The following is a 67644-nucleotide window of genomic DNA, read 5'->3' on the forward strand; positions in this document are numbered from 1 at the left end:
TGTTAAAGCAGGAATGTGATACACTTTGGGCCATGCTGGCTGAGGCTCGTGGCAGCTTGAGTCCAACAACGTCTGGAGGGCAGCAGGTTTCCCACCCTAGGGTTAAAGGCTAATTTAGGAAGTTGTGAGTTATGGTGTTCAGAAACAAGGAACTTTTTCAAAATAAGGTGTACAAAAATAGTAGTATAGCTGAAGCTGGCATTTTTGCCTCCTGACTTTCAGTGGCTCCCTCTTTCCTCAGAAACAATCCATTTGTTTGTATCGGGGTACAGATGGCGATTTAACTGTTAATTCTGGAACAGGAGCACTAGCACCAGGAAAAGATTTAGGCGCGGGTCCCTTTAAGACGAAATGCCCAGCACCAAGATGGCAGCTTCCTTTCACCTCTCTCCTGCCTGTGCCCTTCACTAAGATGGGGAGGGAGGGGAAAGAATGATGTCATCGCATGACTGTGTTTTTATGAATGAAAAGAATCCTGTGAGTGAGTAATTCCAGGAAACTCATATTACAACTCAGCAGATCGCAGCGCAGAGCCCAGCTCAGCCCTTCTCCTCGGAAAACAACAACTTCGTTTACAGAAATAAACAAGGAGATTTGGAGAGCCGAATCGGCGAGAAAAACGCGGGGGCTCCCCAAGGAAGGCGAGAAGGGAAGGAGAAGGGCAGCGAACAAAAGGCGGACTCGGGGCGTTCGGGCGAAGTAAGTGGACGGCGCGTTTGCAACTCTGTAGTAGCGAAACTTAGAGACGTCAGAGGACGGGGGGGGGGCTCTTTCTGCTTCTGGGCGCCCGGGCGCCTTCCTCGCCGGGGCTCCGGGGCGCCTTGCGCACACCGCGGGCGCACCGAGGCTGACGGCTGGGCGGAAAACCGCGTTCCGTGGCTTTATTTTCGGTGGCGAGGAGTGGCTGCTGGTGTCGATTTCCTCCAGGACACGAGAGCGAGAGCCATTATCCACTCGCGAGGCTCTTTTAGGCAGCGTTTTCTGCCCACGAGCTTAGTTTTCGTCTGTGGGGGTATGGATAGGAGCCCGATCCAAGAAGGATGTGGGCTCCCCCCTTTTCTGGGTCTCCGTCTTCGATCCACGCAGTTGCGAGGGAGCCGAGACAGCTGCAAAAAGGCAGGAAATCGCTTAATAACATTGGAGTTACTCATAGTTCATATTAACCATGTGTATGCACGTGCTGCGGCCTTGGTCACATGTAAAGATGTCTGTCTGGCACGGACGTGATCTGGGATCTGATGGTGGGTTTCGGGGTGGCAGGGCGGTCTCCGCCAGAAAATCCTCTGGTTATGTGTAGGTCCGACTTCTGTTTTAGGGTTGTTTACTCTCCCCCCCCCCCCACGCCATACCGCGTAGTTAAAAAAAAGCCAGTTATTATTTTCAGAGAACGGCGTATTGGCTTTGGCGGGCCGGGGGAGACGTGTAGAGGAGGAGGGATTCCCCAAGCAGGTTCCCTGACCCTCCGGAAGGGGGCTGGGAGTCTGGTGACAAGAGGTCAAGGAATGGGAACACGGAGGGGGGCTTTGGGAAACTTCACAGGAGAGTTTCCAGGTCAGCATTTTTTAAGGACAAAAATAAAACGGGAGTACTGTACTCTGGTCTGGAGCAGTGCTGTGTGAATGTTCTCTCTAAAATAAGGCTGGGTGGCTGTGAGTATCCTTTATGCCTGGGGAGTCCTGACTACCTATTTGGGATCAGGAAGGAATCCCCCCCCCCTCGAAAACTGCCGAGATATATATATAGAGAGAGAGATCACAAAGGAGAAACCTGTGGCCTTCCAGATTTTTAAAGGACTCTTAACTCCAGTTCCTATCCACACCAACGGTTAGGGATGATCAAGGTTTTTCCAACAACGGCTGGAGGGCTGCAGGTATGTAAAATATGATATAAAACATTGCCAGTTGTTTGAAAGCAACAAAATGAGCATCTGTTACAAAGCTCAAACAATGTGGGGGGGAGGGGAGAGAGAGAGAGCAGAAGCAAAACAGCCCCGTCAATTTTAAGAATAATTTTGGAACCCAAGAGGCTGCAAGAGAATAATGTGGTTTTCGCCCAGTGCCTCAACAATGCCAGAGTAGGTGGCAGGTGGGCACCAGGAAACCTGTCTTGCAAGCTACACCTACTGATATTCCATCTTCTATGCAACTGTGAAAGAAGCAGGAGTCACTGCCCCCTGTTGCATCTGGCCACCCTACTAGCATCTAGCATGAGCTTGAGAGTAACCAGTTCTCTATTATTTGACACTACCCACTTTATATTATTTGACTAGTAATTTGATTCTCTTTGGGCATTTTCTTAAAAATATTATTTTTAATCTGTATCCCATTGTGTAGTCTTGCCACACACTGCAGAAAAGACCTACCTGAGCCTGTCCAGCCGAAACAGCTACAATTTTTCCAGTGAGTTGGGTGGTGGCTGTACATGTAGGTGACAGATAAAACGCTTCAGAGAAAGAAAAGAGAATAGAAGGTAAAGGGGGCAGTTGAAAGAAGAGGGGAAAACTGTAGGTTGAAAGGCAAAGGTTACCCAATAGATATCATAGTTAGGAAAATTACTAAATCCAGGGGGTGAGAAAACAGGCAAAGATCTCAAAAGATAACGATCACTTGTGAGAAAACTGTAAAAACAAGTGAGTCCTGCATTGAAGAGGGTTGGGCTAGATTACTCGTGGGGTCTCTTCCAACTCTACAATTCTTTGATTCTTTGTAATGTATTGTTTCAGTTTTCTTAAGCGATGATACAGTAAACAACAAAACAGACCACCTCCCTCCAGGCAGGCAACAAAAATAATGATAATTCCCTGGCTGCTAATTTTTATTTTGATTCATTTAGTATAAAAACAGGAAAACAACATCATTCAAGGCACGTAGTCAATGGTCAGTTGTTTGGCACATTCAAGTTCAGGGACTCACAGGTCAGAATTTCTAAGTCTGTAAGGTGCTTTTAAATAATAATAATGATAATAATAATAATGTTATTTATACCTCGCCCATCAGGGTATACAAAGTTACCCACTATAAACATAGTGCACATATTTAACATTTAAGTGGAAAACTGTATTTTCTGCTTTTTATAAAGAGGGTGTGATGTTTCTATATGAATGCCTGCATAGTATAATTTTTTTTTTAATGAATATCCAAGAGTAAGTAAGAATAACAATATTTTGGGAGCCCAATTAGCTGTTGCGGTTTTCACAGAAACTTTTGCCACGGACAAGTACTCTGTGGTTCCATCTCTGGCCTGCTATAAACTCTTTGATGCATGTTTATGGCTTCTGAGGAATGTAATTCTCCAACTAATGGCTTGGTCCACAGGCTAGTTATTGCTCTGCTTAGGAAATTCTTTCATTAGGCCTACATTTAGTAATGCTTTCTGTGCACAGAAAATCTGGTGCTTGTTGTTTCTGAAGATAACGTGTGCTGCACCAGAACTTTGCTAACCTTTTCCTCAGCTACTTTCAAGGTTGGCCAACCCTCTGAAAGCCCCCCAAACCAACGCTGGTCACACCAAAAGTAACTGTGACCTCTGAACGTGTCCTCCTGCATGCATACACAGATCACATGCAGCTACACTGCAGCAGGTTTCTCTCAAATGCAGGTGGGAAGAGTCCAGGTGAGCTAGAAAGAGGAAAGCATTGGTCAGAGTTGGCTGATATTATCTTTAGCACCATCAAGATATTCAGCACTTCAAAGAGAAACAGAAAGATGAGTATCTTTCCCTAGAGAAGCATTTGACAGGGAGGAAGAGGGGAAATGGAACATTCAAGAGGGTGGTATGTGACTTGTTTTTGGACTCTGTGGGGCAGGTGTGGGGAACCTTTGCCTCCCCCCCCCCCATGTTGCTATAAGACACCTCCCATCATCTCTGGCCTTTGGCTGTGCTTGCTCAGGCTGATGGGGGTTGTCACTGAGGAAAATCTGGAAGGCCAAAAGTTTGCCACCTCCACTGTTGGGACAGAATAAACCGAGAATACAAAACTTCATTATTCCAATCCAAACCATTGGTTGGTCTAAACCAGTGTTGTCTACACACACAGACACAGACTGAATGGCAGCAGCTGTCATTGTTACCTGCAGGTTTTTATTTGGAGATGTTGGGAAATGTACCTCTTGGCCTATGAAACATGTTCTATGGCCCCACCCCTCTCTCTGCTGAGGGAACCTTCGTGTGCTATATATCTGAATGTCTGGACTTGTTCAGCTGTCACACATTGTTTATTTGCATAACTGCAAATCCTGATGATGATACTTTAACTGTACATGGGCTCCCGTGCATTCATGTGATGCCATACCTGTGGTTCCCCCTCCCCAAGCCAAAGTATTGTTTTGGTTCCCGTAGCATGAATGAGGAAGGGAAGATGTTGCTGGAATAGGGGACAATTCAAAGGACTTGTGCTTATCTTCTAAACCCTACACTGCTTAGGAGTGTATAATGTTGCTTCGTTTTTTTAAAAGGTGCTGCTCTTTATCACATGAGATTTGTATTTTATTGTGTTATTGTAAATTGCCTTGGAGGCTTTGCTGAAAGGTGGTCTCTATTAAATAAATAGAAAACTGGCACATTGATCCTAAGTGCATTTCCTAGATAGGGTGGCCAGATGAAGAAGAAAAAAGCTGATGTGCTGAATCCTGCACCTTTAATAGTTGTGTAGAAGAAGGGATTTTAGCAGGTGTGATTTGCCATGCTATTCTTAGGGTTGCCATCCCATTCAGATCTACTGGGAAGTAAATGCCATTGAACTTGATGGAGCAGGTTCTGAGTAAACGTGAGTAAATGGGCTGCAGTTTCACCTGCAATCAATGAGGCTCTGTTCCAAGGAAAACTAGGCTGTTAGCATTAGTAGGTTTTTGTTTGGGATGACTGTGACTCATGACATGTGAAAGGTATCAGGTCAAAGGACCAGTTTAGAAGCAGCCTCTCTATCTTGAGTTCAAACTTGAGCTGTCAGATATAAAGAAGGACAGGACTAGACAGGAATACACAACTATTAAAGGGGCAGGAACCCACTACTATCTCCTCCTCCTCCTCCCTATTATTATTATTATTATTATTTAGATTCATATACCACCCTTCATCACAAGATCTCAGAGCAGTCAGTGACCTAATTCAGATGTCCAGAGTCAGGCTTTCTGGGTGGGTTTGCAAGCCGGCTACTGCTGTCTTGTCTGAAGTTATAGGAGGCAGCTACTTGACTGAAGCCAAGTCGGTCCGGATCTGATCAGTGCCTGGTTGAGTGACTTCCTGTGAACCACTTGTGTGCTGCCGTAGACTCCATGATATAAGAAAAGTGGAGTGTAAATATTTTCTTATATAAAAAATAAATGAGTGGCTAGTCCCCCATGATGGCTGCAAAAATCTGCATAGACAAAGGTAAAAAAGTATAAATTCATGTGTCCAAATAACAAAAAGCTGAACAGGTCACCTAAAGCAAGACGGAAAGCTGAGCCAGCATTTAAATTGCTGGTCTGCAAATTTGAGTTGTGAAGCCTGGGTGTAGCCGGGCTCCCTCTGAGCCTGAGGGACTTGCTGCCATCTTCATTCACCCTAGTGAGTCTTTGTCATTTTCACGTGGCTGTTACTCTGTCCTGTCTCACATTAATTTTAAATTGACATGGAATTAAGCAGACTAAACTGTATTTTATATGAAAAGGGGAGAAGCGTAGAAGGGTGGGAAAACTAATCTTTAAATACCACTCGGGTTCAGAGTTTCCTTTCTCTTCTCTTCTGCCTGCCACAGATAATACGCTAGTATGTGTCAGCCCTCCTCTAATATGTAGCACAAAGACGGGAAACCTGCGTGGTCTTTCAGATGTTTTTGGACTCCAGTGCCCATCATCCCCAGCAAGCATGGCCAGTGGCCAGGGATTATGGATGAAGAAGTCTAAAAAATATGAAGGACTACAGGTTAGCCACCCCTATAGGCATGAGACTGTTGCAACACTGGATTCCATCCTAATGGAAAGTGAAAGTTCAGACCAACATAGAGACAGAGATCTTAGCTGCTATCGTTAAAGCTGAGCTGGCTTCTTTCAGATAACTTTGCTTAATTTCTATTCTCTGAATAAATAATTAACTCTTTCTTATAGATGTCTCCATACCACATCACAATATCCTCAAATCACTATGTCCATTTTTTTGATTTAGATGTAAATTTGGTTCATGGATCATAAAATGTATGGTCTTTTGATCCATAGGTCATGAATTTATATAGCAGCACCTGTTGACCTGGGGCAATCTTGCAATAGTACCCAGAGAGACCTAGTAACCCTCATCTCCTAAATTCAGAATGATCAGAATCCTATCAGATACCTGGTTCTCTCTGACCTAAAATCAGCTTTAGGTCATATTGAACTAAGGTTATGTTGGCAACAAGTCAACAGTAGAATCATAGAATCGTAGAGTTGGGAGGCACCACAAGTGTAATCTAGTGCAGGAATCTTTTTGCCCAATGTGAGACTTGAAACCATAACCCTGAAATGAAGAGTCTCATGCTGTAATGACTGAGCCAGCCCTCAGACTATTTTTATTTATTTTGATTTCTCACCTACGCTTTATCAGAAGGTCCCAAGGCAGGTTGCAGAAATAAAACATACAATTACAAAATGAAACAGTTGCAAGCAGAAAAGTTTAAAAACAGTTCCATACGTCAAACCATTTCACGTAAAAAAACAGTTAAATATAGTTCCAATACAGATGCAGACTAGGATAAAGAAAGCCACTTGAAAGGCTTGTTTAAAGATGAAGGTGTTTCGTAGGCACCAGAAAGACAGAGATGGTGCCTGGCTAATGCCCTTTGGAATTATGTTCCATTACATACCATATTCTATAATATAGGCTGATACCAAACAGATCCACATTAGCACTTGATCACATTAATCCATTTGTATCCTCCCTTTTCTCCCTCCTCTTTTGTCAACATTTAGATTGGAAGCAGGATCCTGTCTCATTGCACACACTACTTACGAAAGAGCGATGTACACTGAGTCTGCTCACAAATAACAGATAATTGACACAGGTCCCTTTTCTACCACACTGATTTCATGCAGTGTTGATCTGAGCGAATCCAAGCTTTGGAAAACAGTTTGCAATGTTTTGGCCTCCATTTGACATAGTTCCTGACACGGGTATTTCTTGAAACTTGATGGACGTTGATTTGGAGAACACAGTGGGGAAGCCATTCTGGGTATATAAGGCAGCGTTGGCAAATCCACCTCCCTGCTGATGTTGTTGTGCCCCCAATTCCCATCAGCCCCCGCCATCACAGCCAATGGTCAGGGTTTATGGGAGCTGTAGTCTAGCAACATCGGTTATGAAGGGGTTTCAATAAGTTGCTGCTTGGTGGGGAAAGTGGGAATGTAAACCTTCTGTTTCTTGTTGGCTTAAAAAGCACAACTTGGTGTCCTACGAGGAACTATCTTGAGCATTTGTTACTATTATGCTGGAGTTCAGCTGTCTGCAGATGTTTATGCATATGCAATTATAAGCCGCCTCTGCTTTCAAAATAGCACACACAGCATTGAGAAGTATCGGCTAGTTTTGAAGTAGCAACTCTCTAGTGAGGTGAGTAAGCTTCATTAGAAGTTGGATGCCAGGTCTACGACAGCGCACATCTTGGAATGCTTCACTTAAATTATTGCCATAATAATGATTTGTGCCAGCAGGCAAAATATAAGGACTATCTCCTGCCTTAACTCCTCTAGGAGATGAGTTGGCAACTCCCAAGTTTGAAAGGCTTTGAAGCTTACGCTGCAGAGTTTATGTAGAGATGGTGGTAGGCTCAGTGAACCTGATGCAAAATGGGGTGAGAGTTCTTATTTTGATCTCTGCCGCCACCCACTGAGTTGTCTGGAGCCCCTATGCCAGTTATTGAAGGTGTTGGATTCTTCTGGAGTTGTGGTCGGACAAGGATTGGTTGCTTATGAGTATTGTGGCTGGTTGGTATTGCACACACTAGGGGGCCAAGTGGAAAAAGAGGACACGGGACAGCCAAAGCTCTGTGGTAGATCAACTGCTTTGCATACAAAAGGTCCCAGGTCATCCACGGCGACGCCAGGTATGGCTGGGGAATACTCCATTTCTGAAAACGTGGCAAGCTGCTGTCAATCATTGTGTGGGCGCTAGAAGGGCCAGTCATCTGATTCAGCATAAGGGCTCTGTCCTCTCTTGCCTCTGGCCACCAGGCTGCATCCATTTCTACTGTCTTGACTTCTAACCCATGTTCCTGCTGAATCTTATTATGCATTTGTGCTGCTATTCCTTAGTCACCCGGTGATGATGTCATTTCTGTGAGTCCCCTTGCAGTTCGATCCTGTGCGCGATTCCTCAGTTGCACAGTGCTCAGTGGGGCTTATTCCCCAATAAATGGGTTTAGGATTGTAGCCTTGGGATTCTAGGCTGTGTACACACCATACATTTAGAGCACATTAAGGAATGTGCTTTAAATGTATGCCGTGTACACAGCCCATCTCAAAGTAGACCCATTATGATCGGTGACGCTAAGTTAATAATATCCATTATTTTTAATGGGTCTACTCAAATGTCGAATGCAGCACTTAAAGGTCTTTGGGTTGTGCTGTTCTTCTCCACCTTGTCTGCATCTCGCTTCTGCTTTCAAGTTCAATTAACATGCTCTTCGGGGACAGAGAAAAGTACACAGAAATATGCAAATGCCCTGTTGCAAACCATCTCTCAAGCTGCGTTGAGGCCAGCAGTCCCATTGAATTCTATGGAGCTAACTTGGGTTTCAGTTACAGTGCTTCATTGCACAGAGGGTTGCTGATGTGTGTACTAAATTGGCAAGTTAAGGTAAACAGATGTTTATATTTCAGAGTAATCCCTTTTCTCTCCTAGCTGTTTGCAGCCTCCTTCCTCAAACATAAGAAGAGTGGAAAGAAGCTGCCCTCCAAAAGAGAGCAGGAGATTGATCACAGGCCCATAGACCTATTTAAATATCCTAACATAGGGTTGCCATATTTCAAGAGGCAAAAATCTGGACACAAAAGGTTGTTGAGTTTTTTTAGGGCAACTGCCAGAGCCTGAACCACAGCCACCCGCATACACACAAATTTTAAAGTCCAAGATCCAGTACATTTGCTTTCAAATGTAAAATTGCCCCTGGATTATAGGACTGCCAAAAGAGGACATGTCCAGGAATTCCCAGGCGTATGGCAACCCTATCCTAACATACACCTCTTATTTGTCTTTAGTTTCCTAATCCTGAGAAGTATAACACCAAGGGCACTCGCTTGCTACAAACCTTTCAGGCTGCTGTGCGCTTCTAAGCCTTTCCAATGAATGGCTTTATTAATTGTTATTCTGTTTACTAGTTCGTTGTATGCCATCTACCCATCTGTTCTTTATGTTCCAGCGAGGTGAGGAGAGCAGTACTTCCCCCTAGTCCTCCTCCCCCTTCCACCTACTCTGCTTGCTTCATGGAATGTGGTTGCACAAGTGTCATGGAGACTTGTTGGACATTCCCTATGATGCAATTAGTGATGTCTGGCACAAATCACTGCCCCCCTCTCCGTCACACACACAGTGGCCTGCAGCACTCCGTGAACTTCCTTAAAGATAAATTCTCTCAAGTTCATGAAAGGGTGAGACAATATATATGGGGTGGGGATAGCTGCACTTCTGTTAAATGAGAGGAAAAATGCAGGTTTAAACAGCAGCAGAGGTTTGAGTAAAGTAGGCGGTGTTAGAAATGCAGGTTTATAAGCTACCGGTAGGTGCCAAATAGCTCCTTAAACCAAGGTATCAGTCACCAAAACGTAATATCTGTTTGCCATTTTGGGGCAAGACGGCTGTAAAGTCTTATTTTTCAAATGATGGACTGACTGTGATTGATTCTTAGTTAAGCATCTGGCTAGTTCAGATGACAACCTTGAGCTAGGTTAAGAGCTTTGAGAAGTTAAGGAAAAGTTGTTCGATCCAAGGACAGTCCCATATATATTGGCCTATTATGACCACTTCTTAATGGTGATTGTTCCTGCTCTGCTCAGGCTGCAGAGAAAAAGCAATTCGGTTCCAGAAATTCATTCCAATTGTGTGGATAAAATATAATGGATAGCATTCTACAGGATGGGGTATTAGTGTGTGAAAACAGTCCAGAGCCAATGATTCCCAGGCATGCACCTCCAGATGTTTGCAAAACAGAGTGATGATCAGTTGGGAATGTAAGGGGTAGACCGTCTTTTAGGTATCCTAGTTCCCAGCTTCAAGCTGAATAGGGCTTTGTATATCAGTGCCAGCACCTTGCACCTACTTTGGTGGCTAATTGAGAGCTAGTGCAATTCTTTCAGCAGTGATGTAACATGACGTTGATATTCCACCCCTGTGAGCTGTTAAGCCACCATACTTTGTACTAGCTGCAACTTTAAGCAACATTATAATCTGCACATTGAACTACATTATAAAGATATCTGAGCCTGGCATTTCCTTTTCCACCCTTCCCTCTCTTTTGTGCTGGAGCACACATTTATTTACACTTTAAAATTGGGGGGGGGGGGGGCAGAAGGTTACAGTGAGGATAGCCCAGCCCCTGCAAGAAGCTTCCTCTGCTGCAAGGCTTCTTCTCATCCTTACCCACTGGGATACAATGTGGTGCTACTATAATACAGGAGTATTTCACAGAGGTTGAAATGTGGTTGTGGTCGGCATTCCTTAGTTGTACAGAAAAGCCCTGACTCTTTCTAGTATTATAGAACTATTTTTAAAAAAAATTAAAAACCTTAGCATCTGTGTAGCGTATGGAACATGCACTAATTTTCACGAAAACTCTAGGGTAGATCAGTGTCGTCATCCCCATACTGCAGATTGAGGTGGGGAACATGCCTGACAGCACAAATTTTACAAATGTACATGGAAGCCAATTCCACTGTGTCCAGTGGAGCTTACTCTCTGGTACGTGAATTGAGAATTTCAGCTTGAAAGATATTGTCTTACCTATGGCCATCTAGAGAGTTCAGGGGAGAGGATCAAGCAAAGGCTAGTGTCAGGGTCCGCACTGACGGGGGGCTTTCAAGATCCACTCCTCACCCCATTGTGTGTTGTCTTTCCCTCCCCCTCAGCGACCACTCTTTTTCTGACAAGTGAGCAGATTGTGACAGTGGCAGGGGAGAACAGGTGGTCCCATTGGTGGATAAAGGCCCATGGAGGATGTTTTGCCCAAGCTGTCCAAAATCTGGACACAGCACTGATTGTGAACAGAGGACTTCCTCATTCAGAGTTTGATTTCAACGCCTCACTAGCCAACCACCCCTTGCTTCAGCTCTCGTTTCCAGTCTCCTTTCTTCCTTCTTTTCTTCCCAGTGTGTGGGGTGGGCAGTGGCGTAGCGTGGGGGGTGCCAGGGGGGCCGGCCGCACCGGGCGCAACATCTGGGGGGGCGCGCTCGCTGCCTCCGGAGTCGCCGAAGAGCCTCGGGCGCAGGCTGTAGCAGAGCCCCATGTCTCGTGGAACCGACGAGCTGTGCGCGCGCCCGGGCTGAAGGCGTCCGGCAGGCAGCGGCTCTCAGCCCCGCGCGTCAGGGCCGCGGAGGACGTGCCAGGCAGCCCCTCCTCACAGCCCCGCCTCCGCTGCTGCTGCTGCAGCTGCTGGGCCATGTTGCATTTTCCTCGCCTCTCTGCCCCCCTCCTCCTCCGGGCAAGCGGCGTGGTTTGGGCAGCAGCGCCAGCAGCAACTCGACTCAGATCGGCAGGTTAGGGGTTGGGGGGGGCGCAAATTACTTGCCTTGCCCCGGGTTAGGGGGCGCAAATTACTTGCCTTGCCCCGGGTGCTGACAACTCACGCTACGCCGCTGGGGGTGGGGAGGCTGAACACATGATTCATTTTGTGTCCTCTGTTCCCTGTTGATTCTGGAAGTATACCTTGGCTGCACCTGACGTGCACTGGAGCACCTGGCTTTCCTGTACCAAAGGCGTCTCCAATGTGATACCTTCCAAATATTCCTGGATTCCCAACTCCCATGTTTCCTGGCCATTGGCTGTGCTGATGGGCATCGACGTCCAAAACACCATGGGTGGAGGCTGCACACGCCAGTTTGGGAAAGGTTGGCTTACCGTGCCATTTCCTCTGGCACGTACAGTGCTCCCATACCTCTGAGTATAAGCCCAGAATCAAAGCCAGGGACTCTCTCTCTGTATTGCAGTGCTTTGAGTGTTTTGTGCTTCTTCTTCTTCCAGAACATCTTGACTCCTCTGCTGTCATTGGCTGGGGAATCTCATCCGTCTCCCATCTGCGCAAACCCTGACACGCCACATCTTCTCGTGTTTTCCTTTACCTGTCCTGGTTTACCTTGTGGCTTGTCCGTCAGGCCTGCTTTGTGCACGGGGGGGGGGGGGGCTTGCATGCCTGGCTACTTTGCAGCAGTCTGCTTCAACCTTCGGTACTGGTGGACTGCACCGTGGAGAGGGCAACATGGATGGCCTTAGCAACCTGTTTCTGCTGATTCACAGTGAGCCGGCTTTTCTCCCGCCCACGTTCCTGCTGTCTCTGACCTATCAGTCCTCCTCAAAGGACTCTCCCTCCCTCTCTCCCTCTCTCTCTTATTTATTTAGATGGATAGCCAAGCCCGTCTGAAGGGCTTGGGGCAGATAATGATTAAAAAAAAGAATCAGGTTGGCTAAAGAAGAAGAAAATACCATTCCTCTTCTGTCTTAATTAACTGTGCAAGTTGAGCCCAAAGAGGACTTTTGACACTTCTGCAAGATTCTCCATCTAGAGGGGTTGTAGGAGTCAAGTTCCTGTGGGACAGCCACCAAAAAAACTCCTCTCTGTGTGCAAAGATGGTATTGTTGTTAAAAGTGTGTCCTGAGTTTCAGATGGGATGTTTGGGGAGGAGACTGACTGTATGCTTCTTTGGGGCTTGTTCATAATTCTAAGACTACATTCACAGACAAATGTTGGTTTGTTTCCTTCTAAAACCACTGTGTTAGCAGCACCCAAGTGGGGTGCAAGCCTGGACAGTGTGTATGGAGGTCCTAAATGGTAGATTTATTTATTTATTCACTTATACCCCAATTTTGCACCAGCCAAGATGAGGTTTCAAAGCGACTTAAAATTGAATTCGCCCACAAATGGGCAATAGAAATATTAGAAGTAACTTTACATGCAGATGGGCGTTCTCAAACTTTGTCTTAGTGACATTCCCTGCTCCAGGGTAAGAAAGGTCCTGGATGAGGCAAATAGAAGGCTGAGCTTTCATTATTAACTCCTGCTGAGCTTTCAGTGTTAACCTTTTCCTTTACCAAAGCAGCAAGATGTTCAGAGGGGATACATTACATGCATTTAGATAGCGGAGGGGGAAAGCTTTGCAAAAATGGGATGGTTCATCCCCAGCGCTGACAATCAACACAACGATTGATACACTCTGATTTGGGGTAACCACTGAACACATCACCAAAAATAGTGAGCACATGTCCGTGTAAAAAATTTCCATGTGCTCTTTGAAATGGGTAGGTGCAAATTTAGAAATAAGTGGTGTAATTTAAATAGAAATTTTAAAAAACGTACTTCGCTGTAGTGGGGAAGACTGTTACTGAGGCAACCTGTGTGCCTGCTCAGTCTACAGTCCAGGTGCTGCCAACTGTTGAGGGGGAACTTTCAAGGTCCCTGCTCTGTTGCTCTCCTTTTCATAGCTTCATAGAGTTGGAAGGGACCGCGGGGTCATCTAGTCCAACCCCCTGCAATGCAGGAATCTTTTGCCCAGTGGGGCTTCAGCCTATGGCCCTGAGATTAAGAGTCTTGCGCTCTACTGACGGAGCTATCTAGTGTTCTTTATCGTTTAAACTGGACTTGGGCCAGGCAGTCCTTGAAAGAAAGCACTGTCCTCTCTAAAGTAGGGCACATGGCCACCCTGATCACGTTTTTTTTGTGGGAGGGAAACCCTGGGGTGCCTTGCTAACTATTTCTGTGGCCTGCTTGCCAGTTAAAATTGCTCAATCAGGAGCAGTGAATCCAGAGGATTAAAGAAAATGCACCTAAGCTATAGATTGCCTCCCAAGAGAGGTCCACTTGGCTCTGTGGCGCTTGGCCTTCTGTGGAGTGGCAAAAAGTTGATTTATTTTGGCAGGGTTGTGCTTAAAATGGGAGTGGGGTTTTCCTGTATGTCCTTCCTTGTTCATTTTATAGAGCGAGGCCCCGATGGGTCCTGGAAAGGAAGACTCCAAAGCAAACTGCCAAATCTAAAGGCCTGCTACATTGGTGTAGCCAAGGGGGGGGGGGCAACCGCCCCCTAAATAAAAATAGGTACCAAACTGACGTTCTGCCCCCCCCCCCACAACAAAATTCTTGGCTACGCTCATGGCCTGCTGGCTGTTGTTAGTGGGGTGGGTTTCATTCAGTTTTTTTCAGGTCCCCCTCCTCCACTTCATTTTTCTTCCTGGTGGAATGAGAGGGCTTTGGATGCAGCAGAACTCCTTCTCCATTGGTGGAAAGGAAAACCTGGTTTTCCTTTTAGCCTGTGGGACATTCTTCTCAGAACAACAGGATTGCATCCTGATTTTCCGTTGTTGGTACAGTGGTACCTCGGGTTACAGACGCTTCAGGTTTCAGACTTCGCTAACCCAGAAATAGTACCTCGGGTTAAGAACTTTGCTTCAGGATGAGAACAGAAATTGTGCGGCGGTAGCAGGAGGCCCCACTAGCTAAAGTGTTACCTCAGGTTAAGAACAGTTTCAGGTTAAGAACGGACCTCCAGAACAAATTAAGTTCTTAACTCGAGGTACCACTGTACTCTCTTATTTTTGCTGTGAACAGCTTTGAGAGACCCTGGGCTGGAAGGCATGGTAAAGATGCCTTTTGATTTCTCTTACAGCTGTACTCCCAGTGGAACTACTTCAACACAAAGATATGATCATAGATAAATGGAATTGTAGAGTTGAAAGTGACTCTAGTCCAGGGTTTCCCAAACTTGGGTCTCCTGTTGTTGTTGGACTACAACTCTCATCATCCCTAGCCAGCAGGACCAGTAGTCAGGGATGATGGGAATTGTAGTCCAAAAACACCTGGGGACCCAAGTTTGGGAAACCCTGATCTAGTCCAGCCTCCTACAATGCAGGAATCTCTACTATAGCATCCGTGACAGAAAGCCATCCAACCTCTGCTTAAAGACCTCCGATGAAGGAGAGTCCACCACCTTCTGAGGGAGTCTGTTCCACGGTTGAACAGCTCTTACCTTCAGAAAGTTCTTTCTGATGTTTAGTTGGACTCTCCTTTCTTGTAACTTGAATTCATTGGTTTGGGTCCTACACTCTGGAGCAGGAGAAAACAAGCTTGCTGCATCTTAGTGTGATGTTTTGCCTCTACAAGTTGCTACTGAGTGGTGCAGATCCATAGTTTTGTTTTTGTTTTCTTTTAAGGTGTGTTGTGGCCTGGTTTGCATGTAGTGTTAAGCCACAAGTTTCCCCACAAACAAACAAACAAACCAGCCTCCTTTGTAGTTTGGCAAGTGTCTGGGGTGAGATGGTGAAACGAACCCTAGTTAGGGAAGGGTGCTGGTTTCACACCTAACCCCATCCTATAGTTAAAACAAACCCAAGGTTCATAATGTATGTGGGATGTATGTATACGTACTGGAAAGGATAGCTGTATTTAACAAAGGAAATTAAGTAAGAGGCTTGCAGAATGCCTGGGACTCATAGGAAGGAAGGATATTCTTCAGTGTGCATGCAGCTGGCTGGCACAAGAAGGGGAATGTTCAGCCCCTAAAGCGTTAAAGATGAAAAATATTTAAAGTATGACATTAGCAAGGGAGTTGTGTCACGGGGCACAAGCACCGTCCAGAAAAGGGGAAAGGTGCCTGGGACTCCAGCAACAAATGAGTTACAATGTGCAATGGTTAGATGAAATGATTGCCCAAGAAGGTCTTTATAGAGTCACTTCTTTTTCGATATGCTTTTTTGAACCAGCAGCATAATCGGGCCTATTTAGTTATACCTGGATAGCTTCGTGCCTGCTGCGTGCTGGGGATACAGGCAGGAAATGTGTTAGCTCATGGTTCCCCTCTGCCTCCCATCTTGAATGTCATTTGACTGTACAGACAGGTACTGTTTGTCCTCCCATGGAAACACGGCTGCCCTGAGGGTTGAAAATGGTGACTGACTAAGCTGCGGCAACAGAAGCCAAACAAAATGAGTGTATTTTCTGCTCACTGAGCTGAAGCTGCTGAGTGCATGTGTGGCTAGGTTTCTATTCCTAGAAGAAACTCTGGCCTGGTTCTGGAGGGGCAGGTTAGCAGTGCCCCAATCCAAGCTGCCATTGTGGGCCACTTCTGCCTTCCTCAAACAGGCAGTCCTGTTTGTTCTCCAAGACTTGGGAACCTGTTGTTTCTCTAGCTGCTGGGCCTGTGCCCATCGCCGTTGCATCTGTCCCCAGTCTCCTGTCTAGGCATGTCTCAGTATGAGCAAAACAAACAGACTTGAGTAACTTTTTCCCTCCTCTACCTCCTCCTCTCATTCTAAGGGGAATATACATCTGGCCGTTTCTCTGGCCAGGGATCTTCCACAAATACATTTGGGCCCTAACCGTGTGTGTTTGTGTCTGTTTTGTGTGGTGAACATGACTCTTAGGAAAATTACTGCGGATTTGAAAGAATGCCACGCCTGAACTTCTGCCTCAGGTTTCATTCCTGGGGCTTTGATGCTCCTGTGAGGGAATGTGTATAAAAATCCTGCAAAAATAAATTGCTGACCTCAGGTGCTGAAGCTGACATGACTAAATTTGACCTGACTGAATTTGCCCTTTCTCTGGGATCAAGGAAGTATAGCTCCCATCAAGTTTTAGAAACAGAGGCAAGGCGGATCTTACTTTTTTCTTTTCTCTTTCCACACAAACACTCAAATTATGCGCTTAGAATAAATTCAGGCTTCATTGGTCTGTTTCTGGAGTCCCCTTCCCTTTTAGAAGGGAATCAACAGTACTCAGCCAGCATGTTGGAAATTGCTTGATTTTCATAGGCTTCTGGGGCAGTAGGATAAATGGGAATTTTTGTGTGGTGCCTGTTTGGATCTAATTGTCCCTATCCCCAAAGGCTCAAAATGCATGACAGTTAAAAAAGAAAATAGCCTGCTCTTAAATGAAGCCCTTGCTGATCTCTAGCACCTTTTAAGAAAATGCTTTTATTCTCTCCTCTTCAAAAAAAAGTTCAGGGCCATGGGCATGGTTTCCTTCCATTTACCTTCCCAGCAACCCTGTGAGGTAGGTTAGGCTAAAATAGTAACTGGCCCTAGGTGAGCAAGGGCTAAGCAAAGATTATGAACTCTGGCTTCCCCAGTCCATCATTTGTACATAGCAAGGTTTGGGCTCACAAGCCTGATGGGGATAGCTTTCCAGTCTTCTGCATTGAGAATGGGAAACCTGTAGCCCCACAGATGCTTTGAACAGACACCTTGTACCTGCAGATAGCTGCTGGTGGTGTGGTACCTCGGGGCTGTGCTGAAACGTATGATCTGGCCGTGCCCTATAATGGCGCTGATTTGGATGGAAGTTGTTGTCAGTATAAACTTGGACCTGGAAAATCCCTAAAATTCTCAGGTGCCCATGCTACACTCAGTTATATTCCAACATTATGCGCCTTGACAGAAGGGCAGTGTAGTTGGACTTTGCACGTCCTATCGGTGGCCAAAAGGCTAGTTAGTGTTGCAATGCTGGGAGGGAATTGCATTTCCTCCCCTGATTGCCCAGTGGTTGGAAGACTTACCGTATCTGTTCTTGCAGCATATGCGAAAGCTACCCTCAGCAAGTGGCGCAAAGAGGAATAAACCCTCTGGCATTTGGGGTCTGTATTGCTGCAGCCTGTTCCTCGCCCACCAAACTCCCTTTTAGTTTTGCTCTGGTGGCATTAACTTGTACTTGTATAATACTGCAGTACAAATTGCTATTATCCTTTTATTGTTTCTCTTGGTTGATTGTCTTGTTAAGGGGAAACAAGAACCAATAAAATATTAACAGGTGTTTTTGTTTTGCTCTTAAGGGTGGATAGATCCAGCCAATGGGCACTGCTGAGGGAGCTGGGTCAGAAAATAATAATAATAATAATAATAATAATAGGTCCGGAACAGACAGCAGCAGCGGGGCCTTGCCAGGGTTGTCATGATAGCTGGTGAAGGGTGCTAATTGCCCTTTCTGCTGCAGAACCTTTTAACAAGAAATTCTTCAGGCTACCGGTGTCAACGCAAAGGCGTCTGCCAATGGATATAACGGAGATAGTCCTTTTCCCTAGTGAAACAGCTGGTCGCAAAATTGCACAGACACCTGATTGCAGGCAGAGCTGCTTAATGCCTGATCCCCTAAGGAGAGCAGATCTGTATGCATCTGCACTTGGGGGATGTGGGGATTCTTGCTTATTAGGCACCGGCCGCCAAGCGGCCTGAATACCTCTGCTGTGCACGTAAAAAGAGATTGTGTCGATTCTCTCTCCCTGGTGGCTTTCTAGGCACTGTGGCATGTCAGAGACACACCCGCCAGCTGGCTCCCCACCGTTCTGTTTCCTCCCTCTCAGGAAATGTTTGCCCTTGTGCAGTTTCCGGTAGTTGCAGGACATGCCCAGTGTAGAGACGCTATTGCGGTGTGTGTGTGTGTGTCTAGCTTTTCGGGTAGGTAGGTGGGCTAGTGTGTGAGAGCATCAGAAAACCAGAACAGATTTTTTAAACGTATACACACACACACACCCAGCACCAACAAGCATGACTCATTCTGGCACTGGGTCGGCGATCTGGTATCTCTCCTTTGCTCTACTGGACCAAAGAATTGTGGAACATTAGAAGAATCCTTCCACCCACCCACAAGGAAGGTTTTCTTAGGGAAGAATCCAAGTGTCTGTTCTGTGCCTGTCCATTTGGCACAACGGCTAGTGGAGGATGGGGTTGGGAGACCCAAGCAGGGCAAAAAGGAAGGGGTACGTTTGTGTGGCAGATGTTGCCTCTCTCCACCCACCCCACCCCCCAGAGAGCACAAAATGCAGAGGTGGATAGAGATCACAGGCTTATTTTTATTTTATTTTTCTGTTCTGCTCAATTACAGACTCTTTTCCCGGGGATCGGTGGGAGCGCGACGTAAAATGTCATCTGACAGCTTGTCGAGCAAAGCCCTAAAGGTAAGAGTCACTCTGCACCAAAACGCAATCTTCTCCCAGCCCTTGTTTTCATAGATCTCTAGATCAGGACAAAGTCAGACCTGGATGGGAGGGTCTGATGGGAGAGAGTCTGATCCATCCCATAACTGTGGGCCAGTGTGGGAGACTGGTCATTATGCAGGTGAGCAACTGTCCATATGTTTAAATGGAAAACCTGGCCCCATTTGGAACAATTCAGAAATAAGCAAAAGCACCTTTGCCCATCATTTCTGCTGTGTATTTTCTGTAGCTTTCCCCCACCGCCTCCTTTACTCTCGCCTGCCTTCCACTTTCCCTCTTTTCTCTGGGCCCTCCATTTCTTATTTCACAACTCTGCTTCCTCCCTCTATTATTGCCCACTTTTTCCTGTCCTACTCCCCGAATGTTCGGAGCCAGTAAATATACGTGCAGAAGTTAGTGTGTGGAATTAGACTTTCTCCCCTCCCACCAGCAAACAGGCACAGGAGGATCCTGAGAATCTGGACTTCCTTAAGCTTTTTGAGAAACGTGAGTTTCTAATCCTCATGGTGGGCAAAAATATGTTTTGGAAAGTGGCAGCAGACAGTGTCTGCAAAAGATTCCAGTCTGGGTGGAGCCGAAAGGGGAAGGATATTCTGTGCTCTTCCTCTGGTACTTTTCCTCTGAGGGTGGATCGCACTACATTTTGTTTTGTTCAACGTGATCTGCCTTTTACTACCAGGATTAGTTTGTGCCGCATGTGCTCACTTTGCCTGTTGTATCGGAGTCTCTCCAGGCCTAATCCGTATTTTCTTTCTTGGTAACATCTGTCTGATGTGACACCTTGGCCCCATGTTCCTTAAACCATGCCAGGGCCTTCCCCACCCCAGCCCCATATATAGAGTTAAAGGGCTTCCCCTTGCACACAACTTGACCCAAGTTGTACAAGAAGTTACCTTAGGAACAGGAAGGAAAAGGAATGTCTTAACTGGAAATTATAACACTTGTTTTCCCACTTGCTGGGACTATAATGGAAGGGGAAGCTGAGCAAGCCGGTTTCCTGAGAGATTTCTCGCAAAACAGCCTGTAGGGGTGTGTGGTAGGTGAGCACACCCGTGATGTTTGAGGAAACGAAACAATAATAATAAAGCAGTGTTGAGCAATTGGTGTTATTTGTCAAGAGGCCTTGAGGCTGAGCAGGTATTGAAAATAGAGACACCTGATTCCTTATCTTGTCCAGGAGTCCCTTCCTAGTGCTAGCCATCAGCGGCCTGAATTTTACTGCTTCTTGTTTTGGTACACCACTTCTCTATTCAAAACAACACTACTATAAATCTTTTTTTGGTTCACTGTAATTGCCTTGAGGTTTCGTGTGGTTTCAAGGGGTGCGGAACTGAAGCTTGTAGGTTAAGGCAGCCAGGAAGTGGGGGGCACTCTACAAGGTGACGTTCCTGTTTTAATTGTCTCACACCTCAAAGTGTGCTGGATATCAGATTATTGAAAGCCTATGCTACACCTGTTGCACCAGTTACTGATTTGTTATGCTAATCATTTCAAAGTCACTGAGTTGAATCCAGACTAAGTTAGTCATACTTTCAATCTCATTGACTAGTCCCGCTGAAAGCAATGGGATAAATTAGTCACGAGTCACTTGTAAGTCCTATGGACTTTGATGGAACTAAAGCATAGATGTGCAGGGTCAGATCCGAACCAAGTTCAGTACTTCTAGTTAATTATAAAAACACACCCACATTTTAGACATAATTTGTGAGCACTCTTGAATATCTGTTGGAAGTACAGTGGTACAGACGCATCAGGTTACAGACGCTCCAGGTTACAGATACCACTAACCCAGAAATAGTAATAATAATAATAATAATAATAACAATAAATTTTATTTATATCCCGCCCTCCCCAGCCGAAGCCGGGCTCAGGGCGGCTAACAACAATCAAATAATTAAACAATCAAATAATCCAACATTCTAAAAACATTTCATTATAAAAGTTAATTAAAATCAAATTAATTGCAACCGTTAAGCAAAATTCTGTGCAGGTTGCCAGAGGAGGGAGTCAGGCTGCGCCCTGACCAAAGGCCTGGTGGAACAACTCTGTCTTGCAGGCCCTGCGGAAAGATGTCAGGTCCTGCAGGGCCCTAGTCTCTTGTGACAGAGCGTTCCACCAGATTGGAGCCACAGCTGAGAAAGCCCTGGCTCTAGTTGAGGCCAGCCTAACCTCTCTGAGGCCTGGGACCTTCAGGATGTTTTTATTTGCAGACCGTAGGTTCCTCTGTGGGGCATACCAGGAGAGGCGGTCCCGCAGGTACAAGGGTCCTAGGCCGTATAGGGCTTTAAAGGTTAAAACCAGCACCTTAAACCTGATCCTGTACTCCACCGGGAGCCAGTGCAGCTGGTATAGTACCAGATGAATGTGATCTCGCAGCGAAGACCCCATAAGGAGTCTCGCCGCGGCATTCTGCACCCGCTGGAGTTTCTGGGTCAGTCTCAAGGGCAACCCCACGTAGAGCGAGTTACAATAATCCAGTCTGGAGGTGACTGTCGCGTGGATCACAGTGGCTAGGTCAGGGCGAGAGAGATAAGGGGCCAACTGCTTAGCTTGGCAGAGATGAAAAAATGCCGCCTTTGTTATAGCTGTAATCTGCGCCTCCATAGAGAGGGAGGTATCGAAGATTACACCCAAACTCTTAACGGACTGTGCTGGCACTAATTGCACCCCCGCAAGAGATGGGAGTTGCCCCCCAAATCCCATATCGTCCCGTCCCAGCCAGAGGACCTCTGTCTTCGAAGGATTTAACTTCAACCGGCTTCCACGTTAACCATCCAGCCACAGCTTCCAAACATCTGGTCGGTGTGTCTGGGGCTGTCAGGATTGCCATCCATAAACAGATAAAGTTGGGTGTCATTGGCATACTGATGGCAACCCAGCCCAAAACTCCGGACAAGCTGGGCGAGGGGGCGCATAAAGATGTTAAAAAGCATCGGGGAGAGTATCGCACCCTGAGGCACTCCACACACCAAGGAGTGGCGCGATGACAATTCCCCCCCCCCAAGTGCCACCCTCTGTCCCCAACCAGAGAGAAACGAGCGCAGCCATTGAAGGATTGTGCCCTGGATCCCCACGTCGGCAAGGCGGTGGTCCAGGAGTTCGTGATCGACCATGTCGAAGGCTGCTGACAGGTCTAGAAGAATCAGCAGCCCCGACCCGCCTCAATCCAGCTGCCTTGGGTTAAGTACCTTGGGTTAAGAACTTTGCTTCAGGATGAGAACAGAAATCACACGGCGGCAGCAGAAGGCCCCATTAGCTAAAGTGGTAGCTCAGGTTAAGAACAGTTTCAGGTTAAGAATGGACCTCCAGAACGAATTAAGTTTTCAACCTGAGGTACCACTGTATGTGTAAATTACCACAGAGCTGTGGAACCTGTGGTCCTGTCGAGGTCTGGTAGTTAAAAATGACACCTCCCATCATCCCTGATCATTGGCCATTCTGCTCGGTGCTGATGGGAGCTGTAGTCCAACAACATCTGGAGGGCCACAGGTTCGACGTCCCCAAATAAACATAATGTATGCATTTTATAATGTGCATCACGACTGTCAGAGCACTTGGGTTTCCTCAGTGCAGAACGTTACCAGACCTGCTCAGCTTCCTCCTAGGCTTTTTGCCTTTTTGAGCTGCTCTCCCTCACCTCACGTCCCCTTTTCCTGAGCTTTTCTGGTGCTCGATACTCACCTGCTCCTTCTGCTCACCGACAGATCAAACGGGAAATGGGCGAGAACACGCCACACCTTTCCGACGAAGAACTAATGGGTTTGTCGGTGCGAGAACTGAACCACCACCTGCGGGGCCTGTCCAAGGAGGAGGTAGCGCGGCTGAAGCAGCGCCGGCGCACGCTGAAGAACCGTGGCTACGCGGCCAGCTGCCGGGTCAAGCGGGTGTGTCAGAAGGAGGAGCTGCAGAAGCAGAAGACGGAGCTGGAGAGGGAGGTGGATAAGCTAGCGAGGGAGAACGCCGCCATGCGCCTTGAGCTCGACGCCTTGCGCGGCAAATACGAGGCGCTGCAGGGCTTCGCCCGCACGGTCACCGCACACGGCACGACTGGCAAGGTGGCCACTGCCAGCGTCATCACCATCGTCAAATCTGGCTCCAACCAGGCCACATACTCCTAGTGTCTGTAAGCCCGTGTCGCGAACTGAGTCCTGTTGCCATGCCTCTGCCCAGCTCTCACCTAGAATGGCTGTAGCTGCACTGGCCCCTCCCCCTTCTTCCACTTTTCTTCTGCCATCCAAAGGAGACAGAATCAACTTGAAGACGAAACGGCTGAATGTTGAACTTCCTCCTCTGTCCCTTAACCTTCACGAGGAGAGGGTGGGAAGGTGGTGCCCGACTTGCGTAATTAACTGTTGATGTTTATCCGTGGATTGAAATGCAGTGGCCAGTTACCCCCTTTTTCCTCTCTCCCCCCTCCCCGGTTTTATGTTTGCCAGGTTTCTCTCCTCTTGCCTTTCTGCGTACCCTTGCCCCCAGCTGATGCAATGGGGTGGGCCTAGAGAGGGCTTCCCTGCTATAAGCTGGGAACACAGACTCGGAGAAGCTTTCGGTCACAAGGGTTACAAAAGGGAAATAACCTTCCTGTGAGAGGGCAAACTAGGTAGAAGCCGCCATGTTGTTGGTGAGAGCTGCCGCTGCAGGAACCATCCAGGATGAAGCAAGGTTCTGGAACCCTTGTCAACTCACCTTTCTCATCCTGGCCCTGTGTTTGTCTGTGTTGTCACTCTGCCTTTCCTCTTCATTGTATCTCACAGCCATGCACCCTTTGGCTCAGATCTCTTCAATTTGTGGGTGTGGTTTGAACCGGCTGTAGCAAGAGCAGCCCTAATTAGACCTGGGCCTTTGGTAAGTGGGCAGGCTCAATGACAATAAAGAGGGAACTAATTGCAGCAAGGGACAAGGAAGGAAATTATTGCTGTACGGTCGTACGAACGATCTGAGGAAGGGGTCACTGAGGTACATGCCGAGAAGACTAGGTCAGTTGCTGGTATCCCACTCTAGCATAGCATGCTAGAATACAGCACACCGCAGTGATTTGAAAAGGCATCCACTGTCTCCAGCTGTGCAGGTGTGCGTGACGCTAGTTCATGGGACACTACGTTGTAACGGTGCTCTTGGGCTGAGATTGCAAGATCTCTGACGTAGAGTGGAAGCAACGTCCTAAGGAGAGGGAGAGCAAGCTAGGAGAAAGTGAGGAGGGGAGTGATGGGGCGAGGCAGGAGAATGAAGGGTAAAGCACGTGAAATAGTTGAGATGGGGAAGGGGAAACAGGATTATAACTGAAATCCTGGGAAAGCCATTTGGTTCTAGTGTGAATAGTTTGCAGAGGCATCACTGTGGTGGCCTGTTACCCAATTTTGCAGTATTCCTGCTGAGTGACGGGTATGATAATTTGGGGACAAAGAGGAGGCAGTCAGAAAGAAACCCCAGCATGATCTGCAAAGTGTGTCTAAATCAACCTGTTTGAAAATAAATGGCAGATGAGGTATTGCGAGGAGAGAAACTTCCATATTTACTCTCCATCTTCCCTGTGTAGTGGAAAAAACTAGGCCCAGAGCATCAGGAAATAATCAAACATCATCATTACAAAAATTGAAAAGCATCTACTTTCAGGAGAATTTAAGTATGCAGAGGACTGGCCCAGCCCCAAAGTCAGGAGGATTCTGCAGCAGGGATGGGGAACCTGTGGGCCTTCATCTCTTGTTGGGTTGCAACTCCCATTATCCTTGCCCTTTGCTCATGTTGGCTGAAGTTGGTGGGAGAAGCAGCCGGACAACAGCCAGAGAGGCGTCAGTTCCACTTCCCTAACCTAGGCTAAAAGAAAACCCTATGAACCCCTTTGTGCTCTCTGTAAACAAGTGGGGGGGGGGTGTCCATTCACTCTGGTGGAGGAAGGAGAATAAACTGCACGTAGGAACACTCATCAAACAGGGATGAGTGTTCTCTGACCTGCATCCCCCTTCTCTTTGCTCCATTCAGTTGTATGGAAGAGAGGAGGGGGCACTGCAACTGGTGCGGGGAGGGGAGGGTGCAGAAGAAACACAATTTCCTCAGCCCTGTGCAAGCCAGCAAATGTATATTGAAAGATTAATTTGCACACAGGGCAGTTTAAAATAGCTTAAAGCTATCCTGGCTACACAAACGAAAACTGAGAGCTCCTCGCCAAAAGCAATTTCTGCCCTAATGAACTACCCAGATAAAAGTTGGTTGGAGAAACTGAGGTGAAGGGGAAGCTGAGCTTTGCTCGGAGGAATTAAGAGCTCACAATATTTATCCCAGCATCCTTTTAAGGGTGCAATCCTGGGGGTTGATGGGAGTTTGATTCCAAGGTTTATTTGGAGGGCATGACATTGGTTAGCCTGATACTAGATGCCCAATTCACCTGGGAATAAGCCCCACCAAACTCGGTAGGACTTCCTTCTGAATGGACACACATAAGGTGGCACTGTAAATAACACTGATTAGCGAAAGTTACGCATTGCTGACCAGTCAGCATCTGAGTAAGTTTTTCCTCCTCTGAAGTTTAAATTCCCTCTAGATTACTGCTCTTCCACTGGGAATGAGCAGTGGTGCCATAAGAAGCCCAGCAGAGGCTCAGTTTAAATGTGATGCTAAGTGGGTTTAAAAATATATATGCCAGGCTTCAATAAAGCTGCTGTTCCCTTTAAACCAGGTTTGGGATGGAATTCATGGGCCAGATGTGGCACAGAGATGTGCTAATGGTGCATGCAGGAACCAGCACCCGATTAAAGCATAATACTCACCTCTAATCCACCGGGGGAAATCGGTTTTGGTCCATCACCATAAACTTTATAATCGGGCTAGAATTTTGGCCCAAGCTGGGAGCGTAAGAGGAAAAAAAGGAAACGTACACCACCTACAATCTCATCAGCCCTGGAATGCTAGGTTCACCACCTCGTTGATAATGTTAAGATGTTGGCAAGGAAACAAGTCAGGGTTGGCTTGAGTTCAGGTAGCCATGAAAGGGCATGGAGGGTTAGATTAGATGAGTCTTGAAGGTACCTTCCACCCTTAAATATATGTGCTAATATAGGAACCAGTGAGTATTTGTGGGCAGTCACTTCCAGGCATGTACCACAGTGACTTATTTATATGGCAAACAATTGACTCTTTGATTTCTTTAGACATATGGTTGGGTTCACCCATCCTGCAGCTTACAGTGACATCACATCCCCCTCCATGATGGAATCAGCTTCCAAACCAGTGTTGTCTGTCTATCCGTCCATCCATCCTCCCCCTCCACCCTGTGATGATGCTTATGGGGGTTCCCTATTTAGCATTTCCCCTACCCCTGTTTCCCTTTGTTCCTACCTGTGATTTATTTATTGCACGAATATAAGTTATTTTTCACGTCCTTTATGCCATTCCGCCTTGTGGCACGGCCAGGATGTTGGTACAGAGCCGTACTTTATATTTTATATATGCAAATCACATTTTATCTTCTATAGAGCAAGAAAAGTACTTATTTATTTTCTGACTTACAGTAAGTGTCCTGCCAGACTCCTCTGTATTTTGTAGACTTTACAAATAAAGCCAGATTTTTTTTTTTCAAAACGGAGAAGCTAAAAACAAGAGGTTTGTGTTTTTCTCAAAAAACTCTTCACAGCAGGCAGAGGTGCCAGGCTGTAGCTATAGGAGGCAGTTTTCGGGATCTTCTGCACCACTGAAAAATATGAACTCCAAAGTAATTTCAATCTTTGAGTGACAGTAACACACACCCTTGAAAGACAATAATGTGGGTGCATTTCACACCAGTTTAAAGGGAAATTGTACACATGAGAACACACAGATGACCTCATACAGCTAAAAAGAATTAAAAGTGAGGTCAGTGATAGGGAACCTATAATTGCTAGACGCCATCACTCATCAACCCCAGCCAGCATAGAAGGAATGATTCAACTCCAACAGCTGGAAGACCTCAGGTTCCCCATCTTCCAGCTCACTGATGTTCTGAACATTCCTGCACTAGAGAGGTAGAGTAGAAGGAAAGTGCTCCCCCTCTATACCACGATGGGGATTGGGTAAGAGGAGCACGAAATGAAGTGGGGATGGGAGCTGGGACTGGTGGCACTCATTGCTACTCACATCACAGGCAAATAACCCATTTGGTGTCGGTGGCACCCTTACAACCACTTTCTTCATGTCAATGGTAACAGCAGATATGTTGCCTGGAGTTCCCATGTGCAAGATGCAGGTCAGCTGCTACTGGGGAAGCACGAGTCACTGCAACAGATTTACAACTGCAAATGGGGGGGGGAGGGAGATCAAGCTAGCAATGCTTCAACAAAACCAAGACACATTAGCCTGCTGAAAAGTATGGATTGAAGGCTGCTTTAGCCAGAATTTGGCAATGTCAAGGATGCAAAGGAACTGCAAATGTAAGCGTAAGTTGTTAGACGACTTTGGGTCTGGCTGAACTGTGCTGAAGACCCTTCAATTGCACTGGGAATTATTTACGCTCATGCTTAACTCTTCTACAGCGGAGTACTAAACAACTGGCTTAGCACTCCCTTGGTACTCCAACTTTTATAGATTATAGGTTGCTGCAAGAAGCATACACATCACGATGAATTTAAAACACACTCAGGTTTCAATTGGTCTGCTCAGAGTATGAGTTAGTGTGATATCACCCTAAGCTTGATTCACAGTTTCTTATGTGTCTTATTACTGCATATTCTTTATTAGCCTTCCATTGTTCATTGTTGCAAAAATTGGGGGAGTGGGGTGGCTCAGAGGAAGGGTATATGCTTTGCATGTTCCATCTCAGGCAGGGCTGGAAAAACTTGCATCCAAAGCCATGGAGAGCCACCAGCAATCGCAGCGTTGTAGATAAGAGTTAGCTAGATGGAGAAATGGTCTTACTTGGTATAAAGCACTTCTTAAATCAATTTGTGCAGTGAAGCAATTATACAACTGCTTCATCAGGCAGCACAACATGCACCAAGCCAACTTTGGGAAGCCTTGCAGTCACTTGATAAAAACAAGAGCTCTGAGCTGAATTGGTGGGGAAGCAGGCACACGACCCCTTTAGCACATACTTTAAATTATTGCATATTGCACATCTGTATGGATCAAGCTATACCACTTAAAAAATCTCACAAGCCATTTCAGCTAGAACATTTCCACTTATCAGCTCCTCTCTGCTGTGTGTATGTTTTCTGAATGTGAAGACTTTGGAATCCTTTCCTGATCTACAAATCTAGTTTCACTGACACAGAGCGCAGGTTGTTTTAACAGAGAGTAGACTGCTTGTATACACCAACCTAAGTTCTTTAACCCTGGAGGGGGGGGGGGGGATACAATAGCAGCTTCTCCCATCATCCCCAACACACCCTTTAGGGTCATACAAGCAATGCTAATGGCAACTGCCATTTCCACACACATGAGGAATCCTACAATCACAACAGGGACTTTTGCCTGTAAAAGGCCAGAGAAAAACTCTCTTAAAATGAGAGTAAAATGCCAAGCCGGGCAGCTGAAGCAAGCATGTGAAAGAATCCCTGGAATGCTACCTGGAGGTCAGAGAGTTTGGCAAGTAGCCTCACCCATTCCACATTCCAGAGCATTGCCATCACTGTAACGCCAGGATTCTCTTCACACTAGAAAACAAGCAGCCATGTCAGTTACTAGGAGACTAGAGGAAAGGGGAAATTAGGTAGCAGTTGAGGATCACTAGGTCTGAAGGCAGTGCTCCATGAAAACTGATACCATAATACATTTGTTGGCCCCAAGTCACTTTGTTGTTTATCCACTAAGACTAACACAGTCTACCTGACCCCCACCCCACTGAAAAAAGGTTTCCAAGTTAACTGAGCTTGTTCCATTTAGTTGCAACATGCCTACACTGGGGACAGGCTGCTGCCTTGAATTGGGAGCATCTTATATCAGGGATGGGGAAACTTGTGGCTCTCCAGATGTTGTTGGGCTCCAATTCCCATCACTCCTACCAGCATGCCCAATAGCCAGGGATGATGGGAGCTGAAGTACAGCAACACCTGGAGAGCCACAGGTTCACCAGTCCTTGCCTAGAAAAATCTACTGTTTTGTTTTCTCTATAAAAGCATTAGGTTTTAGCTGCACTGTTGCCACTTCAACACTGGTCTGACAACATGGTTATCTTTTGCTCATGTGGTTAGGGCAAATTGCCTGGGAATATACCAAAGAAACAAAAACACAAACATACAAATCAAATTATGAGATCAAAGCCTAACTCTGCCCAAGTTTCTGCAGAGTAAGCTAGATCTTGATATTTCAAACACGTGAGCTAAACCACACAACAAAGGGAAAAGAAACATATTCAAAAATGCAGTGCCAAAATCTAAGCAATGTCTAAATGTCATGCTGTTTGCTGGCAATTTTGGGAAAATCCAGAATGCACAATCTACACACAAGGTTTAAATGTAATCCTCCTCTGACATCCAGCAGTCGAGCACAAGTTAACTGCTGACACCAGGCTTTCAGGGAAGTGAAAGTGTAGTCTCACCACGAGCTGGCAGTCTCCAGAAATAGCTGTCAACCTTCTAGGACATGGGGAAGTTTATACAAAATCACTCCATTAATGTTATTGCACAGCAGGGAGGGGTACTGACTCTACCACTCTGAGGTTATGAGACATAGGAACCGGGTCTGTGCCAAGGGAGGGCAGTAAAGGAGGCAAGGGTCCAAGTTGAGGGGTGAGCCATGGAGGCAGCAGCTGGCCCTATCTTCCTGGCAGCCAAGCTTGAAACGGAGGAGCCCAAGGCTACAGACACTGCATCCTAAAAGGCTACCTGAGCCAGGAGCAGAGACCGGTAACAAGGGCAGCTATGTTGTGGCCCTCCAAGATGTTGTTGGACTCCAGTTTTCATCCATCTTAAGCCAACATCACCGATGATTGGGGGGCGGGGCGGGCGACAGGAGTTGAGAGTCCTCTGACATACGGAAGGGCCACCAGTTTACCACTCTGGACTATAGCAGGTCAGTATAAAGACTTTGTATAAGCAAAAGGCTTGCTGAGCATGCGCAAGTAAAGATTGAACAGGAAACAGCTGCAGCTTGGAGTGCTGCCTTTAAGAGTCAGGGGAGGGTAAGGAAGGCTGGCTCTCCTGAGGTTCCCTGCAATTCAAAGGAAGCACTCGTGGCAGACTAGATGAGAAGTCATAATATGCAACTAGCAATCACATGAAGGGCTCTTTGAAATAAATTTCAGCCACATCCAGACAGAGACCCTGACATGATTAGCAGGGCGCCCCACCTGAAGAACCAACAGCCTCCTTCTTTCCTTCCTCTTGCCCCTAACCAATTGGTACAATCAGGAAGGCGTCCAAGAGTCCCATGGGGCAAGGTGTGCTGAAGCTCAACAACTCTCCCTTACACATGCACTTATCCACTCTTTTAATGCAGGCCATGGCTGGTATACACAAGTATTTACAGCAGGCTTCCCCAACATGGTGGCCTCCAGATGTTTTGTACTACAATTCCCATTAGTCCCAGTCTACATGGCCAATGATCAGGGATGATGCAAGTTGTAGTCCAACAACATGCAGAGGACACGAGATTGGAAAAGGCTGATCTACATCCTTTTCTGAGGGGGGGGGAGGGAATCCCACTACTTCCAACAAGAAAACTACTTCAGACATTAGACATATCAAAGTACACAATGGGCAGTAGTTCAAGCCTACAAAATGGATACATGCCAAGTTACAATTCTACTCTCCAAGACAATTGTGCTAAACCAGTATCTCTCTCGCTAATGTTCATTTTAGCCAGTGTTATTTGCCACTGATATTACATAGCCACAGCAACCTCCTAAGCAATTATTTCCACCGCTAGAAAGAATGATAAGATCAGCCTCTGTCTCAGGCCCAAGAGAAATGTGGGAGTGTGTGGAATGGAGAAATACAATTTCCTAGAATAGGAAAGGAGATAAAGATTGTTACCTATGCTCCTTGTGACTTGGATGTTGAAAGATGACACCCACAAGAGAATAGACAAAGGGTGAGCAGAGTGTTATGCCAGAGAGAGAGATGTCAATTTGAGTTTGTACTGAAAAGTTTCCATGTCCTGGTTCCATTGTAGTAATTTAGGCTTCAGTGCTCCACACTGTGTGGGCATTTTCATACTTACCTCTAACAAATGAGAACACTGTTGCGGGAATAGCTGTGTGAGATGGAAATTGAATTCATGGCTATGGGCACCTACCCATTCTATGGTCCCCAGTTTTTGCTCTCTATGCTCCATGTAATTCTTATTCCACCCATCAAAATATGTAACTGGAACATGTGCAAAATACAGAATTATACATTAACTGTATTTTATTTTAAAGCAGAGAATTCTAGACTATGAGAAGTGAAACGGAGAATATCCATAAATCAGTAACCAGAGACACATTAAGTACAATCTAGATTATCTCTATATTTTTATTTGTTGTATTTGCTTTTTTCCGCAGAGCAGTATAACATCACAAAGATCAAAACAGAGACAATATCTTGTCTCTGAGCTCACATCAGTTATTACACAATAGGTACAAAACTAGGTAACTCTGTCTTATCATACAGCATATATTTCCCCAGTCATTTATATACAAATAACTAAGCTACATGGAAAAATAGTAAAAACAAAATTCCAGAGGGTATGTTACTTGGTAAAAAAACAAGGTTGGGGGAGGAAAGAGAAGGCAAGGAAGGGAGCAGCGCTTAGAGTATTCTGGTGGGGTTGATGTATATGAATGCATATTAAATGACTAGCCTCTAAGAATCCCTAATCAAGGGCCTACCCAACACAGCAGCTTACAGCAGCAGTAGTTGGTGTCGTAGGGCTGTCCTGACCTGCCAGCTTTGGAATAGCTGCAGTTTATTGGGAGGTAGCAGGAGGGATAAGGCAGCAACAAGATCAGCATGGTGCAAATGCACCGGCAGAAGCACCAGATTGTCTCCACTGGTGTGTTTGCACTGTGCTGACCTCACTCCTGCCTCGTCCTTCCCCCTCCCAGTAAATAGGAGGTCAGGTAAGTAGCACAGCCCCACTCTGCCAACTGCTACTGTCCCCCCAAAAGATGTTGCTGGACTCTCAATCATCCTTGACCATTGGCCATGCTGGCTGGAGCTGTAGTCCAGCAACATCTGGAGAGGGTTATGTTGGCTACCCCTGGCCTGATGGGAATGCAGGATCGCTGCTGCACTGAGGGTCAAGTTCTTTGGGCCTATCACTTTCCAGTCTTGTGGGAGAGCAAAAACACCTTCCCTCTATTAACAGCTTAGCACTGATGCCTTTCCATGTCTCCACTTTGAAAAAAGCCACATAGCCTGAGACCTTTTGCTATTACCGGACCTTGTACATAGCTACCTGAAACTGCTACTCATAAGAAGCTCCAAGAATAACCAACTTCAATGCACAATATGTATTTATATATAGCTTATGTTAAAAATTATTTTTTAAAAATATAGAATTTTTCCCAACACGGAAATACCGGCAAGTCAGCAGCACAGACTTCAGCCACATCCTTCACCCAACCCATACAAAAAGGGAACTGGCCGTGAAGATTCGTTACAAATATGTGTAAATGTGTGTTGGAAGTGGTTGGAGAGTTGGGAAGTAAACGAGTCCCATAAAAACAGGCAAGAGTAAACTATTATCTCCTTCTCCAAAATTAGAAGTAAAAAACAGCAAAACAAAAAAGGGTTAAAGGTCATTTCAAAGGGCTCTTTGAAATCCATTCTGTTTCATGAGGAGGTATGTCATACTTCTGGATGAAGAAGTCCTACTGCAGGCACAAAGGGACAACTATTTTCTGGTGCAGGGACCTGACGCCAAATCCACAACTGGTACAAGAGCAGCCCATTAGTCTTTTTGCAATAAGAGCTGCATCACCGTGAAAGTGTGGTTGTGCTGCACTGGAAAGGGGAGGAACCAGAGCCCTCTCCCGTTTCAGTTCTGAAAAGGCGGCTCACAGCAGCTCAACAACTGGCTACATCTAGCTCAAAAGAGGGTCAGAACGAGGGCTTACGAGCATGCTTCAGCTACGGTGGCACAACTCACTGCTACGGCTTAGTAATTGGAGTGCCAGTTACAAAGAACAGCTATGTGGGTCTGAGGGTTCCTTTTAAAGCAGCAACAGGATTTTAAAAGCCAACCCACAATAATATATTGCACACGTCTAACTGCAAAGAGAGGGATGGTTTTTTTATTTACAGAAACACGTTGCTTTTAAATATCTTCTCTTCTACTTCCTTCATCAATCCCTCAGGCTATTTCAAGCAGGGGATATGAATGGAGCTGTTGTGCTCCAGCATCCCACCTCCTGTCCGGTTTCTTCTGGAACATACAGTGTGAGAGTGCAAACCGCAGCAGCACAACCGTCCCTCTTCCTCCAAGAAGAGTAACCACAAGTTTTAGAAAACCTGCCTAGCCCCACACAAACACTCTTGTCTAACCAAGCACAGCTTGGATGAAGGATGCTGCTGCTGTCCTTGAGCTCTGCATTAACTATGATGTGATGCAGGGGTGAGAGAGAATATTAAGGCACAGAGAAAAGGAACAAAAGAGTCAAACCCCAGAGATCCTCATTTCAAGACTCTTCACAGGAGGGGTTAAAATCACCGTAAAAGAGCAGGTGTCCATTAACCACAGCAAGCTGTGGGAGAGACACATATAGCAGCGTAGACCAGAACAAGCCTTACTGGTAGTGGATGGGGAAGAGGAATCGAGAGAGGTGTCAGGAAAGGAAGAAGTCTAATGTTATTCCCCTTTTTTTGTGGGCAGTATTAATGCAGGCACAATTAACCACAACGGCAGCAGAGAAGTACAACACACTGCAATTAATTCTATTGCCCTTTCCAGCTTTAAATCATCAAGCAAACCAAGGGGTCTGGTAAATTCAGTGACTGATAGGCTTTTCAGCTTGTAAAAGGGGCCTTGTGATTCTCACTTAGTGAACTTGTGCAAGTACAGGCCAGGCCTAGAGAGGTTAATAGAAAACCAATGCATTTTTTAAATCACGTGGACTGAAGGGAATGTAATGGCAAGGTAACAAATGCGCATCACAGATATGTTTACATCTGCTGGCGAAACTGCAGCCAGTCCGGTACAAAAGCAAGGGAAGAGAAGGTGGAATGCTCACCATCCCAGGCAAGCTCTATCCCACTGGCACTTAAAATTAACTATTAACAAAAGTAAAATATTGATGACAGCAAGAAGAACTGGTAATTTACAACACATGTTCTGGAATTTTAAAACACACCAGGATGTAAATGCCTAAGGAGGAGGATAGATGTGATAAAGACATTTTAGTATTAGGAGTTGCAGAACTACTCCTCCACAAGAGAAGTTACAAAAGAGAATGAAGAGAATGATGTGTTCTGCCTCTTCAAGTGAGTGCAACTAGACATCACCCAACAGGTGGTTCCCAAGCGCCCACTCGAGAATCAGCCAGTGTGGTCCCCCACCCACAATGGATGAGGATGTGCAGCTTGACTCAACAACCTGACTGGAATGTACATCCTTATCCAATGTCCTGAACAATTGTGTGTGACTCTCTGAACAGTGGGCATTAGCTTCTAGCAAAAATGTTTCCAAAGATGGGGCAAATCCTATTTTCAGAAAATGCATTGTATTCTCTTCAAGTGTTGGGCAAGGAACCCATCAGAAAAGCTACCTTCCGCCTCAACAAGCATATTTCACTTAGGCTCACTGTTCCAATCCAGAAGGTGTTTTTCTTCTTTTCCCTCTATCATACTTCTCCTACTCTAAAGCAGAAAACCAATCCCTTCTGAAGCACCCAATGCTGATCATTAGCAGAGGCAGATCCTAAATGTGACTGTATTACTATGGAATATACTGTGCCTAAGGGAATTCTGGTCACAAGCCAAAAGTTGTTCAAAAGTTAATACTGGGACAACAGTTAGAGACAGGGTTCAACCTATATACCAAATTACTGTAGGTCTAACAGGTGTCTAGAAGTGCATTTTAGTAGTGCAGTTTGGGGGAGGGGATTGTTTCTGCTACTTTCAGCCAGCCATATTTGAGACAACTTAGGTAAATGGGTAAAGATACAGCCTTATTTTTTCAAGCTTCCCTTGTCTGACTCTTCTTCCATCCGCCTTCCCCATCAACAACAGCAGAAACCCAGCATACAGAAGAAAGTGTGGTCCCAGATCTTTGTTGTATTCTATGCCAGGTGTATTTAGTGTTCCTTATTAAGTGATATCTGCTCCAAGTCAAGCCTTTCAAGAAGAAACTAGGAAAAGACAGTCCAAACCACCTGCATTAGTCACAATGGTCCATGCTCACAATTGGCAACAAGAAGTGCCCATTCCTGACTTGAGCACCATATTTAAAAAGGGATATGACCTGTGTTTCTGGTTCAATAAATAAAGGGAAAGTTCCAGGCTGGGCCATGCTTCATCATCTGCTTAGAACTCATCATCTGAGCTCAGGAGTAGGGTCTTCTCATTGTCACGAGCACCAGAGCTGCTGTGGGAGTGTGAGATTGTGTGACTGCCATTACGCCAAGGTGGTCCATGTTCTAGGGTTGACTGCTGAGTGTACTGCTGGTAGGCAGGGGAGAAATTGTGGATGGCATCCTGCACAATGTCATGGGGGTTCATGGTCTCCTTAAGGCTGCTAGAGATGCTCTTCATAGGGGCACAGCGGCCTAAAGAGAGAGAGAAATTAAGAATGACTGAGGATAGAAGTCTTCCTCTCCCCACCCCCATCCCCAAATATCCCATTAAAAATGTAAGCAAAAGCTCCTTGTGGTGCAACTTTTGGCAGTTAACGGACTGGTTACACCAGCCTGGAGGCATGCTAAAGCAAAATGAGTGACACACAACATGGTGGCAACTTTGGGGAGGCAGCAAGAGCAAGAGATCATCACCTAGGCTGTAATGGGCTGCTTTCAAGGATCAGGAAAGGCTACACAACAGAAAGGTATAACTAGAGGGACAGAAAATCCGCTCAGGAGGAAAGGTAACATATACTAAGTGGCTTGAGCAGCTCTTGGTCTGAAACAAGGGTAGGAGAAAGATAGCAAGAGAAAGGGAAATAGGGACTCATGTCCAAAGTAGATGTTCAGTTTCTGCCGGCAATAGGAAGCAAAGATGGAAGTCAGATCAAAGTCACACTTTAGTGTAGGGAATGGAGAAGATGAGCCATTGCATACACCACATACCAGCGCAGAAGCTGCTTCCAGATGTTACTAACTCTGTCCCAGCAAGCAATCTGATTGTAACTGGTACCTACTTACTCCAATACTTTTACTTTTAAATTACTACAAAACATACAGTTTGGACAATGTATTGTGGATAACTTTTCTTTTAGCAGGGTGGGGGTGGATGGAGGACAAAACACAAGTATACTAATGGCCTAGTCAACAGATTGAAGACAATGAGTCAAATAACCCACCCACCCCCCCCACACACTTGAGACCCTCATGTGCAGCTGGAGGCTTCTTTAAAGTTTCTATCACAGCAATTTCCCTCTGCTGAAGAGGCAAGTCCCTTCTGCTTTAAAAGCAACTTGGCTCTTTAGTAACCAGAGAAGCTGAGACAAAAACTTCAAAGCCACCTCCACTTTCATTCATGCTTCTCCTGAAGTACACATACGTGCATTTGTTATACCTAATGGTATGCACACAAGACAGATAATGCAGGGAGGTGAAAAGAGTCACAGTAGCAAATAGCGTCTCAACAAAGAGACAGAGACAGAGAAACAAATGAAGAGAGAGCATGTCACCTACCATATGGCCCATATGATGGAACAGCTGCGCCAGACACCAGAGCCCAAAGCAAGGGAAAGAGGAAAGAGGGGGGAAAACAAGAGAGGAAGATATGGGAAACAACAGTCTGAAAAGGCATGTTATTCTCAGGCTCTCCACCAGGAAATTACCACAATATTCATCTCTATAGCAAACCAAGTACAATTACTATTAAATACAAGATTTTAGAGGAGACTGTAAAACTCTGCTACTTGCTTCCCCCCTGCCAAATATCTACAAGTGGGTTTCCTAGTCTATTCCATCTCAACTATGCTCTGGACCTAGTCCCCTTCCCCTAGTCCAGACAGACAGAACTGATACAGTGAACTTTGTTTACCATATCCAAGAAATGGCTCACCATCCCAAATTTTAGTATTAAGAGGAGGAGAAATGTATAGGAACATAAACAGAGACTTTGTGTGCAGAAGGTCCCAGATTCAATCCCTCTAGATAGGGCTGGGAAAGACCACAAACTCAAACGCTGGAGAGCTGCTGCCAGTCAGTGTAGACAGCACTGAGCTAGGTAGAAGAACAATCTGACTTGGCATAAGCCAGCCTCCTGTGTTCTAAAACCATTATTTCCAAAGGGAAAACTTTTTATGCGGAAATTAATTCTATTCTTGCGTGCAGGGAAGCTCATAATAAATGCAGGGGAGTTCCTGTATAGCCACAGGATGGACTCTCAAGGGAGTGTCTCCCATAATTCAACAGATGATCATCTTTCAGCCTGTACAGCTAGGGAAAATGAAAGCCAAATCAGGAGACAACCAGTGTGCAAATTTGGCAGATGGGAAAACGGTGTTCAGTTGCCCAGCTGAGGAATTTAAACTGTGAACAAGCTCAGCTGGGAAATCTCCCTTCACCACAGGCCCAGCAGTAAGTACCCTGCCTCCATACCTTGCGCATCAAGACGCTTGTCTGCATAGACCTTGTATGTGAACGCATGGCGCAGAGCAATGGCTGCAAAGAACATTTCCACGCAGATGATGAAATCCTGGTAGCCAGCAGCCACGGTCCCCTTACCCACAGATACATTGGCTGAGTTGATCTTTGGGATTGCACCACACCTCTCCAGAATGGCCAACAACATCCCTGAACAAAACAGAATCAAATTGTAAGACTTAAGGGAACCTCAGAACACTCTACAGAACAATCTACTGCAAAAAGGCCCAGAGATCAGTGTAGATAAGAAGCCCTCTGTTGCCACCTCGTTTTAATCTTTCTTTGCTGCAACATTTTATTATTTTACTCAGATTTTGTTTGTATTTTTCTTTCTTACGGTAATCTGTTTGGAGAATATTTGTTGAAAAACAGGTTACAAATTGCCCATCCAAATTATAATAATAAGTCTACACAGAGGACACTTGCCTAACTAACAGTGTAATAGTTTAAGACAAAAGGAGAATGGTTAAGTATGGGTATTTCAGAATACACAATATAAATAATTTTCATTTCTCATACAAGGAAGAATCTGCATTTCACCTACAGCGATAAGGCAACACTGATGAAAAGAATCCTAAACCAAATAGAAGAAAAATGTGTCACGTGTGACTAGGTTTTAATTGTCTCTCAGGCATTCCCAGTTAAATCTACTTGTGGATTAAAGGCATGTGTGCTTGTCTCACCTTGCCAGAATGACAGGAAAATGACAGACTTGACCATGAAGAATTTCAGGACAGGGCTGTAGGGACTGAGTAGTTCACGTGTGGCAAAGTAAAAGAGGAAGAGGGCATAGAGGGCCAGGCTGACAGAAATATTGTAAATTATCGTCACATAAAGATACCCATTGGTGACACTGTAAGGGAAGAAAATATGAATGCTCAGTTTCTCACATACAGTGTTTCTTAGCTCATGCAGTGCTGTAAAGACTTCTCCCTGCTCCCAGCTCCATCACTAAACAATGACCCAATGCCAACAGGGAGATTATACTACCATTACAACCAATTACAGCAACCTCCATTTCATACAACATACAGAGCTTTTCTACATTGAGAAAACATGGTAGTTACAGGGAAAATGCATGCAAGCCGGCACATTTGTGGGAATCAACATGCACATGCTTTACCAAAGCTTTTCCTGTGACTGCAGAAGTCAGGGGGCCATGTTAATAGGCCCTTATTTGTATTTTGTTTCCAACTTCCCCCTCCAGTGTTTTGTGGCAGCATACCATATATTTTGAATTTATACTCACAGCAATTCTGTGAAGGTGGCCCAAAGCAACTAGCTCAAGGTTTACCCTGGGAACTTTATAGACTCTGATTTCGAGGTTCTGAAGCCAAATCAACCCACCTTTTTGCAGCCATGACATTACTGCATTCTCCCAGTTCTTATGATAGGTAAGTCCTTCCTTTTCAGTTAGACTCCTAGTCCCTCATAGGACTGTCAGATAAGTGTTTCGTGACAAAGAAAACTCTATAATTTAGAAATAAACTATTTACTTACTCGAAGTCCCCATCCTGGTACTTGCCAAATGCTTGGAGGATGACTGTAATAATTGCCATGAGGGGTTTTACCACACAGAACTGCAAAGTGGCCTGGAAGAGAGTAAAAGGAGGAGGAAGGCAAGATGGGTATTGAGAAGAACAAATGACCACAACCTTCAGGCTTTGATCTCTAACCAGTCAGTCCCATTCATCTAACTGACTAAAAAAAGCAGCACTTTCAACTTGGAATTATGACTGTCATTCTGCTTCTTGAACAGAGATGATAATCTGTTCATTGATTAGCCATGTTCAGAGTAAAAATATGTTTAAACATGGTTTCTTCTGTGTCTAAAAGCTGTCCAAGAGGCCACCCAACCAAAGGCTGGGTGAATGGACATCTGTATGCAGACTGGACACAACTCTTATTTCTCCTTTTTGTATAATACTAAGGAAGCTGTTGGTGTTCTGAACTGAGGCCTGAAAGTGGTAATAAACTGTAGGACACCTAAGCATATCGAAGCACAATCCAGACAAGACATACATGCTCCTGGTTGGGAGTGAGAGGGACTCAGGGTGAAGCCATGGATAATGGCTGCAGCAATATTGTGGCACACAGCCCAAGAAATGTGGTGACCCTATCTCTGGTGGGTCAGTAAAGGCATTTTTTAATTCCAAGAGACTTTCCCCTAAGTATCCGCTGTTGTGTGTGTGTGTATTTTGCAGTCTGTGCCTTTGTTACATTTTTATTGTAGCATTTTAATGTATTTTTACTGGGCTGTGCCCAATTAAGTCCTACTCAGAGTAGATCCATTGAAATCAGTGTACTTAAGTTAGTAAAGTCCACTGATTTCAATGGGTCTACTCTGAGTATGTTAGATACAACCTACTGTATTTTAAGCATATATTCATTGTTTTGCATGATTGTGATTTTATACTTTTGTAAGCCACCCTGAACAGTATATAGGCACTAAAAATATGGAATAGAAATCTCTAAATAAATAAATGTATAATTGAAGCTCCCTCTCTGGCAAAGGAAATGGCACATTTGCTTTCATAGACAGATTGTGAGCTAGGCATCATGTTCAGAGGAGCAAAAGCTAGTGGAAGATTCTGGGATTTCAGCAGGAATCTCCTGCTTTGTAGAAAGCACTCAAGCAGGAAGAACCAGCCTTGCAGTCATATGAAAGAGAAAGCCAAGAGAGGGGGAAAGATTGCTTGTGATAAGATGCTCTTGGGTGGTGACCATAAAACTTCAATGAGATTAAAAAATCCCAGCACAATCCAGTTGATGAGTCACTGCCATGATGTGAACTGAAAAAGGTCAAGCTAATCGTTAAACTTGCTTCTAAGCTTCCTCTTCTCCATTCTGGGGGTTGTTTAATCATTTTCCTGCAGCCCAATCCCACAAACTTTTATTTTTAGACACTTCCTGGTGAAGAAAGTGTTAAGACATTACAGGGACAGCATGTGGGTGATGTGACCCAGACAGTTACTCTGTCACTGGGCAGAAGTCTAGGGGAGGACAAACAAATCATCAAAATGTGGTATGGTGCTAGACCTCTTCTGAATCATATCTCAGACACATTTAAGCTCCTGTCCAGTGGCCTGAGAATGTCACATTTGCCCCAGGCAAACAGAATGCTAGGAGCAGGAAATGTAGCTCCTTCTTCACTGGGGTGGAACATTGGGGAGAAGGGGAGAAAGTGTTCTCTGATCCAGTCAACCCTGTTGTTCCAACTGCAATTTTCAGAGAAACATTATGTTGTGCAGATGATGATGATTGAATTTATATACTGCCCTATACCCCGAAGTCTCAGGGCAGCTCACAGAAAATATTAGCAATCCCAATACACTTCTTTATTATTACCTCCACAGCATTCAGAAGACAGAGCCTCCTGGGTTGTAAATATGGACAAAAAAATTCCAAAACACTTGCTCTTGGATCTCTCAAGGACATACTGCTGTACATACACAAGCACTCTAACAGCGACAGTGAAATTGCTCATGCTAAATGAAGTTCCAAAGTTAACATATTTTCACCATACACTCCCAGTCCCAGGCCTGTAGCCAGAAATATGATGGCGGTGGCAGAGACACCATTTACAAATCCTTCAAAATCTAAAATGCAGGCAGTCAACAACCATGTATCTAGACCGTGCTCTGTTTAATATATTTTGTACTGCTTCCATTTAAAACATTATTTGATCTATAATATAATTTTAATAAAAATAGGAATCCACACTAAAAATAAAATGAAATTGAAAATAGCAAATATCCAAGAGGTTGTCAGGTAGCACAATGCATTAGCATTCACTGGCCAGGCTTCTGGAAGGGAGGAGAAGCTTTACTTCTTACTAAGCAAGAGAGAATACACTGCCTGCACATTTCCCCCTTCCATCTCCATGGGTAAACAAGACTAGATTATGTATGTATGTATGTATGTATGTGGGCAGGGGTACCTTTACCTGTATGTATGTATGTATGTATGTATGTATGTAGCTAGCTAAAAATTCAAGGAAGAGGCCCTGGACTATCCTTGTGGGAATGAACTATTCTTTGGTAATGGACATTCTTTCTGATGCCAAATTTCCATGCGGAAAAGATGGACCCGAGAAACAGTAGTGTCTTGAGAGAAGATCTGTCTTCTGTGAGTCCTACTGCACCACTACTATTAAGGGAAGGGGAGGGGAAAGAGAAACTTTATCAATAGGATTGTGTAGTAAAAATGTATCAAGAACCATTTTCACTTCCTCCCGACAGTTTACACAGAGCATATCAGGTAATTTATTCTCTACAATTAAACTGGGAGAGGTTCCCTTGGTGAAGAGTTGTGGCTCATCCTTGACTGCTTCCTCTGCAAGACCCAAGTAGGAGGACTCATATGAGGAGCATGTGACATTTAATCACATACAAGAACCTGTTGCAACTAATGATCATCATGAGGTACAAACAAATTATCAGGACAACTGAGTCAGATATTTACACGTCTTGATGCAAACAAAAAAAAAGTTGCTCGTTGCCTAACACCATACACAGACTAAAAATAACCCAAGTAGTAGCAGAGTCACACCCCCACTTCCAAAAGCATTAGATCACACAATGTTCCCTCACACGAGCCAAATTTGAACCCTTGGCCACATCACCTCTTTTTCTACACTCAACTATTTCTAGACTCAGCATGAACTGAAGGAACATTCACCAGCTTTTTCTAATCTGACCCTAAGGTTATATTCTCCCTATGCCTTTTACTGAGTTTCCTTCTATAGCTTGCCATTTGTGTCACAATAACACAATTGTACACCAGTCTTCACTCACAATCTCCCTTACCATTTTTTAAAAAAGAGGTTATCAATATTTGTACAGATGAGTTTTTTCTATTGCATCTGGGTGACAATGTGCTTTAGGTGTTAACGCTGCCTTTGCTCTCAAATGAAGTTTTATAAAAATGGGATAAATCTGCCAGGGGGGAAGTAGTGGGAGAAGACAATCAGCGCATAGCTCACAATGTGCTGGTGCCGATTTACAGGGACGTGAGGCAGAAAGGGCTTCAGTTACACTACAAGTGATGGGTACATACCTGAGGTATATAAAACCATATAAAGAACGAGACACTACAGATCACAAGGTCAGATAAACAGGTATATCCATGACAGAGCAATGCAACGTGGTTGAAATAGCCCAAATTAATAATGTAGTAAAAGTTACGAAATGTGAACAAACCATGTATACTTTCTACACTCCCAGTTAAACTGACATTGCAGCAGAGTCAATAATGCAGCTAGCTACTGATACTTTATTTGATGCTAGCATTCTTGTTGTTACTGAAACAATTCTCTCTAAATATTTTTAAACTCATACAGGTTCTTTTACTGCAGAGCTGGGCCTTGGCTGAAAAGTGAAGTGGCAAGTTACGTAAGAAGGGCAAGTGAGATTTCAGTTCAATGTTTCCTGTTCCATAGCTCACACAAAACTTCCCCAAGGCTACAAGGCTAAGTGGAACTAAATTCTTCTTTACTTCTGTCTCCAATTTTCAAAAGGTTGGCAGAACTGACAGACCTAGAAGTGATTTGTGTGTTCTGTATAGATAAATTAAAGAGAACAAGCAAAGGGTGGAGGGTGGCAGGGGGCACATACTCATCTTAACTGACATCCTCACTCACACTTTCAGCAGTGTCCTAAAACTAGTTTAAGGGAGTCCCTGCAGATTCTACTTCCGAATAATCCTATGGAGAGAAGCATCATGTGGCAGCATCTAACTCTCCAATCAAGTTTTGTCCTTCCATACCTGCTTACAAAATCTCAGAAATCCAATGGAATACGTCTTTCCCCATAAGCAACAGGTTCCATACATACAGCTGGACCTAAAAGCAAGATAGCAAGACAGCTGATCAGAAAATAATTAGACTTCATCTTTAACTTTATTATTATTATTGGGTTTTATAAACAAGAATAATGTTATACAAATAAGTATACCAAGTTTTCTCATGTCATTTGTATATCACAAAAATAGCATAATAAATGTGGAAAAATATTTACAACATATGCTTCATTATTAGTGGTCAATGTATAAATAGATTTCATTTAAGATTATTTTATCAAGGTGTATAAGTATTTATGATGTTTGACAGCAGTTTAACTGTTTTCTCATGCTAATGTCTAGAATGGATATATAATATTAAACACTTTTTAAAAGAAAAGGATCAGATAGAGCACCTCAGGGTATGACAATATCTCTTTTAGTCTTCAGAGAAAGTGGAGTTAAACAACCCACTGACAAACAAGCAAGGAAGCAAACAAACAAACAAACAAACAAACAAGCAGGCACACAATTTGTTCCCCACATTTTCTTCCCAAATTGCTTTCTCCACGCATTTATGTGAAATTACAGCTGCAAGATTCAACCCACCTCCCACTGATGTTAATAGGTGCTGTTGCTTCCCAAGTACTGCAGATTTCACAATGTCTTGTTGTGTGAAGAACAATTGTGGTTAATTTGAAATTAGGACAGAAATGCCTTAGGGCAACAACAAAACTATTGCCAGTATGACTAAAAGGAGCTTGGAGGAGAACAAGGAAAATAAGGCTGGAAGTGCAATTCACGTGTGACCAAATGGTCTCAATCAGACTGGTGTGGAAATTGGTAAACTAGATGAAGGGGCCTTATTCAATGTTAAGGCATACTCATCTCACTGAAGAGTTTCCAGTGGCAGAGGCAGAACAAGTGCTATGATAGATGCCAGCCTGCACTCAAGTCTTTCCCACCAAAGAGATAAAGAAGATAGATAGATAGATATAGATAGATAGATAGATAGATAGATAGATAGATAGATAGATAGGACACACAGCATACTCACTCAATGGACTTCCCTCTAATCTCAGACATGATAGAGCTCTCTCCGCCAAGGTACTCATAGCAGAGGCTAAGGAAGTTATAGATTACAAAAGCTGCAAAAAGAGATGAAACCAGCAAAAATCACTAAATATACTCCAAGGGTTTCAAAGGATGTTGTTTAAAAGGAACCACCGGGGGGGGGGGGGGTTCTAGCTCAGCAATTCAAAAAGAATCCCACAATGTACTACCAGATCTGTCATTTGATTAAAGATATTTTTATTGATCGACTATTTAAGTTTATTTGAATCAATTAAAATCTGCATATGAATACAACAGCAAAAAAGGGGGGACCCCACTGTTTTTAGAATGTACACAAATATGTCACAGTCAAAACCACCTCAGAAGAGGTCTTTTGTCCTATACGAGAGGAAGAATGCTGCTTCTAAGATATTCTCTGCTATCCACGATTTTTGTAAGTATCTTATCTTGAAGTACTTATTTTTGTAAGTACTTTATCTTATTTATTTTATTTAAAAAATCTGCTCCAATTCACTGGGGATAATTTTTTATTTATCAAAAGGTTCTCAGTTGAGAGAGGAATGATGGGCTGTGCCAGGATGCAGGCAAGATAATTTGCTTCATATACATAACAGGAATATTATGCAATAAATTACTTATAGTGCAATCCACTTGCAATGCTTCCACTCCAGACCACAAATATTCTTTTTACCATTCCACCTGCAAGCCATTCCGCCATGCTTTTATCTATGGAAGATGTTCAGAGCATTTTATATGTCATTTCTAGACTCACAGTGCTCCCTAGTGTCATTCTGGGACATTGATGGTGTACTAGATGGGGAAGTTCCCATGACAATTCAGTCATGCAACTTGCTTGTGCTATTTCTGTTTACTATGAAGGTCTCATATGCAAATACTGACCAGGTGCCAAACTGCTAAGCTTGACCAAGGCGATGACAAACACACACTCCCTAGTATGAACCAATGGGTTTCCAGCTCTGTAATCACATTTTTAAAAACTGAATGATAAGCTTGGTACTCAAAATCTCTGTTCATGTGAGGATCATTACCAGATTCTTCTTGCCTACAATATCACGAACTGTGGCTGAACCTCACCCATGAGAATACACTAGGACAGCTGTGAGCAGAGTTCTTCCTGGTTCAAAATCTCAATGCAGCTGTGAATTTTAACAGCACTTGTGGAAATGAGATGACTTCATTAGGACTACAGCAGGAATCCTTTTTACGTTGAAGGTCTCCAATTCAAATACCGCCCAGGCATTAAGATTACCTAGTCCAGACGAAAATTAAAGCCTGTGCTATTAATTTTGGTTTTTTAAAAACCCACCGTGGTTACTAAATAAACATTTAGTGCCACATCTACTTTGTTACTACGAGTTACAAAGGTTCTGCTTTGGTGAGAGTAAGAGTCTTGCCTTTTGTGAACTGCTCTTCTGTTGTCCTGTGGTGGTATTCAAGATCCAAGTCAAGTGTATTCCTTTTTTCCCCTTCTGCACTGCTTTTTGACTTTGATAAAAGTCAAAGATCATAATTCTAACCTAACTTTTTGTCTAGAGTTCCATTTGGGTATTATTTACTCCCATGTTCAACGACACAGAAGCATGCAGCAAGGCCATACAGAGTACTCCCACCCCCCAACATCCCACGCTCTTCTTTTGAGATCCACATATGCAGGGAAAACACTTTCACACATACAGTTGTACATACAAAGGCTTCACTAGAATCTGGAATCCAAATTGTTCCAGATCCCAAGGATGGCTTCATGCATACAATTACATCTGTAAGGAGGTGGTCCTTACAGATGTCTATGCAGTGTATGTGGACTTCAGGGAAGAGTGTGGCCTGCTTCTTGCTCTCATGTTGTTGAACACAAGAGTTAATAAAATCTAAACAGGGTATATCATGTCCCAAAAAATGGTTACTGGCATACCATTCCACTCCAGGTCACCAAAATGAAACTTGGTATGGCACAATGGTTAAAGAAGAAGCACTAACTAAGCTCACTGGGTGATCTCCAGCCAGTCACTATTCTCTCAGCCTATCCTCAACCCAAACTCAGTGCCACAGTCATAAGGGTTTATTTGGATAAAAGGTTCCAGAAAATATTAATTCAGTAAAAACTACCAGACAGCTTCTTGTACCCAATTCCGTTCACAGAATTCTATAGGAACCAATCACTTATATAATGCATGTCTTATTACACAGAGTGAAGTCTTGCTCCAGTCAACAATCTTCCTGCATCTCCAGATGTCTACAAAACAAGTTCAGTGCTTTTGTGGGAGGAATAACCAAAAGCACACTGCTGTTCAAGAGGTTTCCGCCCTGCCCTCTGATACAGGAAAGGCTCATTATAGTAGGAGCTGCCTATTCTGGGACCTTGTTTAGGAGAAGATGAAATTAGGTGGAAGAGAACAAAAGCGTTTCCAACATTCCTCAAGCTCCTCATGGAAGTAAATTTAGGTTGCACACGCACACCTTTGCAAATTTATCTTGGAATAAATCCCATTTAACATGCAATAGCACTTTCTTCAAAGGAGACATGCATAAGATTGTGCTGAAGTCTCTGGCTAGTGCTCTACTGCCAACATTTCCAGTTGAAGATGTTATTTAAATTCTCAAATAAGACTACCAACTAAAAAAAAAATCAAACACTAAATGCCACAGATTCCAGCTGTGTATTTTCTTTAACGTTTTCCAAGGGCAGACTTTCCCAAGGGAAAAATCTCTTTTGAAATGAAAGGAGATTCCCACCCCCTCCTGTTTTCTGATTTTCCTAGACATAGTTTTAACTACAGAAAGTACGAAAGCAGGGAGGGGGACCCAAACCCATTTCCATACAGGCCATCAAGCTGGCAAACTTTAGAATGTGGGCTGACCCTCTGAGCAGATGTTGTCATGTTTGCAAACTCCCTAGGCGAGGCAAAGGGGATAATAGCTGTTGCTAGGAGATGAATTTCACAGAGCAGCAGGCTTCCTGCTACGCAGCTACGCCTTTATATACACACTCAGCAAAGGCAGAGGAAAGGGAAAGCCAGGCCAAACAAAGATGGCCTCTGGATTGTGTGTGTGTGCATCTGCCATCTGTTAACACATCCCAATGTATTGTCATAGGTGTGAAAAGCCCAGTGATCCCCTAACCACAGTTGTTCATGAGCAAATATTGCACTAGTATCATATTTTCATATGGCTATGAAACTCAGCAGGAGACTCTCTTAGTATGGCTTGCTCAAAAAAAAATATCTCACAAGATCCACAGACTAAAACATTTTAAAGTACAGCATGTGCTGCAGGGTAATTTTTTTGTTTCATCCAAATCAGTGTGTTCTACCTAAATAACCAGAAAAAGAATATTTTCAACTTATTTAAACAAGAATTTTGTTGAAGGTTGTTTTTCAGTTAAAGATAAAGAAACTCTGCAATGAATGCACCATGGTCAGTTTAAATTTGTCACATGCTCTCTAGCATTGGAGCAGGAAATCTAGTCATGAGATCATTTACATATTTGTCCTTCTGAACAATTTCAGGAGATTGTATTAAATAAGCCATAACTGCCCTAATTTAAAAACAAAACAAAACTGTATTTACATGTTTTTATGAAAACCAGAGGAATGTAAAAGTCTTTTTCACATGCTTCCTAGAAAGCATCTTTCAGGTATCTGGGATCAGTAGCTGGACAGCTGCAGAATTCTGCCAGTAGTCCAAAACTTTTGGTGGTCCCAAGTTGGTGAAGGCTATCCTAGAGCAACTGCTCAGGTTGATTTAGTAGTAATCTGCTGAGAGAACTCACTCATACATTCTCTTTTCTTCTTTGATGGAAAACTACTGGCATAATCTATTGAGTGAATCACCAGAACCAAAGGAGTCGTACCTATTTGCATGGTTTCTTGAGTTCTTGTATCTGGGCTTCTGAATTCTGTGCCAATATTATTTTTCATCATCTGGACCTTCTTACATGATGGGGAGAATGTCCACAGATTCTAATAACATATTGCATTTATTCCATCCCTATGTATTAGTTCATATACAGATCCCTTTTCTGCTGTAGTGAGCAATATCTATAGCCAGCAGCTTGGCCTATCATTCCATCATTGCCATAGACTTCCTGCCACTTCTCCATATTTAGAAGACAACCCCATATTTAACTAAGACCCTTGTGTACGGGTACTTCCTTCAGGCTCACATACAAAGCACCACCTTCTCTCTAGCCTGTTTCCATGCCTTCCAGCACCTTACCTTCATAGCAATCCCGCACTGTGCCAAAGTAAACATAGTACTGGTCATTGGTGAAGAAAAGAAGGCTGAGCCATGAGTCGACAGCATAAATTGGCACAATGAAGAGGATCCGGACAATATAGCGTTGCTCATTGGGGCAACTGTAGCAACGAAGGTGCATATAGATCTGGGGGGAAAAGATGGTGAACAGGATAATGTCAAATTAGAACAAAAGTAAGCTAAGGAGGAAGAGGAGTAATAATGGGAATTTAAGAATGCAATGCCATACACAACATATAAACACTTTTTTGCTCTCATAAGGCTTTCTTACTGAGTTTATAGCTTAGTAGGATATATTGACTTGGTTTTTGCACTGTAAGGTCTATGTTTACCCTACATCTGCAAGAACAAGGGATAAAATTCATTTACAAAGTAAGGTAGCTTATGAATATATAAATTGCTATAAAATGTAATGAAATGAACATTCTGTACTATATTTACTGTAAGATAAAAAGCAACTGTCCCACAGTATTTTTTCCATCCAAGTGATAATAATAATTTTAGTTTTTTAAAAAAGTACTAAGCATCTGAATGATATACTTTTCACTTGAGATTTACTTATTTTAATTACAAACTGATTTGGTTTCTAAATGTAATGTGCTGAAGCCGTGAAATGGCTACAATACTGAAGCTATCCTATGCTATCTTTCACATTCATTATCCAGATGTCTACATTTCACAGCTTCAATATATTACTTTTAGAAACCGGATTTAAGCACATACACATGACATATATGGCTCGTATGTTTTCAGTGCAATACAGTAGCAGAGCCTTCTGTAATGTCATGATCCCACACAAAAATAAAGTTTTTGGATCTATAAATATAAGACAACCAAAGTGAGGACCAGCCAAAAACACAACTTTAATCTGCAAAAACATATAAGACGTCTCTCAAATACAAACTCTATCGTGCTTTCTAATAACAGAAGAGTACACCAATAAGTTTTGCAAATGAATCAAATCTCATCTTTAAAATGTTTTGTTTTATATGGTAGCCTGCCTATCCTACAAGTTAAAATCTTTACTGACTAGAAACAGACTGGATGGAGAGTGTATTAGAATGTTGGTTATGAACAGTAATTTTGAAATAGTGCTTTTCTTGGCCCACAGGGTATTTCCAGATAGCAGCAGCACCAGGAGTGCAAACACAGGAAATTCTTCAAAAAAGGAGGCATTTCCTAGGGTTTTTTTCTTTTGCAGAGGGAAAAGTTTTGTCTGATTATGATTAGTAGGATTCAAAAGAACACCCTAGCTGCTCTTTGTCTTATAATCTAGTTTTACACAGCCAATCATATATAATTCAGTGCAAAGATATTGAGCATTTTTAGTCAGCTTCGTAACAGAGCTCAATTGATCTTCGCAAGCCATTCTGGAGGCCTTTTTCAGTTGAAGAGATACATAAAAATTCTTCAGATACATAAATAAGCATGCAAGCAATCTACAGAGTCAACCTTACAGTTGTAATGCATGAAACAGTTATACTACTAAGAGAAAAGAGTCCTGCTACATCAGACCAAAGGTTCATCTAATTCCCAAAAGAAGCCAGTCAGCAAGATGTCCTGGGGAAACTCACAAGCAAAACATGAAGGCATCAGCCCTCTTATTTGTCCCTAACATCTGATATGTTGCCTGTTATTTGGCGAGGGTTCACTTAGCTATCGATTCTAACAGCATTTTGATCCTCCATGGATTTCTCTCCTTTAAATCCATCTACACTAGTGCTCATGACTACGTTCTGTGTCCATAAATTCCATAACAACACAGATTGTAAGACTAGAACTCTCCCTTTGTACACTCTGGGGGCCAACTGTTTACACACCAAGATCAGATGGCGCTATTCCAACAGACATGCAGCAGATGACCAATTAATGTTCTAAAGAAGAAGAACTAACAAGATTCATTGTTGCTGCCCAAGTAAATGTCAGGTAAGCTGCTATTCTGATTCATAAAGTAGCTAATCCCCTTTTGAATCTCACACAGCCAGTTTCAATAATGCTCTCTAGCTCTCCAATGGATAGTCACTTATCTATTCATTAACCCACAGGTGTTAAACACAGGTTGATGAAACTGTAGGGTTTGCATGTGTTACTCATCATACAAGGACACTATTAGACAGCATTACAAAGAGGATGCTAAATTTGGTTTGTACCGTCACCCACCAACCTGATGAAATACAGCAGCCAAGTCTTACAGCAGAAAAGCTGGCGGCAGGAGGAGAGGAAAATGCCTCTGCCACCGCCTCCTCACCGTGCAACCAGGTTCGCTGAAATCATTTGTACAGCGTGTTCATCATGATGACAGACATTTTGGGCAGAAATTTAAAATGATAAATGGCTGTTTATTCCTTGTGCTAAGAACAGGCAGAGCTATGAAATTGGAAGATAACGCCAAAGGGTTATTAAACCCCATGAATCATGGCACATCATCATTACATAGCCTTCTCCCGCCCCCACCCCAATGAAACACACTTAATTAAATGTACATCATTCCTAAGCCAATCAACTGCATTACTATGAGGGAAGTGTGTTGTCTGCATACCTCTGAAGTTGACGGACTAATTACTACTTAGGATTCTGGAATAAAGGCCCCAGGGCCTATCACAGCAATCCACCCCATAGTATTAGCAGTCTGACAGGAAAGATGCTTGATCTTCTATAGCTTTGACATTGTCCTGCTTTTTCCTACAAGTTACTGCCTAGATTTATTGTTAGGCAAGACATGGGCACCATGAACTTAACTGTGAGCTGAAGAGACTAATTTGTAGACAGCTTCCTGGCAGCTGCAGCCTTATGTATATGCTGGCACTGTCTGAACAGCTCTGAGATTTGCTTGTCTCACACACAATGGGATGGGACAGCAAAGTCCTGCATTCCCCCCACCCTCCATACTCTAGCTGTTTTTAGCCACATCATTTCCACTCTCACTACTCTATGAGAACAGACTCATCACACCACAGCAAATACCTGACAAACATATATTCTACCTGATAAACATCTGTATCACAACTAAAGTAAAGACGCACTCTCCTCTCCTTCAAGTTACATGGGGGCTTGTTCAATGGTGTTAATCCATAGCTGCACCTGTATACATTGTGCAAATGGAGTTGGAGATTGCTCATATATGCTACAGGCCATAATATTGCATAAAGTGATCTGTAGCTTAAAAGGGAAGTAGCAGTAACCACTTTGGGCAACAAGCTCCATCTACTCTACATGATCTAATGATGGCAGAGAGTAGAGCAGGTAAGGCTACAGCAAATTTAACTGTAGTCAGCACAGTAAATTTAACAGCTCTCTCTCTCTCTCTCTCTCTCTCTCTCTCTCTCTCTCTCTCTCTCAGGCTGCAGTAGAAAAGGTGCCTTTACAAAGTACCATTCAAAATGCTATAAGTATTTTATTTTGCTTACCTGATGGCAAGTAATAAGCAAAGCAGTCCACACGAAGAAACCTGAGATGGCCTGGGCAGCTGTAGTCATTAGGAATATTGGTTGCTCCACAGCAGTGGGAGTGCCAACCTCAGACATCCAGGATAAGTTGGGGGCTGCAGCAGGAGTGCTGGCTGGGGAGCCCAGCTCAGGCACAGACATGACTCCAGTCACTACGATCATCATGTCCTCAGAGTTGTGGGTCCTTCAGATCTAAAGAGGAATTAGAGAGAGAGAGAGAGAGAGAGAGACAGAAAAGTTTCAAAATAGCAGAAACAACCTATCATAGCCAGAACACCTCACAAGTATCCCAGAGTTTTGCTAAACATTTCTGTCAAGTGTAAAGGCCTTCAGTAGCAAAGGTAAACAGGAATAATTTGGGAGAAATCGCTCATGTTCCTATGGTATCAAACACAGCTACTCTTTAGTCACTGAACAGTCAGAAAGAAGGTCAGACATGTGAAAAGCAGTTCTAAATTTAAATTGCAGAGAATTCTGGAACACTGCCTAAAATAATCGTGCATTTTTGATACTCTATTAATACATTCAATTTTATTCCTTTCTTAAGTGATTATACAAAGAGTTGCAATAAGTTTTTTCAAAAACATGGGGCACAACATTTTAAGGTGACTGTTTTGAGACCGCAGGAAGAAGCTGGCTGTTTGTGCATTTAGTGATCTCTTCTCTCAAGTCACCCCATGAAGCAAAAACTTCATACAGAACAGAAGGTAGTAAAAAGCACCAATACTTGATTGAAATGTATTGGATTTACATGGTATATGTGTGCCCAACCAATATATAGATGTGCTAGCCTGGTACTGACTTAAAACCTCCCGTCTGACTCTGACTGTTCTGACAGAATCAGAAGTACAGCTGAGCAGAAAAAATCCAAACATTTATGGATTAAATGTTCATTATCATTAGCTACACTCGTTATACAAATTCAAAAACTGACAAAGTGTCAGCAGTGAAGAAGATCAAGTAGTCTGGAAATGAGATCATAAGCAAGTACTCTTGTCTCTAAGAAATGGGGGGATGAACTGAAAAGCCAATAGGTAAATTATCTAAGTTGTTAAACTGAAATTATGAAGCACAACTATGCATGAATTACAAAAGTGATACACACAGCAGGAAAATTTTTGGAGAACCAAGTATTTCTATATGAAGTCTTTTCATTTATCACAACCAGACCAGTAGACTATAAAAAGAATCAACATGTGATTTTGTTTTCCTCTGGCCTTACAAGAAAAGAGCAAATAAGGTAAGCACGTGGAGAGTCCCGTTTCAACATAGATCTTTTGATTGTTCTAGCTGGGCCAGCCACCATTCTAGTTACATAACAATTCCTACTTCAGTTTGTTTTAATACATCATTCTCATTGCTGAAATATCCACCCAGTCTGAATATATGATAAAAATACCCAATGGTAAAAATACTTTACATTCTGCAGGGAACACAAAGCTATTTTGAAAAGAATGGAGACTGACAAACCCCCATAGTGCACAAAGAACAAGGAGATGGTATATAGACCAGTGGTTCCCAAATTCGGGTCTGCGGAACACACCCAGGGGATCCGCGGTCCCAATCCTTTCCTCCCCCTCCCACTAAATTTTTGTCATTTTTGCACGGCTAATATCACAAATCTTATGGTCTGTTTTAGCACGGTGTGATTTTTCAACATACTGGCCAAAACCAGTTTTGAAATTCCACTGTGATAACGATTTTGACCTGGCAATATGCAGCAATATGTTGCTTCTTGTGCAAGGGAGAGCAGGGCAGCTGATTTCAAGGCACCGCCAATATGCTGCTGATCTGAGCTGCCTTCCCTCAGGAGGGAAAACAGGACAGCAGATTGCAAGGTGCTGCCTTCCCCTCACACTGATGGAGAGCAGGGCAGCTGATGGCCCTCACTTCAGGGCACTGTGGCACTACCTTCCCCTGGCACTGAGGCGAAGCAGCTTTTCTCAGTCAGCAGGAAAGCAACAGCAGCCACAGTGGATGTGCATCTTCGCTGGCTCAATGGCTTGATGAATACCCCATCTCCATCCCCTCCCACTCAAACCATGCAGTGGAGGTGATTCTGCTTCCTCTCCTCCCTGCACCCATCCAATCTCCATGACTGCTTCTTCCTTCATCTACAGGCACCCTACCCACCCGACCTCTGTTGCTGCTCCTTCCCTCATCCCCACACCTGATCTCCAATTTCAGACGTTGTGATATATCGGAATATCGTGATGTTTAGCTGCTGATATATCACGATGTTGAAAACCAGATATTGCTCAGCCCTAGTGTGTTTTTTAATATATCTAAAATCCTTTGCTTATTAGGGGCTACCCCACATTTTGTTCAAAAAATTGCTCTGCAGAGGTAACTACCATAGAGTTATCAAAATTTTCAAAAGTAGGGGGTGTGTGGCTTGGCTTTTGAAAAATCGGGGGCCCTCAGTAATTAGCTAATTGGGAACCACTGGTATAGACCACTGTTACCAGACCTAGTGCCCTCCAGATGTGGTTGGACTCCCAACTCCCATAAACCTCAGCCACATGGCCAATGGTCAGGGATTATTGCAGTCGAAAGCAAACTCAAAAGGTCTGCATTTGCATGAGATGTGGGGTTTGAGGGGAGATCTGTGGAAATGATAAATATAATATGAAGACTGCACTTGGAAAGAGAAAAAACCCTGATGTGCTTGAAGCAGAGGGAGGGAGGGAGGGAGGGAGGGAGGGAGGGAGGGAGGAAGGAAGGAAGGAAGGAAGGAAGGAAGGAAGAAAGGAAGAAAGGAAGAAAGGAAGAAAGGAAGAAAGGAAGAAAGGAAGAAAGGAAGAAAGAAAGAAAGAAAGAAAGAAAGAAAGAAAGAAAGAAAGAAAGAAGTTCTATAGAAAAAGATGACACTCAGGAAACTGAAAACAGGGTGGAGTTTGAGACGCCTTTGCTGCTGAGTCTGGAGGAAATTGGTTTCCGTCTGACAACATTCTACACACCACAGGGCACAAGTAAGAGGTTTTTGCTAAGCTTATGAAATACACATGTAGGAAGGATTTACCACAGATGTATGCCTAGCCAATTAAGCTTGAATGAAAAGGTGAAAGAAATTATCAGGTATCTGTGAGGCTGAGGAGAGAAGGATATCCAATCCTATTACAATGTAAAAAGAGATATTGTAAATCACAGCAATGCCTACAATAAACGATAGTTTAAAAAACAACAACACACCAACCCTAGTCTACACAAACACTCCCCTTTATGATCAATTCACATGGCTGCTAGATATAAATACCAAAGCAGGGGGTTTGTCTGCAATTTATAACAGACGCTTTATTAAAAACATTCTTATAATAGAGCCTTTCTATCAAGAAGCCCAAAAGAATGAACTGGACTTTCCATTCTTAGTGCTAAAGTGGTAGTTAAAGGATGCAATCCTGTGCCTACTTAGTAAAGGTAAAGGGACCCCTGACTATTAGGTCTAGTTGTGCACGACTCTGGGGTTGCGGCACTCATCTCGCTTTACTGGCCGTGGGAGCCAGTGTACAGCTTCCAGTTCATGTGGCCAGCATGACTAAGCCGCTTCTGGCGAACCAGAGCAGCGCATGGAAACGCCCTTTACCTTCCCACCGGAGCGGTACCTATTTATCTACTTGCACTTCGTGCTTTTGAACTGCTAGGTTGGTAGGAGCAGGGACTGAGCAACAGAAGCTCACCCAGTCGCGGGATTCGAACCGCCAACCTTCTGATAGGCAAGCTCTAGGCTCTGTGGTTTAACCCACAGCGCCACCCACGTCCCATGCCTACTAACTTGGCAGTCCTGATTTTTTTCAAATAGGATTACTTACTTGGCAGTAATCCTATTTGAAAAAATCAAGACTTTTGAAACATGGATAGGAAACAGCTGAAGAGACACAGCTCTGAAGTCAAACCTTTCTTCTGAAAAGTTCTGGAGGACTCAAAAGCATGTACACTATTTTATGCTGTTTAGGTTGTCGTAATAAAATCCTTGCCTTAATGTGATTTTGAAACTTAGCTTGATTATTAGGCCAACCACTATCTTTCAGTTTCAACTCTGTTTGCAATATGGATATGATAACATTTGCAAGGATTGTGGCAAAGATTACTGAGATAGAGTGTTCTCAGTGCTTCATATACAGTAATGTGTTATTATTATTTAAACAGATTACAGAACCTATAAATCTACATACCCTATTCTAAGTACAAGCCAAGATTTTAGAAGAAAGCAAAACAAACCCAATGGTGCCATCAGAAAATAATATTCAGGCAATGGTCCAGGGCCCAACTCAAGAGAATGAGCGGGAACATCTCCAAACATAGCATGGCTGGCTTAACACATTTTTAAATAAACAAAAGATTACACATGAAAACTAGAGTGTAAAATTACCTAACTGCACCAGTAGACAAATCACACACCCCACCCCGCCAGGCCCAGCCCCGGCCCCACCAAAAAACCCCCTAAGAAATGTAAGGGGAAATGCATTTTCAAATGGCAGGTGTCTAGACAGGCATTCAAAATGCAAAGAAACAACACATGAAACATACACTGCCCCCTAGTGCATGCAACCAGTGAATAATAATGCATCTGACTAATAAAGCAGCCAAGCATATCATTCATCCCCAAAAATTTTAGAATGTGTGGTATGTTTTCAAATAATATTTTCCTCCCTTTGCTTTGAATTATTTAAAAAAAAGCACACGCTTTCATTCCACCAGAGATATACCAACAATCTCTACATAGCAACAGGTCAATTTTTATGTAAACTGCTTTGAGTTTTGTGTGTGTGTTTACAATCAAGCAGTGTATAAATTTTATGAAATAAATAAACAGGTCACCATATATTTCAGGTTTGTGACCTATCCAAGGATGAGGGTCTACCTCTTCAAGGAATTGTCGCTCTACTAACATAAGAGTGGGGAACTGTTTCCAGCCAGCAGGCCGCATCTGTGCACCTCTGCAGGTCACAGTGGTGTCAGGTGTTTCATTTTTGCCTGCATGGTTTGAAATTAAACTGTGTGGGCAACAGAATGTGTGTGCAGCAATCAGCTGGTTGTAGATACTTGGGAAGTACTGAGCAAAAGCCAGTGTTTAGGAAACACTGTGCAAGGGGCTTTCCAAGCACCTCCATCCAGAACACCTTTTGTCAAAGCTCTGTCTTTACCTGTACACTTCAACTGACACCATATATGGCATCAGGTTTTGGGCAGGTGGGTGAGGCTTGGCCAAAATGGGCCTCACGGTCCAAATGGGAAGGTCTGGTGGGCCTAATTAGGCTCACAGACTAGAGGTCTAAAGGTTGTTGTTGTGGCTAGGGATGCCTTTTTTATTCAATGCACTGCTACTACTCACCATTCTGAAACTGTTAATCTTGACACCATTAATTCATGCATATCTAAATGGACTGGAGTAACTGAATATTCTTTGCAAGTATTGAAAACTGGCACAGGGGCAAATCTTGAGTTTGAATATGAATGGCTTAATTGTGTTTTAAATGTGTGTACCAACTTTCATTCTGATCTCTCAGTCTTCAAAGGAGACATTACAATTTGTTTTGCACCTCCCCCCCCCCCCACTTTAAAAATACATGTGTGGACTGAGTTGGCTTTTAAAATGTAGGATTGTGCCCTGAACTTGTGTACTGAATTTGGACACTTCAATATTTAGAGTTATCATATAGGTGACAAATTTATAATTGAAATGCTGAAGTGTCAAATTAGACCAAAGGCCTCATTTGCTCTATCAATCAAGTGCTGAATGGAAATAGACACAATATTTTCCAGCAGCTGCTCCATCTATATACTTCTGGAGGCAATTCAAGGTGCTGGTTCCCACTTTCTGAGCAGTGCTCTCTGTAGACAGAGAGGGCACTAAGCAAATCACTTTTGAAGACCAAGGTCAGAATGAAAAAGAATCATGGCACAGGTTCCATGTTTGATTGACAATCATAGCTTCAAGAGATTCAAAGTTGTAGACTTTCTTTTGGTTTGTATTAAATGTGAATTTCATTTAAAGCCAAATTACAATTTTAAAAGAGTCTTAATATAACTGTGTTGTTAAAATATAATAATAATAATAATAATAATAATAATAATAATAGCAGCAGCTTTATATCCATCTGCTAGTCCATACCAGGGTCATTACAGGGTCATTTACCCAGCGGCGTAGCGTGGGTTGTCAGCACCCGGGGCAAGGCAAGTAATTTGCGCCCCCTAACCCGGGGCAAGGCAAGTAATTTGCGCCCCCTAACCCCTAACCTGCCGCCGCTGCCAGCTTCTTCTTGCTGCTGCCTGGTCTGGTCTGGTGTGGTTCTCTCCCGCGCTCAGCGCTGCACTGGGCGGCCGCTGCACTGTCCCTCCCCCAGATAGTCCCTCGCTCTCTCTCCGCACCGCACGCCTGGCACCCACCCCCTCCACAGTGGGCGGCGACCCAGCGGCTCGGATTGGATTCGCACAGCCAGCACTGCAGTGAGAGAGAGTGAGTGAGCCAGGTAGGGGCAGAGAGCTGCGAGTGTGAGCGCCCCCCCCCCAGATGTTGCGCCCGGTGCGGCCGGCCCCCCCTGCACCCCCCACGCTACGCCACTGCATTTACCTTTTTTAAAAAAAGAAGAAGAAGAAAACAACACAAAAAGCAGTAGTTGCACAAGCCCCCTGCTGCTAGTGTCACCTCTTCCTCAACTTTGGTACAGTGCCGAAATGCTAAAATGCCTTGCTGAAGTGCCTTGGGCAAAGCTCTCCTTTAGTACAGTGCTGAATTGCACTAAGGGAAGCTCTCCTTAAGAGAAGCTGCATGTGCATTCAAGCCCCATGTTAGGCAAAAAGATTCTTGCATTGCAGGGAATCTATGATTCTAGGTTGCTTTCTATAATTCTATGTTGCTCATGTCCTGACTTAAGATGGGTCTGAAAAGCAACATCATCACTGCATCTCTTTCTTTATTCTGAGAAGCGGGGGAGAAGGAAAGTCAAGCATATAAAGTAATATACAGGAGCTTCATGTTTAAGTTGGGACTAGTGATAAGTCCTGCATCTGACACAATGTTGTAGAATGATATACTGCCTCAAGGGCTGTTGTGTCATATGTCATGACATCATGGCACATGGAACAGAAGTCCAATAACCAAGCAGATGGCAAGGCTGTACTTACTTTGGTTACTGAACAAAAGAATGTTCAGTATAATGAGCTGTTGTGTCAATGTGAAGGGAATCCAAGTTTACCTTAAAATTCTGTTAATTTACTGTATACCTTAAGTTTTGCGTTCATTGGTGGTTAATGTGTTACTGCCTCTTTAGGTAAAAACAAAGTGAAGTCTCAGGAAAGAGAGAGGAGTAAGGTCCCTGAACTAGAACATCAGCAGGTACTCTTTACCTGCCCCATATATTTTGGGATCTCATTCCATGCCAGTTTACTTTTGCTTCTGGTACGCATATAAGAATTTTGTTCACCCACACTGAAGAAGGCTGCTTATTAGTGATATAATTAAGCTATCAGTACAACAAAGCATCATCCAAACACAGCCTTTGTAGTTGTACTGTGGGGGACTGAATAGCCCAAATCCTCATGAGATTTTTGCCTATTCATCATTTTTTATCCAAACAGCTGGCTGTATGCTCAGTGAAACAAAAGACAGAAAACGCCACTCAAGCTGTCTTTCTTTTTATCAAAACAAAAAGTTCTCCACTGTAAATGGTAAAAACAAATGACTGTGAATAACTTTTTTTAGTAAATGATAAGTTCTAAACAGTTACAACATTTTAATTAAATATATATTTGTAAAATTTAGATTGGAGACAACATTTATTTCCAGATTTTAAGTTTCTCGGTTTATTCTAGAATGGGAAAGTGCAACTCTCCTTACCTTACTTTCACAGAAAACAGCCCCTTCTTCTCATCCCTGCAGCTGCACCTTTAGTCTATTCCTTCCTTTGCCTTGTTCTTAAATATTGTCCTATACCAGGTCAACCAATTCACTTGCAAACACCCATAATCCACCCTAAATCAGATGTGCAGATCAACAATGAAACCCTTTTACTATGAACAACTATCTTTCTCCAAGAGAGTTTTTCTGCTCTATTAATTTCTGCAGTTTTCTTCTCCATCTTTTGTGTGTGTGTATGCGTGTGTGTGGACTGACCCACATTATAATAGGTCAGCATACCACAGCGAGACTCTTTTTTTGGAATGAGACAGGAAACAAGAGGAAAGGGAGGAGGCTGTTTCCAGCATACCACTCTTCCTTTGAAAAATAGGATCAAACACTGCAGTTCTTGGATGGGTCACCTTCCCAGAATCGGTACCAGAATTAGTCTATGCACACTATGTGCCTCATACCCATGATCTCACTGCTGCTTGCCATGCAGCTCCTCCGGGAAAGGGAGGCACATATCGCCCTGAAGTAGCATTTCTTGAACGCTGAAATTTTGAAAAGACAGAGGTGAGAGCTGAGTTTAAAGGAGATTTATTTGAAACAGCAATAGAAAGTTGCAAGTGCAAAATTATTTTCATACACTAATGTACTAGGAAAGTAGATAAAGCTTCACTTGTATCCTATTCATTCAGAGTATTCCCCATTTTGTTTCTGAGACAACCCACCAGAAAGCCATCTAATGCATCTGTGGCTGAGCTGAGATTTGAACCAGTGACTTCACCAGCTTTCAACTACATAGGTGCACAGGGATTGCTCTGTTAGCTGTGGCAGCAAACACGGAACCCTTTAACATATTAATGGGAGGTGGGGAATCACACATCAATGATATGCCATTCAATCACATTTTAAGTTATGAACATGCATTTCAGTGTTTAACTGGAGCACAGAGACAGGAGTGTGGCTCTCTAGTTCTCCAATGGGTAGAGATACATTAATTCTGTCCTAACTCTCTGCAAAGATACACCCCCCTCCAAAAGTACTTGCAACTGAAAGAGCAACATTATTATTATTTTTTTAGTCCTCCTTCTGTTGTCAAGCTTTTGTTTATTTTTAGACCTTAAGCCCTTTGGGACCAGTATCTATCCTTTCTATTATGCATATGTAGATTGTCTAGTATTAATAGTATGCAAAACAACAACAACAATCTGAATAGTGCTTGTGTCACTAGGCTATAGGTATATGAGGTCTTATGTATGTGTGCTCCTGAGATGCATAGTTTGAGAATGAACAATCCAATGATCTTTAAGTTTCTACAACTTCAATATACCAATAAATACTTCAGAAGCGCAGATATCTCTAAAAACCTTACAATAAATATTTAATATAAAGTTACTACACACAAAAAGGCTACACAAGATAAGGGAGTTAATCGCATTGGTCAGTTAGAGATAAATCATGTCTGTAATAAAACATTAAATGTCTGTCTCAAAGGGATCACACAATGGCTTACATTGTCTTCTAAAAGCCTGTAGGCTTATGCTCTAGTGTGGATGGGTGGTAACAACATTAGTCCTAGTTTGACCAATGAGCACTGTTGATAGATAAGGCAGATGCAGCAAAAACTGGAGAAGCCATGGAAACAACTCACTTGCAAGAGAGAGAACATATGGAACTGATGCATGATACAGCAGCTTAGGGCATTTCACATACACCTTATGGTGCAAAAGCATAAGCCATTGCCGCATCCCATGTGCAGTAGCTTTCACTAATATGACAACCATTCCTGAACAGTTTGCTATACTGTACCACAAGGCTAAAGGGGTGCTCGTTCCAATTACAGTTGTTACATTTTAAAGAGCGTACTGTGCAGCAGGTGAAATGTGTTTGCTAATTCTCCCCTCCCCTCTTTGCTTCCTGTAAATTGCATCCCTCTGGGGTTGTTAAAATGATCACCACGCTGCATTACAGACTCAAGTGTTCATGTGCTACTCCCTGGACACAAGGTGATCTGTGCCTTCCCAGTCACGGTTTGCACTGAAAAACAAAGCCAACGCTCTATGAACACTCTGCAGTGAACGCTCATGGGGGAAAAAATTAGTAAATGGAGGAGAGGAGCACATCCTCTGAGCTGAGCCAGATCACAAGTACTAGCAGTCAAGAATCACACATTAAAACAGACCACTCTTGACAAAGTGACATCCTGTCGCTGGAAGGATCCCTCTCCCTCCCCAATTTGTAACTCATACTGGAAATGCTTTCCTAGATATTATTTTCAATATCATATTTTAAGAGCTATTGTAGCTAAAAGCTTTATGTATTCCATTTTACTACCACGACTGCTTATAGATCAGTTTCTTTAAAGACACCCAAGGGGTTTTGGCAGGATTAATTATCTTGGCAGGAATCTACTCTTCTATTACCAAGCTACAGCTCAAGGAGTGCTGAAAAGATGATGTAGTCCTATAGTGACAGAGGAGGAAAAACAACATATGTAGGCATGGATGGGTCAGGGAAAATCAAGCACCTGCCTTCACATCTTAGGCTCTATATAATAACTCATTATTGTCCTTCAAACCTTTTCCTCAACATCCTTTGTGATAGTAGGCAGTTACTTTCAAGGAGTTACTGCAACTGACAATTAAAGTTTGCTCCTAGGATTTAGGTATCAGACGATTTATAACTAAATAATACATAGCATTTCACTCCTTTGAATGGATTAATTTCCATTCAATTCCATTCCATTCAATTCTCACAGAGAAATTACTCTTCAAATAACTGAAGATGCTCAACTACATTAAGCATGAAAATGTAACACACTGCATGTAAAAATTATAGAAAAATATATGTTTAGTACACTTCACCTATTTGGTCTACAGGGAGGCTACAAATATTACAGTCTTCCTTCGTGCGTTTTGTATACTAGAGAACTCCACAGTAACGATGCCATGTTTTTAATACTACAGAACTACAAAACATCCCATAGCATTTCAAGATGGAATTGCCAACATTTGAAGATACAAAATAATTATTTCTGCCCTCTCATAAAAAAACAAGCTATGAACCTTGTGCAAAATACATACTGTACTACCAATTCAAACAACGTTTAGAATTTGGTCATAATTACACATGGAATCATTATCTATAAATGGTGCATACTTTATTTAAGGAGGCAGATTCTTACACATAGCAAAGAAGGAATCCTTTCCTGGATGCCAAGAATTACAGGAAAATATAGTCATGCATATGTGTTTGTACAATTCACAATTGATAACACCAGATGTATGTTTCGCCAAAGTAGCAAATTTCAAAAGTGAAGTGTTACCTGGCTCTTGGAGTTAATTTCTCATTGGAAAAAATAATGCTTAACAGTCTTTTGGAGTGTGATGTAAATTACAGTTAAACATAGATGACTGTTTGAAATTGCCTCCTACTACTATCTGCACATAAATTTCAGCAATAAGAAATGCTGAAAGAGAAGCAAAAAGGAAAGTGATTTAATACTGAACACAAGTTGATGGAACATAAGGTGAAATTTATCTAATAAGTATCTAGTAATTTGTATTATACAAAGATGTCCAACCACACAAATAGCTTAGGGCCTCAAACCTGCTTTGTAAACTCATAAAACCTTTGCCCAATATCATCTAGTTTTAATGCTTATTGTAAATGCTGGATTTTAACTGATATGCTACTCAGCAGGCACACTTCAGGACTAAAACTACTAAGCTCACACCATATTACAGCACTGTACCTAGTGCCACATTCAGCGTCAAAGCACCGTAAGGCCCACATCATGCCACTCAAGATAACATGCACCACACGCAAACTAAGCACAAACTATGCTATGTGTTTCTGCTATTCAGCAAAGCATTACTGTGTTCCCTATAGTTCTTCCCATTTTCAGCACCAGATGTGGCAGGACAAGTTGGGCTTCTACAGCACACTTGCCATGTTCAACATCTCAGCACCATCACTAGGACACTGACCGGCATCAAATGTGCCACATCTCCCACATCTGCATGCACTTACCCATTTCTGCACAACGCTCAACGCCCACATTCATCCTCACCCAACAAGGCTGTGCCTGTGGCACGACGGCGGCACCTAGGACTACCGCTATGTTATGTGCTCGAGTCACCTTGCCTATGTCCAAGTAGAAAAAAGATGGTCCGTAAACTTATGTATAGTGGTACCTCGGGTTACATACACTTCAGGTTACATATGCTTCAGGTTACAGACTCCGCTAACCCATAAATATTACCTCGGGTTAAGAACTTTGCTTCAGGATGAGAACAGAAATTGTGCGGCGGCGGAAGCGGGAGGCCCCATTAGCTAAAGTGGTGCTTCAGGTTAAGAACAGTTTCAGGTTAAGAACAGACCTCCAGAACGAATTAAGTACTTAACCCGAGGTACCACTGTAAATTACAGAAACAAAACACCCCGACCATCACACTCTGCAACCCACCCACTGGCTAAGGCCCAACGACCTGATGTCATATATTATGGTGGCAGACAGGACGGCGTGGCAGATGCCACCCCTTGGAAGCCACATCCCAGGGGGCCACCATCTCTAGGCCATGCCACCAGGACCCAAAAGACGCTGTGCGCAGCTTTTGAAGACGCTGAGGTGCCACCTGGCCTGTGGGAAGGGGCGAAGGGCCGTTCCCCTTTCCGCACCACACGCCTTCACGCCCCTTTCTGGCTTCGAGGGCCACCCCTGCCAGGCGCCACCCCAAGTGCCCCGTGGCTCCCTTCGCCGCGCCACTTGTGCCCCGAGGCGCCGTTCCCGGCAGCAGCCGCCCTCTCCTCTCACCGACTGGCGCTGGCGGGGTTGTCGTGCTCCCGGCTCCGTTTCTTCCTCCTCCTCCTCCGGCGGCAGGGGCAGTTCCGTCACTCGGGGGACCGGGCAGGACGAGAGGCCCTCAGGAGCACCATGGCCAGGCCGGGGGTTCCGTGGCCGCGCAGCCGCTCCGTCGCGAACACCTGGCGTGGCGGGGCCGCTTCTCAGCCCCGGACTCGGGCTTATTGCTGCTGCTGCGGCCCCAAACAGACGGAGGCGGGGGGGGGGGCAGAGAGCAGCTGAAGGGAGAGACTGGGCAGGCGAACAGTTCCGCGCAGGCGCGAAGCTCGCGGGCTAGCTGGCTGCCCGTCTCTATCTCTCCAGCGCGCGCTCCTGCCAGAGAGGCAGGAGGAGGAGGAGCCGCGAGGCGGTGACGTAACCAGTGGCCTCAGGGACAGTGACGTCCCCGTCCCCCCGCCTTCCACAGATCGATTCTGAGCTCCGCCCCGAACAGCAGCGACGGCGGCCGCTTTAAAGAGACAGAGTCGCTTTTCTTTCCTTCCGCCGTTCCAGCGCCGCACTTTGCTTCCAGCTCCGGACTTGCGGGTTCTGACCATATGCGCAATAGCAGCTGGTCTTTTTCTAGATCAGGGGCCCTCCCTGATGATGCTGGCAAGTACCATCAGCTCCGGGCGTGGGGGGTTAAGCTGGCATCGACAAGCATTACACGTGTGCGTGTGAATGGGCGGAATGATTTGGATTTAGGAATTCCGAGCCATAGGCAGTTAACTGGGCGACTTGTAGCCCTCCAGATGTCGCTGGACTACAACTCCCATCATCCCTGCATTGGCCATGTTGGCTGGGGCTGATGGGAGTCGAAGAGCATCTGGAAGGCCAAAAGTTCCCCATCCCTGCTCCGTGGTCAAATTTTTATTTCTCATGAAGACGAAGATTATGCATGGGCAAATTTGTTTGGAATGTATTTGTCGAAACCATAGTGATATATGGATTAACATATACTTGAGGGAAGCAATAAATTTATACATCAACATACTATATCGTTTGTAGCCTTAATTATATTTTATGGTTATTTTGTTATGGATGTTTTCCTCTGCTTTTTTTTAAAAAAGAAAAATGTATTCTCTTTCCCCCTTTTTCTACTCTTTTTTCTTTCGTATTTATTTTAATTCACTATAATCTCAATTTTATTTTATTTTAAAAAATTATCCTTATATTTCAATACATAATCCCTTTCTCAACTTTGGACACTTATTTGTTTAATTCGGCACTTGCCAGTGAATAAAAAACATCGGCAGCAAAAATAGACCATCAGTAGACAGGAAAATGCTTGCTCTTGAAATGTTTGTCTAATAATATTTGGGGGAGGTTGTTTTCTGACTTAACGGAGTTAAGAATTTACTGACTGCTGGAGTAATAAAGGTAGTATTTCTTGCTGTTCCTCTTTCAACAAAACGCTAGGGGGCACCGTTTGTTACTTGAATCCGAATACAACACAGTGTATATCAAAAGCAGGAATTTGCTTAAGATTGCCTGCTGCAGAGGCGGATGGGATTTCTCCATCTCACACACACCCTTTCAACATCCTGTTGCTATGTTTACTATTATGTTTCTCCAGTTATTGTCTTCTCACTATTCATTTATTTTACTTCCCACATGCTATGAGACTGCTCTGGCGCTGCATACACATAAGCAGTCAGGTGTTCCAAGAGATGGCTTACCTTCTGTATAAATCCAATTAAATCTTTTTTAATTGATTTTTTTAATGGCAAATTTATTAGAAAAATTAAAAAGGTGTACAGAGTGGAGCAAAACAACAACCTAACAGCTCACATTAACAACATGATAACCATCAATACATCCATCTTTGTTTACACATATAATTTGATAAATGGCCTCCAAATGTCCAAATAGGTATCCAGAAAAAGTTGGTGTTTGTAAAAAAAAAGTGTGTTCAGATGTAGCAGTGGTGTTCAGGTCTTGTGTAACAGATGCTGTGTGTTTATCCTTTCCTGCTCAGAGTAGAAGTCTTTTGGCGACCACAAAGTCTCACAAAACATCTCCATACTACAGGAATATAATTTAAGAGCACATGGACATACACAAATATAAATGATTTTGCCATTATAAAATTGATACAATGACTTCTGACCAGAAAGAAAATACCGCTGGACATGCCCATATCACATGCCTCGGTGAGGCAGTTCCAGCATTACACTTCCAGCATCTATATTTATATTAGACTATGCCTTCCTATAAATATGTTGCAGAGTCCAATATACGGTACAATATACAGGGTGGTGCTGTGGTCTAAACAACTGAGCCTCCTGGGCTTGCCAATCAGAAGGTCCCCACAATGGGATCAGCTCCCATTGCTCTGTCCCAGCTCCTGCCAACCTAGCAGTTTGAAAGCATGCCAGTGCAAGTAGATAAATAGGTACCACTGTGGCAGGAAGGTAAACAAGGTTTCCGTGTGCTCTGGTTTCCATCATGGTGTCCCATTGCACCAGAAGTGGTTTAGTCATGCTGGCCACACGACCCGGAAAGCTGTTTGTGGACAAACACCAGCTCCCTCAGCCTAAACGCGAGATGAGTGCCGCACCCCA

General features: G+C 43.8%; 2 protein-coding genes across 5 annotated transcripts; one reads left to right on the forward strand and one right to left on the reverse strand.

The window, feature by feature from the left end:
• The first annotated feature begins 446 nt into the window (after window positions 1-446).
• MAFF (MAF bZIP transcription factor F) lies at window positions 447-26705 on the forward strand. Of its 3 annotated transcripts, none has more exons than XM_081024202.1 (3): window positions 447-699; window positions 19019-19091; window positions 22835-26705. In XM_081024202.1, exons 2-3 carry the CDS (start codon window positions 19056-19058, stop codon window positions 23246-23248), a joined length of 450 nt encoding a protein of 149 aa, XP_080880328.1. In that variant the 5' UTR covers window positions 447-699; window positions 19019-19055; the 3' UTR covers window positions 23249-26705. The 3 variants fall into 3 exon arrangements, with proteins under 3 accessions (XP_080880328.1, XP_080880330.1, XP_080880329.1); XM_081024204.1 differs by lacking the exon at window positions 447-699 and adding an exon at window positions 791-1116; XM_081024203.1 differs by lacking the exon at window positions 447-699 and adding an exon at window positions 1378-1870.
• A 4819-nt stretch (window positions 26706-31524) lies between these two features.
• Window positions 31525-65393, reverse strand: TMEM184B (transmembrane protein 184B). 2 transcript variants are annotated; one of them, XM_081024195.1, is made up of 10 exons: window positions 65054-65393; window positions 52356-52586; window positions 48910-49075; window positions 44660-44750; window positions 43591-43666; window positions 39325-39416; window positions 38508-38677; window positions 37780-37974; window positions 36865-36888; window positions 31525-35781 (listed from the first exon to the last, which is right to left on the reverse strand). In XM_081024195.1, exons 2-10 carry the CDS (start codon window positions 52557-52559, stop codon window positions 35540-35542), a joined length of 1260 nt encoding a protein of 419 aa, XP_080880321.1. In that variant the 5' UTR covers window positions 52560-52586; window positions 65054-65393; the 3' UTR covers window positions 31525-35539. The 2 variants fall into 2 exon arrangements, with proteins under 2 accessions (XP_080880321.1, XP_080880322.1); XM_081024196.1 differs by lacking the exon at window positions 36865-36888 and having other exon boundaries at window positions 65054-65390.
• Window positions 65394-67644: the final 2251 nt, after the last annotated feature.

This window comes from Podarcis pityusensis (genome assembly GCF_964106645.2).
Source record: "Podarcis pityusensis genome assembly, chromosome: 10".
NCBI lineage: Eukaryota > Metazoa > Chordata > Lepidosauria > Squamata > Lacertidae > Podarcis > Podarcis pityusensis.

What these genes read in the sequence shown, in the direction of transcription:
- TMEM184B (XM_081024195.1), bottom strand. Translation starts at nt 52,559, where the DNA reads ATGATGATCGTAGTGACTGGAGTCATGTCTGTGCCTGAGCTGGGCTCC. An exon ending in TTCTGAGATTTTGTAAGCAG is followed by an intron (nt 39,417 to 43,590) that starts GTATGGAAGGAC and finishes ACTCTCTTCCAG; the next exon opens with GCCACTTTGCAGTTCTGTGT. An exon ending in TACCAGGATGGGGACTTCGA is followed by an intron (nt 38,678 to 39,324) that starts GTAAGTAAATAG and finishes CTTCCCTTACAG; the next exon opens with TGTCACCAATGGGTATCTTT.
- MAFF (XM_081024202.1), top strand. Translation starts at nt 19,056, where the DNA reads ATGTCATCTGACAGCTTGTCGAGCAAAGCCCTAAAG. An exon ending in TGTCGAGCAAAGCCCTAAAG is followed by an intron (nt 19,092 to 22,834) that starts GTAAGAGTCACT and finishes GCTCACCGACAG; the next exon opens with ATCAAACGGGAAATGGGCGA.